At 39.8% G+C, this 71,855-nt stretch overlaps 5 protein-coding genes across 8 annotated transcripts in view; 1 reads left to right on the top strand and 4 right to left on the bottom strand.

The window, feature by feature from the left end:
- Positions 1-2,520: 2,520 nt before the first annotated feature.
- LOC111500330 (uncharacterized) lies at positions 2,521-10,816 on the bottom strand. The gene is made up of 3 exons (XM_023153797.3): positions 10,647-10,816; positions 7,800-8,067; positions 2,521-5,399 (listed from the first exon to the last, which is right to left on the bottom strand). Exons 2-3 carry the CDS (start codon positions 8,050-8,052, stop codon positions 4,405-4,407), a joined length of 1,248 nt encoding a protein of 415 aa, XP_023009565.3. The 5' UTR covers positions 8,053-8,067; positions 10,647-10,816; the 3' UTR covers positions 2,521-4,404.
- A 5,860-nt stretch (positions 10,817-16,676) lies between these two features.
- Positions 16,677-35,149, bottom strand: LOC101484943 (uncharacterized). 2 transcript variants are annotated; one of them, XM_076877102.1, is made up of 4 exons: positions 35,009-35,133; positions 30,992-32,600; positions 28,875-29,214; positions 16,677-19,592 (listed from the first exon to the last, which is right to left on the bottom strand). In XM_076877102.1, the coding sequence occupies exons 2-4, from the start codon at positions 32,300-32,302 to the stop codon at positions 17,851-17,853; spliced, it is 3,393 nt and encodes a 1,130-aa protein (XP_076733217.1). In that variant the 5' UTR covers positions 32,303-32,600; positions 35,009-35,133; the 3' UTR covers positions 16,677-17,850. The 2 variants fall into 2 exon arrangements, with proteins under 2 accessions (XP_076733217.1, XP_004569493.3); XM_004569436.4 differs by lacking the exon at positions 30,992-32,600 and having other exon boundaries at positions 35,009-35,149.
- A 15,290-nt stretch (positions 35,150-50,439) lies between these two features.
- LOC106675582 (tripartite motif-containing protein 16-like) lies at positions 50,440-53,250 on the bottom strand. The gene is made up of 2 exons (XM_014410507.4): positions 53,103-53,250; positions 50,440-52,616 (listed from the first exon to the last, which is right to left on the bottom strand). The coding sequence occupies exon 2, from the start codon at positions 52,464-52,466 to the stop codon at positions 50,802-50,804; it is 1,665 nt and encodes a 554-aa protein (XP_014265993.3). The 5' UTR covers positions 52,467-52,616; positions 53,103-53,250; the 3' UTR covers positions 50,440-50,801.
- A 4,241-nt stretch (positions 53,251-57,491) lies between these two features.
- Positions 57,492-68,291, bottom strand: LOC101484309 (uncharacterized). The gene is made up of 3 exons (XM_076877104.1): positions 67,607-68,291; positions 65,047-65,311; positions 57,492-60,101 (listed from the first exon to the last, which is right to left on the bottom strand). The coding sequence occupies exons 2-3, from the start codon at positions 65,294-65,296 to the stop codon at positions 58,168-58,170; spliced, it is 2,184 nt and encodes a 727-aa protein (XP_076733219.1). The 5' UTR covers positions 65,297-65,311; positions 67,607-68,291; the 3' UTR covers positions 57,492-58,167.
- A 932-nt stretch (positions 68,292-69,223) lies between these two features.
- Positions 69,224-71,855, top strand: part of LOC101473784 (uncharacterized) — a 9,636-nt gene continuing 7,004 nt past the window's right edge. For 2 of the 3 annotated variants that reach the window (XM_076877128.1, XM_076877129.1), the window contains exons 1-2: positions 69,224-69,413; positions 71,798-71,855. The exon at positions 71,798-71,855 is cut by the window's right edge and continues 180 nt beyond it. In XM_076877128.1, the coding sequence (XP_076733243.1) occupies positions 71,813-71,855 (43 nt within the window). In that variant the 5' untranslated portion in view covers positions 69,224-69,413; positions 71,798-71,812. Of the gene's footprint in view, positions 69,414-70,378; positions 70,469-71,797 lie in introns of all 3 variants that reach the window. The other variant, XM_014410518.3, reaches the window with a different exon arrangement.

Below are 71,855 nucleotides of genomic sequence, written 5' to 3' on the forward strand. Positions count from 1 at the left end.
TATATTTGACATATGTTTCACACATTATAGACCAACAAGTTATTCATAGCAGTTTAAATATGAGCAATCAGGTTTTGGCAAAAATCAGTTTTTGGCAGACAATCACTTTTTTATTGTAACACCGCCACGCTTGGCGTAAGGTACCTCATAAAGTCTGGTATTTTGCAGAAAACTGACTGTAGAATTTATTATATTTATTATTTAATGCCCACCAGTGGCAATTCCTCAAGCTTCAGGTTTCTTTCTGTAGAATAGTTGGAGCAGACCATAAAAGCATGCTTAACAGTTTCTGCTGTTCCACATGTGCATTTTTATTCAGCATGTGTGTGCTCATTTTTCTGTATCTTAACATTGTTTTGCAGTGAAAAGTAACTGCCCCCTTCATTTCATTCTCCCACATATTCTGCCACATATGAGTTGTGCTTTCTTTGATGATGCATCTGAATTCAGAAGTTCTGATGTTTATTCTTAATAAGCTTTTGGATTTAATATGCCAAATACATCTCATTAATACCATTTTGACTGCTAACACACAACACTCATTCTCCCCGATTCAAACAGAAACCCCCCTGATTCTGCTTTTTCTTGTTCAGCAGAATGAATAGCTTCACCCTTAAGTCTCACCCTAAGTTTGGTTATTTGATCCATCATCAGTTTTTCCAAATTTGCTGTTTTCAGAATTTTTCTACGAGTAAAGCTGGGCTTGTAGTTGTCAGTGATTTAGTTTGAATTACCTAATAATTGTGAAAGTAATGATTTATTGATCCAGTTTACCATGATCTATGACACAATATTATAAAGGGTTTAATTAGCCTAATAATATGTAATATGATGTAAAACAGTGCACAACCTGAGCTGAGGTGCTTTAACCTCCTCTACATCCCTGTTAGCAGGATGAAGGCGCCCTCTTGTGTTGTGCATCAGTTACAGAGTTCACTTGTTAACCTGCAGGAAGACAAAACTTCACTGAGCCTTCAGCAGCTTCAACATCATCAGTAAAGACAGATTTAAATATGTGTAATATCACACTGTGTCAGTTTGTTCACAGGAGTCACAACCTGTAACACTGATGCTGCATTCAAGCATCCGCCCCCCCCAAAAGAAAAACAAACAAAAAAAACCCCAACAGTTATCCAATTTTACAAGTAATGTAGTGATCAACAACTAAAATAAATGTCTCATTTCTCGGTAATGAAGCTCTTTTAGTGATGAAAGCTGAAATTTCACAGAAAAAGCTTAAATCTGAATTTTGTTTCAGAAGGAAAACTGCTTCAGCAGTTTCTCGCAGATTAGTTTCAAATTTTCTCGATCAGAGGGAGATCCTGAAATAATGAGTAAAAGACCTTGTTCAGGGTTCAGGGTTTTATTTTTTCTTTAGTTTTTTAAAGTAAATATCTCTTCATTGATTATAATCATAAATATTATAGTTTTATATCATTAATTTGTCATTTTAATGCAAATATTTGGTCTACCAAACAGATAAAAGTAACTGTACTTTTAGGTTAACATTTTTCGCCTTGGTCAGCAATGACTCTTGGGATAGTGGGCCACAAAGGATACACTTGGTGTTTCATTCAAATCTCAGGAAATGGAGGACACATTTGCCATAAAACAACTTTTAAATAAGTTTTTCAATCTGCCAATGCCAAAAAGCTTTTTCTGCTACTGACTCTTGATTGGTCTTGTTCATTAGATTTGACTGGATGGTTGTCTGGCAATTTAACAGTTCATTGATTTAACAAACAGAGGCCTCAGTAGCATGTGGAAGAACCATATAGAGCATGGCATCTCCTCCTCATGCTGGTCACACAGTGCTGTGGGATGGCATCCCATTCATCACCCAGCATGTGTTGCTGGTCAGCCACTGTGGCCATGCTACTCATTCTGGCACGAACTACACATCAAGTCAATCCCATGAGTGTTCGGTGGGATTGAGGTCTGGACTACAGGCAGGCCACTTCATCCTCCCTTCTCTCAGATTCTGGGGGTAGTCTCTGATAAACCCCGGACTGTGGGGGTGAGTGTTGTCATATTGGAGCAGAGTTTGGTCTCAGCCTGTGGAGATATGGGACTGCCACTGATGCAGAATCTCATCTCAGTGTAACTGAGCATTAAGGTCCAATGATGACAACCCTTGTTTTTCCAGTGAGGGGGATGTAGTCCCAGTCTTCCATATCCTCTTGCATACCTTTATTTCAAATCTACTGGAGCCAGCCCACAAAATGATTAATTTTAGATATGGTGCGGTTGTGTATGTGTTGTGTGTCAGGTATAATGTCAATGAGAGGACTTGAAACGGCTCGCATTTGATTATTAATGCAGGCGTTGCATTAAGGCCTAGTGTAAAATAGCAGAGAATCATGGCCTCTAGTAAACATCAAGAATATAAATACAGAGCTGAGAATGAGCCTGTTTCTCCTTCAAAGTACCATTGATAAAATATAATATCCAACCTTAAAACATTAAAAATGTTTTGTAGGAAAACCAACCCAAATGCAGGACTCAAAAAACAGGCAGGAGTAACAAAAACCTAACATTTAATTAGGTCAGCAACCAGCTTTCAAAATGAAACACACTGAAACTTGATAGAAACCCATAGCGGAAGGCTAGGGGGGGGAAAAAAACAAAAACAAAAAAAGAACTATATTTTAAAAAAAATTAGCTGGAACACAAAGAAGAAAAAGAAACTCAAGTAATGATTACAATAAAACAAAAGCATAAAAATAACAAAAATGTTTTAAACAATAACAAAACTCCAAGACTAAAGCACAACCCCCCCCCCAAAATTAACAAAATATTAAAGACAATTTCAGTTCAGTTCAGTTCATTTTTATTTCAAACATTTCAAACATGTGCCTTCACAATCATTACAAAATATCATTCCATTATTTGTTTGAAAAGGAGTAGGCTGAAGTATTTACTTATTTGTCCCTACCCCCTCAAGTTTTACCTCTCATTCATTTAAATTTTTTTTGTCTTAAATTAAACAAACAACATATGAAACATATAAACATATGAAGTAAAACAAAACATAACATACATAAATCAAAAACAAGAAATTAGCAAGCCCCACCACAGTATAGTTTCTTTCATATGAAAAATACAGAATGTGTATATTTGCATACAAACGAAAATCCTTTACAAACAGTTAATCTCAGTGAAAGAAACATTTAAGTCCTCGTTGTCGTAAAAAGTTAATTTTATCACCACTTGATTATTTCAGTGGATGAAACTTTAAAGCACTGCAGAGGAAAGTTATTTAATATAAGACAACTGGTCATATCATATGCTAATCATCAGGCTAAATATGACAAAAGTGCTTATTTGAAGACCAAAAGCAATGACAAACCATATAAACATATTAAACATCTTTTACCATTACACTTTCATGCAGTTTAACTGTAAACCTGCAGCTACACTACGCAAATGTCTCGTCACCAGAAGTGTTTCATGAAATCTTTAAACTTTAAAGATAAATAACATACTAAGCACATCGCTAAGAACACAATAAACACCACAACACATTCAGTGACCTGAAAGTCTCGTCTGTCTCTTGCTAGTGGAGCTTTTCCTTGATCTGTTGCTTAGCCGGGCAGCTTTTTAGTTTACAGCATCAATAAGTACGCATAATTTACTTACTGCGCATAAGCGTAGATATACACATTATAACAGATGGACTCCTATGTTGTTGTAAGCCGTTTGACATTTCTTAGTTGCCCTCCATCCTCAGCTGGAGTAAATGATCGAGTCCATTCACCAACCGCACCATGCTTTGCTTAGAATGTCTGGATTTTTAATAAACTCATATTAACTTTAAGAGTCATGTTTTTGTCAAACCATGTGAAGGACCGAAATTTCATTTGACAATCAGGTGCCATGTTACAAATCATGTTGCTTGTCAATACTGCACTACAACTTCCATAAGCGTACATATTTATTTACCAGCCCAGAGACATTATACACACCTCCTGCCGTCAAGCCATTTGTAATGAAATACAGGTTAGCCATTTAAAAAAATAAATAAATAAAAATGATACAATACAGAAGAAAAACTGGAAAAAACCCTCAAAGAATCAAATCTTTACTATGAAAAACAAAACTAAACAAAAATGAACATTTGTTTAAGCTTTTTTTCCTTTTTAAAACAACAAAGCTATTTAGTGAATCAACTTTAAGGACATAATTCTACAATTAATTTTTGTGTATTATCTCTACAGGCTAAAAATATCATTTCTAGATTTAAAAACAAACAAACAAAAGGCTTTCCCTACAATTCCTAAAAGAGTAAGCCAGTATTAGAATATATGAGATCATTTTTTCCTCACAGGTGTTGCACTGATTTGGCGTCTCACCGGTGCAGGCTGTGCTATGAACACAGTGCTAAAAATCTAAAGGATGACATTTTCAACCAGTATGATTTCTCATGTGTCTTTTTAACTGCGTTTTCTGCTTGAATGTTTTCCCACATGTGCTACAAAAATGTGACTTCTCGCCCGTGTGAATTCTCATCTGTGCTTTCAATCCAAATGAGTATCTATATCTTTTGCCACGGGGGCCAGACGATAATGGCTTCTCACCTGTGTGAATTTTCATGTGAGTTTTCAAGTGTATCATTTGACTGAAGCTTCTCTCACATATGGTGCAAACATATGGCTTCTCACCTGTGTGAATTCGTGTGTGTTTTCGGAATCCTGATAAGTCCCTGAATGTTTTTCCACAGATGCTACAAGAATATGGCTTTTCACCTGTGTGAATTCTAGTGTGAGTTTTGAACGATTTTAAATCTCTAAAACGTTTCCCACAAGTACTGCAAGAATACGGTTTCTCACCAGTGTGAATTCTCATGTGAACTTTGAATGCAGATGAGAAACTAAATTTGTTTCCACAGACACTACAACAATAAGGCTTCTCACCTGTGTGAACTCTCTGGTGTTCATTTAGTCCAGATTTAAAATGAAAGACTTTTCCACAAGTTTCACATTTTAAACACTTTTTGAATGTGTTTGTTGTATACTGGCCCTCTGAGCCGGGAGACTCATCTGCTCCCTCACCGCGAGGTTTCCTCTTTATCGGCTCTGCTCTTCTAGTTGATCCCAAATCCACATGCCTGCCTTCTTCCACATCTCGCCTCTGTGGTTCAGGTAAGTTATGAGAGAGAAACTGCTCACGCTTTGGTTCTGGCCTACACTGCTCATAAGTCTGAGTCACCATAAAGGTATCACTCTCCTGCTTCAGTGCAAACTGCTCTCCCTCCTGACTGATGCACAATTCCTCCGGTTCCTCTTTAATGTGTTGCGGCTCTGGGTGCTCCTGGCCCAGGCTGGAATACCTCTCCTGGTTACACACCTGATGGTCATGCAGACCCTCTTCTTCCTTACAGTCGTGTTGTTGTGGGAGGTCTGAAGGGACAAATATGAAAACACATCTTTGGTTCTGGATGTCTGGATTCGGAGCAGTTGCAGTCATGGTACAAAAAAAACCCAGAATTACATATTAAATTAAAATAAAATGTTGTTAGCAGGTCTTAAATTAAGCAGATACAGTCTCAGATAATAAAAAGTAAACTTTATTAACTGATCATCTTTACGTGTGACCACCTCTATAGCTTCTTTGGCATTTTCTGGACTGGAGGTTAAAGATGTGTGTGTTTGCAGATTGCAGAACATTCAAAATTTTACAATTATTCCAAAACAGAAGCTTTACAAAATATTTGTTTCATAAAGTTTTCTACAACAGGATAAAATGCAGAATTAATTAAATGTTCATTAAAAATTACTCAGCAGCCTTTCATTGCCCCCTTTTCACAAGGAAAACTAGTTGATCTTTGCTGGTTTCAGACACTAAACACTTTGTCCGCTGACAATTTTAGACTCACATCTCAAATTTGATAAGCATGTAAAGAAAATGTCATAGTAGTTATGGCTAATCTGAATGTTTTAACTTAGTTTGACACTGTATAGCGACATTAGCATACCTACATTATCTAGTCTAGTTTTCAAGTGTATAAATACTCTGGGGCCAGAGTGTCTTGGCTAGATAAATTCAAAGACGAAACAGTAATCGCAGTACTAGGAGCACAGTTAATGGGAAAAGTAAAATGCCATATTAAAGATCTAAATCAGGATTCTCTATAAAGGCCTCAGTCTTTCATATCATTGGCCCACTCGTCTTTACAGCAGTACTTCAGTTCACTGAGACTTACAGGCTTTGCTTGTATGCGCTCCCTCAAGGTCCTACCACAACATTTTAATAACATTGGGTCTGGGCCATTGCAACACTGTGACCGTTTTCTTTTCAGCCATTCTGTTGTAGATTTGGTGGTGTGATTGGGATCATTGTCCTGTTATATGATTCATTCTCCTCCAAATTTTATTAATTAGAAAGACCGTTTCAAATTTGACTCTACAGGGTGGGCCATTGTTTTTCTTGTGACATTACCAATAAGTTTGATGTGTCACATGGCCCTCTTCCTATTGAAAAAACAAAAGTTGTATCCAAGATGGCCGACTTCTAAATGGCCACCACCCATCGTGAGGAGTTTGCCCCCTCACATATACTAATGTGCCACAAACAGGACTTTAATATCACCAACCATTCCCATGTTATTACGGTGTATCCACATAAATGGCCCACCCTGTACAATACTTTGTTATGGTCCTGTAGCTGGAAAACAAGCCCAAATCATCACCCATCCACTACTGTGCAAAAGAAGTGGTATGAGGGCTTTTGTAAAATATGGTGCTGTGTATTATAGCAAACCCCTCCACTTCTTTCCCCTATTCTGTCCAAAGGACATTGCTCTAGACATCTTGTGGTTTATTCAGATTGAACACTGCAAACCTAAGCCATGCTGCCATGTTCTTTTTGGGGGCGAGATTAGCTTTTCTCCTGGCAACTCTTCCAAACAACCCCAATTTTTTTTAGTCTTTTACTAATTGTACTGTCATGAACTTTAACATGCCAACTAAGGCCTTTACAGTCTGGGATGCATCTCTTGAATTTCTTGCAATTTCATTGACCATTGAGATGTATTTGCTAGGCTATCAATAACTGGAAAGAATGGCAGCTACCTTGAATGTTTTCCACTTGTGACTAATCTTTCTCATTGTAGAATGATGGACTCCAAATTGTTTAATGACCTTTTCCATATGAGTAGACAACAGCTGCTTGCGTAGGATCATTGCCAATGTCTTTTCTAATACTACAGCTGCCACTTTAACTGATTTTTTTTGTACCACCTCAGCTGGATCCTTTGAAGAAAAGTAAGTTCACTCAGAGTCCGTCTCAAATTACAGAGGTCCTTCTGGGCTGAGCCTAGAAACCCGCTGGAACAAGCTCATTTCCACAAATATGCCGACATTTAGAGGAGATGTTGAAAATTTATGTTTTTACTGAGGTAGTATTCTGTAGCATTTTATTTTTGTCTCCTGGTGCCTTTGTGAGCTCTTTTCGCAAGCAGTCATACTTGCAAATGACTGACATCCCAGTTTGTTTACTTGGATTTGTTGAAGCATCACTTTCACTTGTTTTGGTCATATACTTATCATGTTTATATTCATTTTATTTAAAAGAGAGTGCATATTAATGAATATGCCAAATTTAGCTATACAGGCTAATTTTCATCTGCACTCTTTAGTTTGTTGGTGCTTTCTTCAGGTTTGTGGTGTTTCACCATGACAGTTCCTGTGTGTGTGTGTGTGTGTGTGTGTGTGTGTGTGTGTGTGTGTGTGTGTGTGTGTGTGTGTGTGTGTGTGTGTGTGAGAGAGAGAGAGAGTGATCTCTAAAGCACAGCTGCACACCTGATCTGTGTAATGAATTTCTTTCAGGACTCCAGATGACATCCAGCAGCCTGAGGCGCTCTTCCCCGGTCCAGAAAATGATGCCATCGGCCTCCTGTTTCACTACAAGCTGCTCTCCTGCCTGAGCGATGCAGAGTTCCTCCTGTTCCTCTTTAATCGGTGGAAGATCAGGATTCTCCTGGTCCACACTGGAGCTCCTCTCCTGGTTACAGACCTGCTGATCATCACAAACTTCTTTGTCCTTAGACTTCATGTTGCTGTGGGATGTCTTGATGAACAAAGTGACACAAGAAAAAGTTACTAATGTGATGACAGGAAAACAGATCTGAGCAAATACATTCCAGCAAATTTAATAATAATAATAATAATAATAATAATAATGGATTGCATTTATATAGCGCTTTACAATTCCACTATTCAGTCACTCTCACATTCACACACTGGTGGAGGCAGCTACAGTTGTAGCCACAGCTGCCCTGGGGCAGACTGACTGTTTCTATTAAGGAACAACTTCAGAATATCAAAAATTCCCCAGAAGCTTTTGCTTTTTCACAAACAGATACTATTACACTGGTTACTTACATCCAAACAAACTTTCAACCATAAAAATTACATTTAAATCAACAATGACACTTTTTTTTTTTTAATCAAAAGCTTGTTCGATAAAGGACTAGGCCTAATTAGCCAACTCTTTAATTCAGATGGTTGCCTGCTTTCATATTCAGAATTTGTCCTTTTACCAAACATGTGATACCAAAATAATATGCAAATGTTTGCGATGCAAGTCCAGATTGTGCAGTGAGACATTTAGTATTTGCAGCACAGATGGAAACTACATCACACCACCCTTTGATCCCGGCTCTCCCACGACTGTGTCTTTAATCAGCAACAAAGCATCAACAGAATAATCAGAAACAAAAAAAAAAAAAAAATTATTTTACCCAGAAAGTTCTTACTGACCAACAAATTAAAAGAGGTGACATTTAACACCATTAAACGTTACCTCACAGTGACCAGACTTGTTTACATTTCTTTTATCCGACAAGCTTCTCTAGTTCTAAAACCTAATGGTGAAGAAACCCGGGTATTTCAACTCTAGTGGGAGGTGTCCCTTAGGAACTTGACCCACTATTGATTATGTGAAAAAGGGCGTAGGTCATTATCAGCAGAATTTTCATTTAAAACCATTGTAAGATCTGCCCTCACCCCATTATGGCCTTTTGAGATCAACTGATGCAAGATGTGAGTGGGCCCTGAGGTGCCTGAAGTGATCTTAAAACTGTATTGTAGGTGCAGACGGTTGATGTCGTAAGCCACCCCCTCTGTTCAAGGATGGCAACAATGGAATCCTCGAAAGAGCGACCTTTGACCTTTAGATGCTGATGTACACCCAAGTCTTGTCTTGTCAATGTGGCTCTTCTATGCTGTGCCATGCATTTATGGAGTGGCTGCTGCACTGCATCGCATGCACCATGTTGTTTTGTAAAGGAGCGTATGCGGTGCAGTGCAGTGAAGAGTGCTCAGACTTCTACATTGAAGAAACAAACTTTAAAATAAAATATTTGTAAGTTAAAATAAAAAGATCAAATAATGAAAACTCTGACAAGACTCAAACCTGTTTCTGTGACCACAAGCTAACATTCTCTTTCTGATACCACTAAGCAGCCCAACGGAGTCTCGAGTTTACTTAATACATCCTGTTCAAAAGCTTGGTTGATAAAAGACTGGGCCTAATTAGCCAACTCCTTAATTCAGATGGTCTCCTGCTCAGTTTAACACAGGCGGCTTCCTGCTCAATAAAACAAAACATCACTTTATTTTGTATATAATTAGCAACTGTGTTTTTCACTAGCTTAGACTGCTGGACGCTTGTGTTTACACAGCGTCCAGCAGTCACAGAAGGTCTCATGATAGAAACAGACCAAAAATCATGTTAATTAATGAACCAAATTGGAATAATCTGTTTCCAGCAAGCTGTTCAGTGTGAAACGTGTGCTGCAGTCAGTTTACAGCTCTGAGCGGATCAGTGTTTCTTTAAATGTAACTGTACCCTTTAAAGAGAGAATTACAAAAAAATAACTGAATGTCAGCCACTTAAGATGCCATCATGGAGATGTTTTAGTGGTGATTGTCTTAAAATAATCGATGATTACTGCGAAAAACAAATGATCATCTTAAATAATCAAACATCAAGGGGAATATATATATATATATATATATATATATATATATATATATATATAAAAAACACGGACACTGCTGTTCTAATTTATTGTAAAAAGTATAAACGAGTTCAAGGTATTGAGAACTTCATTCAGAAAACTAGTGATTTTAGTCATCAAGAAATAAACTGGTGATCCCTCTGCAGCCATACTGCCAACTACCATAAGAGCCCCCCTCTCCTCGCGGGGTCTTTAATCTAGTTAAATCACGTGATATACTCGCAGAAATTGATGAATCCACGGATGTAATCCGAAACACGGACTGGAATAACTAAACCAATCTAGTTCAGGTAAAAACCAGCTAACCCGGAACACCTGCGTTTACATTCTGGTTTTCTGTTAACGGGTCCTGAATGCTGCTTCTGTTTCACTGTTTGGCCGTGAATGCGGTACACCGGCCTGCACACACACCGCATGGAGTCCGCAAGCACGAAGGTTTTCACTGCGATGTTTTAGTAAAGTCACTTTCTGCTGTGTCTCTCTGGATGTTTAGTGTTAAACGTTTACCTTTTAAAAAGACAGAAGCACTTGTGTGATTAGCTGCTCCCTGATTTTAGTCTGTTAGCATACAAGCTGCGCTCAGATCAGAGTGTCAGTTCAATGAGACCGTCACAGTTTCACAAACCTGCTTTGTGTGACTTTATCTCGGGTTTCCGGTTGTTCTGCAGCAGTCTGGGCTCACGGCTGACCTCCTCCTCATATTTCGTTTGTTAAGCTGGCAGGATTTCCTCAGCAGCAGCAGATAAACTCTCACACAGCGAACTAAATATATTGTTGAGTAATAAAAGTCACGTCATTTCCGTTCTGTTTCGTCTTCCGGTAAATCACGCGCATCGAAGTCGCACTGCTGCCCTCCTCTGGTCATTCTTACAATTTCAACCAGAACGAAGTCATTACATAGTCTTTTGCAGAAACCTGGATACAGAATTTACACTTCTCCAGTGATCCCAGTTCAGTGTTGATTAAAGAATAGACTGTGATGTCATCCCTGACAGTTCCACATGCATGAGGTTTCTTTCTGAAACCTGTAATGCCAGCGAGAACCTGGTCAAATTCACCTCATCCCTCCTCCTGCTTGTTTTTACACATAACAGATTTTCTGTATCTTAACGGTCATTTATAATGAGAAGTAATGGCACTCCTTCATTCTCCCACTGCTTCTGGCACAACACTGTTATGTTTTCTTTGATGATTCAGTACAGTCCATCCTTAGCTCTTTTAATTGCCCCTCAGGGTGTGGTGACTCAGGCCCTTCTGTGTGTTGGTATCTACAGAAACCCTACTGATGCTCCTGTGTTTTCAGTACTATATAAGTAAATCTGATTGGACTCTAGCCTGAATTTCTTTCTTTCTGTAGTATAAACAGACAACCGCCTTCAGTCACCTAAGCTTTACATTGCCTGTAGGTCTGTTATGTCAAAATCAAAGTCTCATTTACTATTTTGTGGACCTTCTGGCCATCTGCATAACTCTGGGGTGTAGCTGAATAGTCACTTTCATTTAGGAAGGTTCCTAACTGAGTGACATGACAAGTATCTGTGTGGGAGCTGTAATAAGAGCTCATCTCTAGGTATTAAGAAAGCTGCTTCACTGATTGCTTTATAACGTCATTTAGCAGAGGATACAGTGAATCCACCTTTATGAAAGGAAAACAGATAATATCATCTCATAGTTCACAGCAACACAGTGTCTGACCACTCATGAAAAGAATCAACTGTCAAAGTGGCATGCACATGTAAATGCTAGTTGTATTTTTCAGTTTTCAACAGCAGACCTTAAAGCCACAGCTGAACTATGGCCACAATAATAATAATATCTGCTTCTTGTTGCATGAGGGCCCTGCATGTATATAGGCTCTCTAAATCCAGATGAAGAGCATTAAAATGATCAAAATGCTTTTACTGTCACGGTTTACAGTGGCAGACCATGTGTTGGTGAGTGGGGACCCAGGTGCAGACACAGGCGAGGAAACCAAACTAACTTGAACAATAGCCGAGCCTTTTATTACAGCTTATAATCAGGTCAACAAAACAAGGGCAAAGCACAGAGGCAAAGCTAAACTGGGCAAGCTGAATACTGAGACTATGAAAGCTAGGAAGGCAATGACAAAGAGACTGTGAAGACTATGAACAGGACTTTGTGCAGGAACATGAAGGAACTATGAACTCATACACAAACAAGCAACATGACCTGCACAGTGTCCTGAAACCTGACATGACATGAGGGCTGGAACACAGACAACGCAACAATGAACAAAGGGAGACAGAGGACTTAAATACAAACATGAGGTGATCGGGGGAAGTGGAGACGCCAGAGGAAACAGCTGACACAAATGAATCATAATGACACCACAGGTGAAGAGTAAAATTAAACACAGTAACCATAGAAACACAAGATCTCTTCAAAATAAAACAGGAAACATAATGAGACAGACATGACAACACAAACTTGACAACATAAGACATGCAGACTTGAAACACATGAAGGGCAAGGAAGACTAAAACACAGCGGGAGAAGACATGAGTGGATCTAATGAACAGAGAACTAAAGGCTGAGCAACTTAGGAGCTTAAGCAAAATAGATGAACTTAACATAAACAAAGAATAACAAAATACAAGGACTCAAGTCCCAACTTTTGCAAGCAATCTGGATCGGATTAATTAATTTTTGCTTTGGGTCTTCTGGGATAGACTCCAGGCTCCTCCTCACCCCCTACTACAACCACTCACGACTGAACTGGATAAGAGGTAGATGTTAGAAATTTTGCTCTAAACATAGAAAACAAATAGGAGGAAAGGAATACACAAAATCACCTCTCTAGTAAGCATGTCACAGTGTGTGGAGTGAGAGAACCCAGGTGCAGAGTTTAACAAACAAAACCAAAAGACACATTTATTTAGGGTGATACATTTACTAAAATCAAAAGTCCATAAATGTGAGTAATATATAAACTAATATATAAACTAAACACAAGGAGAACTGGAAGCACTAAAGGTTACTCAGAATACAAAGAGGAAACACAGACAGCCAATCAGGCAGAACAAGCTGTACAGCACAACAGGAAATGGAGGGAAACTGAGGCTATGAATACACAGAGAGAGAATGGAGTCAAAGGAAGTAGAAATATCTGAGGCACACGCATCACAGATCACCTTAATCCAAATAATGAGGCAGAAAGGAAAGTAAAACAACACAAAAGAAGGAACTACCATAACTGAAACTCGGAAATAAACAGTAAATGTGAATAAACTACACAGGAAAACAAGGGGAAACACTGAAGGAACTTCTGAGCGGAGAGTAATGCAAAGTATTAGTGGGACCTATAGAGGTCTAAAAATTTAGAACAAGTCTCAAACCACTATAAAAATATTAACATCTTTCTCTGTTTTCAAACAGTCTTTAAACAGTTGTTATTAAATTGTGTTTGAAACCCTATGTGGTTAACAATCCTTCAAAGCTTGCACTAGCACTCTACATGAGATTCAGACCATTGTTTTCATACCTACATACTGTCTAGCTTAGTATTATTTGCATGTTAGGATATTATATTAATCTGAGGACATTTTACTGGTTTATCTTAGTATTATAGTATATGTTGGTAAATATATATGCATTTGGTTTATATCTGATGTTCGGGGTTGTATTTATAATCTGTGATTAGCTTTTGGGCCCAATTTCAAAAATAACTATTTGTATATTATGGTTTTTGAATTTTTATTTTATTTTTATTTATGAATAACCTGAAGCTGATATCAGGAATGCAGACATTAATTGAAGCTAACATATATCAACACCTGAAGGGTTTTAATACATAGAAATCAAAGTAAAAACCTCATGAAAAGGAAACAGACTCTAGAACTGAGAGGCTCAATAGTACAAGTACATAGTTGAGCTAAGAACAAAGACAAAGGAACCAATAACACAAAATTTTCACAACAAACTAAACACTGTACAAGGGAAACAGGGAACTACAGTAGTAAACCAAAGACCAAACCAATCGAAATAATAATAAACCAACCCTGACTGAATTAACTCAGAGTGCAAAAACTGAAAATCCTGGGTGCAGGATCAAGGATGATGGAAGGAGGAGTGAGAACAAATAAGGAGTAAAAAGCAATGCAAAAATAACGCTATGTTAATTTTTCTTGAAATCAACTATTTTGGAATGTTAATTACATGAGCAGCCTCGACCTCAGCTTCTTCTTAGCTTCTTCACAGTGCCACCTTCAGACATCTCAGGGCTAATTTTATCCCCCCACTGACATGTTTGCCTTGATTGGAAACGAAGAACTCCACAGGTCTGCTGACACGTTTTTAAATCAATCCCTGTTCTTTCACAGCCAAACGGTCCCCGGGTCCTAGTGTCCTTCTACGTATTCATTGTTTGAAACATAAGTAAATTACTGCCAGTTGATTTTTTTCTCCCAAAAATTAAATAATAAAATCAACCAAGAATAATTTCAGAAAAGAAAATTAAATTAAATAACTCATTAAATAAATCTAGTTAATTTCAGCAGTTTAATTAAATAGAAAACCATCTACAAGGTATAACAAAAAAGGGCTGGTGTACAGCAGCATGTGAGGAGAGATAAAGGGAGGAAGAAGAGTGTTCACCTGTTGACTTCATGTAAACGCTGCTACTGTTGCAAGACATAAAATGCATAAATGCTGCATCATTTAAACATATAAATGGATTAACTTAATTATTCAGTGAGTTTAAGGAAGTATTTTCAGCTGTTTGTTATCCCTCTGTAGTTTAGTTTGTAGTCGTCATGTCTGAATTTGTCCACTAGATGTCTCCCTTTGCCCACTTTTTCTATGTGACAGCGCTCTACGCCCATGATGAAACGTTTTCGTTAAGGCTCTCTGTTTAATGTTTGAACCAAGTTAAATTGTGTGCTCTTTACACATTTGCTGGTTCTGTTTCGCTGCTGCTTGTTCTTCTTAATAGTCTTGATGTTTTTTAAACAGTCTGTGCTGAAGCTGAAGAAACCAATTCTACAATGTTAGATGATACAGCTTCAGAATAATAACTAAGTAAAACTTCTGCAGCTTCAGCAACATCAGTAAAGAGAGATTTTAGTGTCTGTAATATCACTTTGTGTGAGTTTATTCACAGGAGACATAACGTGAAACACTGATGCTGCATTCAGGGATCATGTAAAAGACGGTAGAGAAGATTTTCCAGGTCACAAATATCCTGAAACACTTTGCCTGTGGTGGTTTGAGAGTGATAGTTAGTGTGAGCAGATGATATAATCAGAGTAACAGAGCAGGAAAGGAGTAGTGATGTTCAAAAGATCAGAGAGTTATGGACGTATGAGATTATGGAGAGACTTTTAAAATTAACATGATCTTTTACAGGAAGCCAGTGAAGCTGTTGAAGGACAGGAGCTTTATGTTCTATGAAACATCTTAATGTTACTGCTGTGTATATTCACTATCCCTCCTCTGCAAACGTGAATAGTGTTATAGAGTTGAAAAGAGTGTCTGACAGGATCTGAAGTTTAAAGCGAGATTAAACTAGAAGGGAAGTGCAGTAGGTTAGGGTGATTAAGGATAGAGCTGGAAATGCACTAATGAGGGCATTTCAAATGCTCCTGAGAGGAGTACTTTTATTAGGTTCACCGGGAGGAGGCCTTGTCTGCTTAGGCTGCTGCCCCCGTGACCTGGCCCTACATGAACGGAAGAAATTAAATGGATGGCTGGAAAATAAAAAAGAGAGGAGGACAGATGGCAGAGAGACAGTGCATGAGGAAGTGCAGGAGATTGGTAAGGGGCAGGTTACAGCAGCTATGAAGGATAATGAGTGGAAAAGCAGTTGGTCCAGATGACATAACTGTGGAGGTATGGAGGAGAGAGGGCAGTGATAATTACTTTTTCACACAGGGGCAGGTAGGTTTGGATAGATTTTTTCCTTAATAAATAAAATGGGCGTTTAAAATTGCATTTTGTATTTACTCGGATTATCTCGGTCTAATTTTAAAATTTACTTGACGGTCATGTCACATGATCGTGTGTCAAATATACAGAGTGCAGGCAGGGTGGAGTGGGTGGAGATGAGTGTTAGGGTGATTTGTGACAGAAGGATAGCTGCAAGAGTTGAAAGGGAAGGTTTAAAAGATGGAAGCGCCTTGAGGCGACTTATGTTGTGATTTGGCGCTATATAAATAAAATTGAATTGAATTGAATTGGAAGCGAGACCTGCTTTGATTTATGGTTTGGGAAATGTGACACTAACTAAAAGACAGAAGGTCAAACTGGAGAAAGCAGAGCTCAAGGTGCTCAGATTTTCATTGAGAGTTGCCAAGATGGACAAGATTCATACATCTGATGGACAGTTCAGCTCAAGCATTTTGGAGGCAAGGTTAGAGAGGCAACATTGAGATGGTTTGGGCACGTGCAGAGGAGGGCTAGGGCAGAGGGAAAGGAAAGTTAATGACTAGAACTTTAAAGGAGGAGGAAAAGAGGAAGAGAACAGAGGACGTTCACAGATGTGGTGAAGGAGGACATGCAGTGGATTGGTGTAACACAAGATGAATCAGATGTAAGCAGATGATCTGCTGTGAAAATCCCTAATGAAACGATACGCACAGCATATAATAGCTGTGTGTATTGTTTTTATGCCAGGAATTACTTTTGAGAAGCGAGAAGATGGTTTTAATGGTTTATTTTGTTTTGCAACAGATGTGCGAAGCTTGACAAAACAGTAAAATTCCTCGTTTCAGATGGAGGATGAACTGTGGGGCTGCACCAAGGTGCAGTATACAGTATATCAGGTTCATTCCGACCGTGACTCATGCAAAGCTCCTGCAGTGTAACAACTTTCCTGTAACCAAAATACCATTATAAAATTTGATCTATGGTAAAAACACTTTTCCCATCTTGTTAAAAAAAATTTTAAATCCACATTTGCACAAAAGGTTTGCTTCTAATCATTTCAGTTGGTTACTTCGATGCATCCCTCTCATTAGACTGCACATTAAACCAATAGAGTAAATATATTTCATATCAAGCAGGTCAAACCCTATGTTACTGAGTTCACATCAAATTCAATACAATTAATTGTTGACATGATCACCAAAATTGATAAAATTTTCATGCAGTTTGAACTGTGAACCTGCTGCTAAACAAGAACTATAACACAGACGAGGACATGTTTATTCAAATAGTACAAAAAAGAAAAAAAATCTGCTTCTACATTTATATAAAAAATATCAGTAACCAAGAAAAATGTGTGAAATAAGGCAGAATTTATGTTTCCTTTATATTTTAGATATTACTACTCAGAAAAATATATAAGGATTACTTTTAAAACTTTACTTGAACTGCATAAAACTCATAACCATTCAACACACACTGAAGGTTAATTTTCATTAATATGAATAGCTCGTCAAGTCCATAATGACGTATTTCTGTCCTATGTGTGGCACTTTCTTGCTAAACTCTGAACAACTGAATTAAAAGTTTTCCATAAAAAGCATGAAGTTCATCTATCCTTGATTTTCTATAAGAAAGGTATTTCTTAAAACACAACCTACATCTACAACTTATGTTTGTCATGTCTACAGCCTAAAACAAAACAACAAAAATAAATTCAGACAAATATAAAATCAGGGTTTCCGCTACATCAGGGGTGTCAAACTTATGCCCCACAAGATAATTATTGATTATCCGAAAAACAGCAAGTGTAGTGATACAGGACAGGTAGACACTGCTGCCATTCATCATAAGAATAGGACAGCAAATTGAATACATGATCGGTACAGTTCGTTAATGTTATGGAAATAAAATGCATATGAGATCAGCTTTTTAAGTGAGTGGGACACTTAACTAGTGTGACTTTTCATGTGATTTTTCAGGTTTGTGGCATAACTGAATCTTTTGTCACAGATGCTACAAGAGTGTGGCCTTTCACCTGTATGCCTTCTCATATGATTTTTTAAGTGTATCATCTGAATAAAACTTTTCTCACACACACTACAGGAATATGGCTTTTCACCCGTGTGAAGTCTTGTGTGAGTTTTGAATCCTGTTAAGTCACTAAAAGTCTTCCCACAGGTGCTACAGGAATATGGTCTTTCACCTGTATGGATTCTCATGTGTCTTTTCAACCCTGATAAGTCACCAAATCCTTTCCCACAGGTGCTACAAGAATATGGCTTCTCACCTGTGTGAGTTCTCATATGTCTTGTCAAGTGATTCACCTGAGTGAATCCTCTTCCACAGACACTACAGAAACGTAAGTTCTCTCCTGTGTGAACTTTGAGATGACTTTTGAATTTCAACTCATCACTGAAACTTTTTCCACAGGCACCACAAGTATGTGGTTTCTCACCTATGTGGACTCTCACATGTTTTCTGATTGCTGATGAATCACTGAAGTTTTTGCCACAAGTTCCACAAGTATGTGGCCTCTGACCCGTGTGAATTCTCATGTGTGTTTCCAGTCCTGATCGCTGAGTGAATCTTTTGCCACAGGTGCTGCAAGAATATGGTTTTTCACCTGAGTGGATTCTCATATGATTTTTGAATCCTGAAAAGCTACTAAATCTTTTCCCACACTCACTACAAGAATACGGCTTCTCACCTGTATGTTTTCTCATGTGTGTTTTCAAGTTTACCCTCCGGCTGAATACATTCCCACAGTAGGTACAGGGGAAAGGTTTCTCACCGGTGTGCGTTCTTAAATGGCCTTCCAATATTGATTTTTTTCTGAATCTTCTCCCACAGGTGCTACAGGAAAAAGGCTTCTCACCTGTGTGGATTGTCATGTGACTGTCCAATCCTGACTTCAGTGAGAATCTTTTCCCACAGGTGCTACATGGATACGCCTTCTCACCTGTGTGACTTTTCATGTGACTTTCCAGTCCCGCCTTTATAACAAATCTTTTTCCACAGACGCTACAAGGAAATGGCCTGTCACCTGCATGATGTTTAACATGAATTTTGAAAGGTGATAAGAAAGTAAACTTTTTCCCACAGGTGTTACAAGTATATGGCTTCTCACCTGTATGGAGTCTCATGTGAATTTTCAAGTTTACCATCTGAGTGAACCTTTTTCCACAACTGCTACAAGTATAAGGTTTCTCACCCGTGTGAACTCGAGCGTGTTTTGCTAAGTGGCAGTCAAACCGAAATCTTTTTCCACAAGTGTCACATTTTATAGGCTTTTTGTTTGTATCAGTTTTACCCTGACTCTCTGATTCGAGAGAGGTGTCTACTGTGTTACTCTGACTTCTATTTGTCTGTTGTGATGTGTTCTTCAGCTCAAAATGTATAATCAATCCTGAGAGCACATGCTTGCTTTCTTCCTGTTTTTGGCTTTCAGTTTCAGAAGACTTGCAAGAAAGGAGCAGGTCAGTGTTTGCTCCTGGAGTGACCGTAAAAGTATCAACCTCCTGCTTCACTGCAAGCTGCTCTCCCTCCTGACTGATGCATAGCTCCTCCTTTTCATCTTTAATCTGTGGGGGCTCTGAGTCCTGGTCCAGACTGGAGCTCCTCTCCTGGTTACAGACCTGCTGGTCTATGAGTACTTCTTCCTCCTTACAGTCATGTTGTAGTGGGAGGTCTGCATAGACAAAAATGATAGAAAACACACACATATTTGAGAAAATATCATGTAATTTGCCATCGGAAGTTCAGTTATCCAGGTGGAAAAAGTTCTAAAGAGTAAAATCTATTTATTACATCCTCACGAAAGCCCTTAGCTGTAATCCTCCACTCTGCATTAATATAGTTTTTTAAATCAGTATATACCTATGTATTTCTCGGACACATTTTAGATTTTTCCTCTTCTACTTATTACTTTTTATATTACTTAGGGGTGAATTTAATGCTTTAATTGCAATTAATTAATTTGAAAAAAAGAAACGCGTTAAAAATTAAAGCATTTAATCGCACTTTGCGTTCCAAGAAAATCGCAAGTTTTGTCCATGTCATGATTTCCTGGTATACGATTACACTGATGCAAACAGCTACAAAAATGGAAGACTCAGAAGAAAGCATGCTGCTAGGACTGATCGCAGGCAAACTTCATTTCCAAAAGACTACTAAGTAAAGCCTTGATAAAAGTCTGGTTTTGTGCAAACTGTGCACAAAGGAGTTTGCATACCACCAAATCACTTCAAGCTTACAGTACCATCTAAATGCAAAACATGTTGCAGCGAGCACAGAAACTGTGGGAGCTGTTAGCTCCAACAAAAGGTGCCAGCAGCCCAAACTTGATGAAATGACTGGCTTCAGGACCGACATTAGTAAGTCAACATTGGACAACATTTAGCATCAGTTGATCCAACTTTCCACCTGAAAGACTATTCAGGTAAATTCAACAGCTTTATGACACTGAAAAAGCAAGCAAAATTAGATGCATTACACACAGTCCTGCTAATACGATGGAACTACACCAGGAGCAAACACGACTGGGGCAACAAAAAGAGCCACTCATACAGGATATTTCCACACAGTGGAATTCAAAGCGGGATATGGTTTCTTGTCTACTAAAGAATCAAGAGGCTGTTTTTGCTGCTTTAGACAAACAATCAAATCAGACAAACTCCATCTGAGCCAGTAAAACTCCAAAAGCTGACTGTCCTCAAGCCATGCAAGTAAATAAAACTATTTTCAATTTATTGTTGTTGTTTCTTCAAAAAGCTCTATAGTTGACAATTAGTGTGTAGATTAATATTTACTTTCTTGAACTGTCTACTACAGGTTTGTGACTGAACTTCTTAGAGGTGAGACATGTCTCATGTCCAGTGGTTTTACCTGCTTTCTGCCATCTGCCTCACACCATGGAGGTCTCCGATGATGAATCAAACTACATGGTGAAATTTAAGATCCTTCACAAAGGACATACCCCAATGTGTAGCAACACTCAACCATCAGTGGCTCAAGATAGCTACTGTACTTGACCCACCCTTTAAAGATTTAAAGTGTCTTAAAATGTAAAGATGCCACTACAAAGGAGCCAGCAAAGACAAAGAGCCTCCTCCTCTCTTCATTGTCTTCGGACTCTGATTCAGATGAGGAAGCCCTGAGTACCAGGGCCCTGAGTTTGTACAGAGCAGAATACACCATCAATGAAAAAGACTGACCGCTGCACTGGTGGTCGAGTCGAACAGGGACCTACACATACAGCTGTATGTCCTTGCCATGTGAGAGTCCCATGTGAGAGTGTTCCCCACTTGCAGGTCACATAGTAACAAAAAAGAGAGCTCACTTGAGCTCTGAAAATGTGAACAGGGTAGTTTGTCTAAGTAACTGGCTGAAAGAGACAGACAGCAACTAAGCATAGAGGTATTGTGACTCCAATAGGTTTGTTGATTTTTGCACTAAAATGTTCAATGATCACACTGTTTTAGCCTAATGTACAAAATAATTTTGGCTACGGTTACTCAGAGTCTAAAGGTGAAGCTGGTTAAATAACCTTTAATGTTTCTGCTTTATTTTTTTATTAAGAAGAAAAACTGCACTTTATGTTGAAGTTTGTATTACTATTTAAAGACGATACGATTTTGAAAATGTATTTAAAGTACTTAAAATAAGGCTTTATTTTTAAGTCTGTTTAAGTTCTTGTTTCTCTCTTTTGAATTGAAATTCAGTTTAAATACTTTTTTCTCTCAGAAATTAAGAGTTTGCATTTACAGCATTCATCTCCATGTTCATAATTTGATTCTGTCACCCACTAAAACCCTTTTAAATTCAAAAAACCAAAAAAAACCACAACATTTGAGCTTAGGGGAAAATTTTCTTGTGCGAGCAAATGCGATTAATCAAGATTATTTAATTACAAAGCCTCTAATTAACTAGATTAATCTTTTTAATCGAGTCCCACCCCTAATATTTATTCATTTATTTAGAATAAATTGTACAAAGTTGCTATACGTTTTAATGCATCAAGCAGGAGTAGCACTTCTTTTTTGATATTTTTCCACAGTACAATGTGGAAATTTTTACAGCCTTTTTAAAAAAAAATTAATGTGTGGGCAATAATAAGTCCCAATTTTTAATTTTTAAGGGATGGAAACAACATAAACTAATTATTTGAACTCCACTTTCTGCTTTTATTTGGATAGAAACCTCAACTTTTTCAGGGGACCACTGTTGGCGTTCCTAAGCAACAGTGTCCTGGGTCTACCCCAGGTACTCCTCCCAAGTAGGATATGTCCAAAACTCACTGCCTAGAGGGTGTCGTGGAGGCATCCTTTAAACTGTATAATGTTAAACAGGCTGCCTGGAATTATTTTGTTGTTTTAGCTGTGGAGGTGTCATAAAATCTGCTGCGAGTATGTGGTTTGTCCCTTTTTTAGGACTACTACTTCCTTCAACATCTGGTAGTTGTTTTTCTTTACTGTTTGCTATAACTGTGTAATAACAGAATAATAACAGGAAAACACAAAACAGGAACATGAAATTTTACAGATTTTTACTGAATAAGGTACTCAGAATGTACATGAAAAAAAAAGATTTGCAATTTGCAATTTGAACTATAAAACAGACAACAAATATGTGAACTTTCGTTTGTTTGTTTCTAGGGGTCTCTAATTTTTTTTCTAAGCAAGTCCAGACATTTTTGGCCTCTGGTGGAACTCCAAAAAGCAGTTCCTTTCGAGCTGCAGGCAAAGGCCTACATTGCACTGCTGGCATTTCCAAGGAGTGCTCCTCTTTCAGACAGTGCACTGCTTCCTTCCCAAGGTTGCCCTGTGCCTCTTTCCCATATCTCTAGTGCTCGTAGGGACAGGAAAGTGTCCTTGACTTGGGAACTCAGGCTTGCCATCCAAGCAAACACCTACGAGGTGTGCAGCAAGCTCCTCCTGGAAGGCCTGCCGTGTCTTGTGTTTCTGTTGCTTGCTGATGCACAACTCTTTGTGAAGAATGAAACTGTTGGTAACTGCAATGTCCAGTAGATGCTGGAAAACTATCATGTTCAATCTTTTGGTTTTGCAAAGGACTGAATTTGTTCCTAGCATCTGGTCTGATGTGTCCACTCCTCCCATGTATTTATTGTATTCGGTCACAGCTGTCGGTCTGGGGACAGAAACGCTCTCAAAATGTCCATCTTCATTTTTCTGCCAGCGTAACACTGTGTCCCCACTGTACACAGGGTGGACGGTGGTACAGATGGCGACTTCTCGACTGTCCACCCACTTTACAAATAAAAGGTCACCATCCCTGATCCACCGAATGGAGCCTCTTGGTGATCTTTTATGGAGAGCATTTTCCTGAGAGGATGGAACACCCAGTCTGCCCTCCCTGTATGTACCACAAGCCCCAAATCCCTGCTTTTTCAAGTGTTGGAAGAAGCCTGGGCTGGTGTAGAAGTTATCACAGTAGACAATATAACCTGATCCCAGAGAGTCTTTGTCCACTAGTGATGTAACCACATCAAAAGAGAGTCCTTTCTCTGATGTAGGGCTGCCACAAATGATTATTTTGATAGTCGACTAGTCACCGATTATTTATGCGATTAGTCGACTAATCAGATCATCATCCACTGGACGTAAAACTACAGCTTATTGCACCAGCAGCATCTGCTCTTATATAACTATCATTAGCTTATAGCTTTAAGCTTTTAAGGTGCTAACTAAAAATAAAGACAAGATGATAGTTTATTCAATTTTAATGAAATTTGCAGATTGTTTCGGTAAAGTTTAATAAACTCCTTGCTATCTAAAATATAACAGGACACCGGAGTATATTCTCCAGCATCTCACACTTCTGATAATCAGCTGTCTGCTTTACGTTTATACAGCTGTGTAAAAACTATAACTTTAATCTCAGCCAAACCGATTTACTCAGGAACAAATAAAATACTAAAAAAAAAAAAAAAAAAAAAAAAAAAAAAAAAAAGCCAAACAACAACATTTTTAATTTATCTAAGTGACTCATATATATTTAACCTGAGTCGCGAAAGACGGCGGTGGGTTTGAAAACAATTTGCCGGGAGTCCGGTGTTCTCACGGCGCTAGTGACCTAGCCCCCGGCTAGCTATCGAGCTAGTGGGTAACAGACGTCTCCGAAAACGTCGGTGCGCTTTTGAAAATATGTGGTGTCCTGATAAACTGAGCCGATATTTGAGGTTTACACAGCTACATTCTCGCCTGAAAATATGTTAAACGTTTATTTTGTGACCCAGAAAGAATAATAAGAGTAATATTAAAACTAACTAGCTACCGCCATTGTTGGAAACTAAGCTGGGCCGCGCTATGAATTCTGGGACACAGCTGCTTCTTCTTCTTCGGGGTTTAACGGCAGCTGGCATCCTTGTATATGCAGTGCTGCCATCTTCTGTTTCAGTCCGTTATTACACTCTTAAATCCTGCTACTTCTGCGTCTTTTGCGATCTTACAAAGCTTCAAACGACACGTCGACTATTAAATCAGTCGTCGACGATTTTGATAGTCGACGTAATCGTGACTAGTCGACAAATCGTGGCAGCCCTACTCTGATGACAACTTTGATTTCCCTGTGTATAGCTTGAAGTCTATGATGTAGCCATTTACATCAGCAAGAACAAAATTTTTTAGCCCCCACTTGGTGGGCTTGGCAACCATCCTCTCTTCAACTGAAATGTGCTGCTTTGGGTGGTAGTTACTCATGCAACGACTTCTCAACATCTCAAGGAGAGGTCTGACCTGGTGAAATGTGTCATAGTCCTCTGTGCCCTTTTTCTTGCCATAGGCCACATCTTCTTCTGGATCACTGATATGAAGGTTAGAATTGATGGCCATAAATCGGTCTTTGGACATAACAGTGGCAGGAAAAGGAACATGAAAAATTGTGTTACTCCTCCAAATGTCTACCATTTTTGGAAAATTGCAGACTTCCATGTAAAGTAACAAGCCCAGGTACTTTTGTAGTTCTTCTGATGTAATTTCCTTCCATGCAAACGTTTTGCCCTTTTCCTTTTTTTTTTGCCGCATTCTTGTTTGTGTTTTCACACAAGCATTTTAGTACTTCGTCATCAAAAAATTTGGAGAAGATATCACCTGGGGATTGTGCAGCATTGAGAGGAGGTTGAATACCAGGGGTTCTCTTTGGTCTGAATCTTGGTGGTTGAGGGACAGCATCATCTGGGTCTGCCTCTGTTCTCCAAGCCACTGGACGATGTGGCGACCGGCTGCGAGAGGCATCACCACCAGCTCCACGGCTTTTCTGATGTACATGGCACCAGCCTCGACTTTGGCCACAAATGGCACGGATCCCTGCTGAAGTCCTCAACATGAATGAATGAAATCCACCCCACCCCAGCAAAAAAAAAGAAAAGGAAAGAAAAAAGTTTCTGTTATACTTGCTGACCCTCTTTTCTGTCAACCAACCTTCGTTTTCACAGGGTTGCGTTCACCCTGTGCCTGGGATAATGAACCTAATTTCAATAGAAAGCGCAGAGCCTCTGCTTTCAGAAACTGTTGCCATTTTTTCAATTATGTGAACAGCTCAAAAGTTACGGTAGGTTGAAAAAAACCTGTCACCAGCGACAGGTTAGGGCTTAAAGGGTTTTAAAAGCCTGAGGACTTTAAAGTTGCTCCTTTCAATACAGAGGTGGAAAGGCACTTCTGACCAAACTCCTAATTTCTCTAACATAGAGCCCATATACCCTTCAGAAGATGCTCATTTACATTTCCCATCACCTCCTCGCAACAGATATAACATGCACAGCAAAAGCAGTACGGGTTCCCCTTCAAGTCTCCCGCTCCACTCTGCCTCACTTTCTGAACATTTGAGATATCCAACTTCTTCCACTTGCAGGCGCAACTCATCCCCGACGCAAAATGGACATTCACCCCTTTCTGGCTGAGAACCATGACCTCATTTTGAAGGTGCTAGTTATCTTTCCAAACACTTCACACTTGGCTACAAATGCAAGTTGGATGATAAAACCAAAAATAGTCACATCAACTGTGAAGAGCAGAGAGGAGATTCTGAGGCTACCAAGGCAGAAATCCTATGCCACTTTGCAATGCTAGAAATTCTGTCACTAAAAATTATGAAGATAACTGGTGACAAAGGGAAACCCTGTCAGTTCAACTCCCACCAGGAGTAAACATGAAACCAAGCTGTCACCACAGTTGCACCAAGTCCAACTCCTCTCAGTTCCCAAGATGGTTTTAGAAGGACTAGCAACATCACCTCATCTTAGATGGTTTTCAGATTTTCTGAGAAAAATGCCCAGACATCAGATCGATAAAAATAAGCCATTGAAATTATTCAAATTAAATAACCAAAGTACTGTACTCAGACTGGATAAAATGCTGCTGCGGAGTCGGGGTGGTCTGCCTCTCCCCACCGCAGGGAAAAGGGTAACACCACCTGGGTCTGGGTGCAATTCCCCCCTCCAGGGGCAAGGGTACCTAGACCCGGTTTGTAGAGTACGCTTGGGGAGTGTGATCGTGTGTACAGCGTCTCTTTATGTCTGTCTCCACGTTGGTTGAGTGTGGAGTGAGTGCATATGAGAGCATGAGGGTCAATCAAATCCGATTTTTTTGACCCTATGCGACCCATATCCGATCATGCTATGACAGTGTGAACGGCGCAAATCCGATATTTTCAAATCCGATCTGGGTCACTTTCGTATGTGGTACTGAATCCGATACATATCCGATGTTTTAGAAAGCGACTGCTGTTTGAACGGTCAAGTCGCATTAAATCCGCCTTTTACGTCACCGACACAAGACTGAAGCCAATTATCAGCGCCCGAGAAGACATCGCGAACGCTTCCTAGCCATCCAGTGTAGATGTCAGTGAAACTGTTGGGAAGACAACGTAAACATTTTATTTGTACTGTATAATCTGCAGATTCTGACAGAAATCTGCAGCTATCCTTTGAAGCACCGCTCCTCTCTTAAACAGCAATAAGGATCATTATTAGGTTATTTACATTATTATGTAAATAACAAAATAACTTAAAGCAAAAATTGGGAAACGTAAAGTCCGAAGTCTTTATATTAACGGCCACCAGTCAAACAATACTGTTTGTTCTTGGTCTAAACAGAGCGCGTTGTGTGTGACATCTTCTTTTGCGCATGCGGCCGCTTTGAGCGTTCACACTAGAGCGCGTTTGCTGTCGCATTTTATTTGTAGTGTGAACGAGGAGACAAAAAAATCGGATTTGATCAAAAAATCGGAATTGAGCATTAAGACCTGCAGTGTGAACGTAGCCTATATGTCAGGTTGGGTATCAGACGCCACCTCTCTGGGGACACCTCAGGCCCTCCAAGGTTTGGAGGCCTATCTCCACCCACCACCACTTCCCCTGCCGGTGACGGACTCCCTCAGGTGTCGGTGTGTTGGTGGTTCTTTGTGTCTGGGGGTGGGGGTGGGCGTCCGGGTACACACCGGCTCACTCCTTGGCGGCCGCTTGTCGGGGCCTGGGGCCTGGGGCTCGCTCGGGCCCCTTTGGAGGTGGGGTGCCCCCGGCCTCTCGGCCTGGGGCTCGGTCACTCAGGCACAGCTGGGGGCCGGCGGAGCTCACGGGCGCGTCACTGCAACTCCCCCTGACTTCTGCTCCGCGGCTGCTGGGCGAGCCCTCATCTGGGACTCTCCTCAGCTCTTACTGGAACAGTGGCGCGGCTGCCCCTCTGTTGGTCTTCCATGGTCTCTTGTGTTCTGGGGGCCTCTGGATGTCTGGAGTTTTGATCTCCTCCATACCCGCTTCACACCCTGGAGGACGGGGCTGTGGCCCCCCCACACTCCCTAGCAGATCATTACATGGAGAAACCTTTGGAATGCAAGCATGCTGATCCACACAGGTATGCACACATGGGTATTCACAGACGCGGACTAAAGCTTTCTTGGCTGCTACCTCAAAGCACACTGTGCGCTGTCTATCTTGCGTGCTGCACAATATCGTTTATTATTTAGTAAATATTGATATCTATGACTAGCTAGTTTATTGTGATGGTGCTTTGTTTTCTCTATTATTATGTTGCTCTTTGTTGTTTGCTGTCTCCTCTGTTTGTTTTTTTTTGTTTGTTTGTTTTTTTCTCCATACAGGTGACCCAGGAGTTCTTTTTTTTTTCTCTCTCTTCCCCCCCCTTCTCACCGTCTCTTCTCCCCTTTGGTTTTCTTTCTTTCTCTCCCCCTCTTTCTCTCATTCATTTCCCCTGTCCTATTTATTAAAAAAAAAAAAAAAAAAAAAAAAAAAAAAAGACTGGATAAAATGCTGTAGTAAAATCTAAACTTTACTCCAGGGGTGGGGGAACTCAAGGGCCAGTGTCCTGCAGGTTTTAGATGTCTCCTTGATCCAACACAGCTGAGTTAAATGGCTAAATTGCATCCTCAACATGTCTTGAGGTTTTCCAGAGGCCTGTGAATGCACTAATCATTTGATTCAGGTGTGTTGACCCAGATTGACATCTAAAACCTGCAGGATACTGGTGTTCTGACAAACCATCCTACTTTGGCAAAACATCCTACCATAAGTAGTTTATGCACATTTCTGCTGTCACAGAGTAATTCCAGCACAAATTTAAGTAGGTATGACTGTTTGCCACTTAACTTTGCCCATCAGAGTATGCTTGTAGCTCATATTCATAAAGCCAGCATGGTTTGTCACTTAATTTTACCAGTCAGAGTATGTTTCTAGCTAATATTCAAAAAGGTAGGACGGTTCGCCACTTAATTTCGTGTTGTGCGCATGCGCAGAAACAACGGGTAGGATGGTTTGTCAGGTACAGAACACTGGCCCTTGAGGCCTGGAGTTCCCCCACTCCTGCTCTACTCATTGCAGTTTTCCCTTAAAATTTTCCTGTGCCTGTAAACAAATAAGAAACTTTGAGCTCTGATTAAGGTCAAAGTTATTAAGATTCATATTCCTGTGTCATCTCATTAAGAACTTTTTAGTTGTACATACCCAAGTTTTCTTTTGGTTTCCAGATTTTATCCAGAAGACTGAGCCGTTCTTTACCAGTCCAAACGATGATACCATCAACCTCCTCCTTCACTACAAGCTGCTCTCCCTCCTCACTGATGCAGAGTTCCTCCTGTTCATCTTTAATCTGTGTAGGCTCTGGGTTCTCCTTCTCCAGACTGGAGTTCCTCTCCTGGTTACAAACTTGCAGGTCTGGGTCCTCCTTTAACATCATGTTGTTATCAGAGGTTTCCTGCTGATCTGGGTCCTCCTTAATCATCACGTTGTTGGAGGTCTTCTGTTGATCTGAGTCCCTCTTGCTGGTCATGTTGTTGTGGGAGGTCTTTGGGAACAAATGTACACAAGAAAAAGGTTAGTAATGTGATGACATAGTACAATGCAGTAAAACCATTGGATTACCTCTAACAGAATTAGATTTTAAATGTGGGAATACTACACATATGTAATTAAGAGTCAATTTTGCATCAAATGTTCTCTGCAGTTTTATAAGAGACCATTTTTAAAAGATAGCGATGAGGTCATAGCTGTAGTGATTTACTGAAACATGGAAAAATACAGAAATAGTGTATACATGGAAAAAATTAGCCTGTCTTACTCTAATAGCTTAAAAATCAATATTTGTGATAAACACCTTTATTCTGAACTCTGTTAGTCAAGCGTTCGCATCATTTCATAGTCTTCAGGAATAGTTCTTCTTGAAGGACACTTCAAGCTTTTCTTTGGATGTTGTCTGTCTTGTTGTGTTGTTCATTGTCAAGAAGTCCCTACACTGCTTCACTAATGCTGAAAAATAAAGCTCTGCTAAGACACTTCTTAGATGTTCTTTTCGTTTTCCTGATCTACTCGGTAAACACTGATAAGAACTTGAGCCAAACTTTTTTTTTTTTTTACATTTGGATTCATTACTCGCTTGATGACTCCCTCACTAACAAGTCTCATCATAGGCGATGCTTGCAGATGACAAGAAAGCTCGGCTCACCATTCCCACTACCAGTGTTACTAAAAAAAAATGAGCTCATATATGCCACTGCCACAGAAATAATAGAAACACTTTGGTATGAGATCAAGAACGCATGCAGAGAAAGTCCCCTGTGGAGAAGAAGGTTGGAAGCCAAAAATCAGGGAAGCCCAGAGGGGGTTAGTCAGCTAACAGAAGTACTGAACGACAGGTCCTGGATGAATAAGATATACAACAAGGTGCAAATAACTAAGGTTCTAGAAACAAAAGCTCACACCTCTCGGCACTAGGCTGAAGAGACAAGCAGAGGCCAAGAGAATAAATTGCCTCTTCTCCAAACATCAGTCCAAGGTGTACTCTCAGCTACAAGGGAACAATAATAAGAGGGCACCCAGAGATAAAACTGAACAATACTGGAAGAACATCTGGGAGAAAGAGATGTTGTATACCACGAGCGTTAAGTGACTTGTGGACCTGACAGCAGACCACGGCAACCTCCCAGAAAAAGAGGCAGTCAACATTATGGACCTGAGGTGATCCACACCTACTATCTGAAGATGCTAACAGCACAAATAAATGTGCTCATAACAGCAGGTGCTCACCCAGACTAACTAACACAGGGCAGAGAACGCCACCATTGAGCTACCAGCTGATTACCTGTGTCTACACAGCATGGAAGCTCATCCCAGGTATCATACCAACCTAGCTAAATAGGTACATGAGTCAACACATAAGTGCATCTCTAAAAGGAGTAAGGCAATACTTTATCGATACAGGGACACTAAATATTGATACGTTATTATTATATAAATTATCTTATATATTATCATTATTATTTTTGCAAATACAAAGTGAACCTTTTAATACTGGGATACCGTATTTTCACGACCATAAGACGCACTGTACTAAAAGGCGCAGTCTCAGTTATGTGTGCCATTACTGTATTTAACACACACATAAGGCGCACTGGATCATAGGGCGCATACAAGTACCGTATGCGTATTTAAAAATAAAGCGGGAGCAAACCTGAGTTTGGTACTCACATTTTTATTATCAGTAATCGTCATCATCAACAACACACAAGCATACAAGTGTGCGTATTTAAAAATAAAGCAGGAGCAAAACAAAGTTTGGTACTCACATTTTTATCATCAAACCCATCGAAGTCCTCATCCTCTGTGTCTGAATTGAACAGCTGCGCTAAATCTCCATCAAACATGCCAGGTTCACTGTCTTCACTGTCAGAGTCACTTTCCGTGCCGTGCGGCTCCTCGGAAATGATGCCGGCGTTTGCGAAAGCTCGAACAACAGTGCCAGCAGCCATGTTAGCCCAAGCAGCTACAATCCATTGGCAAATTGTGGCGTAACTTGCCCGGCGCTGCCTTCCACTCTTGGTGAAACTGTGGTCTCCATCGGTCATCCATCGCTCCCAGGCCGCTCGCAGCCTTACTTTGAACGGGCGGTTCGCACCGATGTCCAGCGGTTGGAGTTCCTTTGTCAGGCCTCCCGGAATGACAGCAAGCTCACAGTTCATTTGTTTCACTAGTTTTTTCACATCGGCTGTGAGATGGGCACGCATAGAGTCACAGATTAAGAGCGATGGTGATGCGTGGAAAAAACCACCTGGTCTCCTTACATACACCTCCCTCAGCCACTCTTTCATCATTTCCTCATCCATCCAGCCCTTTTCATTTGCCTTAATGATGATTCCTGCTGGAAACTTCTCTTTAGGCAAAGTCTTTCGCTTAAAAATCACCATAGGCGGCAGTTTCTGTCCATTAGCATGGCAGCCAAGCACAACAGTGAAAGAAGACTTTTCATACCCCGTTGTGCGTATCGCTACCGTGCTGGTCCCCTGCTTCTCCACAGTGTGACTCACCGGGATGTCGAAAGTGAGCGGGACCTCGTCCATGTTTGTGATGTGGCTGGGCTGGATGTTTTTGTCGCCGATGTGTTTGCTGCAGTAGGAGCGGAAGATGGCCAGCTTTTCCTTATAATCCGCTGGAAGTTGCTGCGCTACCGTAGTCCTGGTCCGGATGGAAAAATGGCACCGTTTCATAAAACGAAAGCACCAAGACGGACCTCCTTGGAAATGTTCAATGTTCATCTCTTCAGCTAGTGAAACTGCTTTTAGCCGAATGGTGACCGTCGAAACGCTTCTCCCACTCGTTCTTTGCTCGATGATCCACCGCTCGAGTCTTTCCTCCAACTTGGGCCACCTCGCCTTATGTCCGCGGAAACTCAGCTGCGTTTTCTTGACCTGCCGGAGCTTGTTTTCTTGCTTCCTCCATTTGCGAACCATCGATTCGTTAATCTTAAATTCTCTCGCCGCTGCTCGATTTCCATGTTCCTCCGCGTAGCTGATGGCCTTCAGTTTAAACTGTGCTTCGTAAGCGTGTCTCTTTGCCATTTTCAGGGTTGTTAAAACAACGATGTCCTGCATAACGCACATACCTGTTCTTTTACACAGGTATGTGCGATAAAGTCAACGCACACACTTCACCCTTTAGCGTTCTCATGGTGTTCTCTACTACGTCCTCATTACAACACACAGGGCGCACTGCGCTATAGGGCGCGCCGTACTTTTTGAAGAAAATCTAAGACTTTTAAGTGCGCCTTATGGTCGTGAAAATACGGTAATAAAATCAGTTGCTTTTCAGTCTGTTGTTGCTGTTCTAGTGAGTACAGCAGCTCAGGAAGTTGGCAAAACAAAAATGAAAGCCTCAGAAACAAATCACGTGTGTGTTTGTCTGTGAATGAGAGAGAGAGAGAGAGACTGTGACAGGCAGACAGATTTGAGACACTGTGGCTTTTGCTGCATGTTTAAGACACTGGAGCTCAGGCATAAGTCACTGCCGTGTGTTTTCATGGATAAAGCCAAATTCAGGTTCTAAAATGAAGTAGAAATAAATGAAGTGTAAAGTTGAGGATAGCAAAAAGATTAGCATTATCTTGCAATGTGTGGACATCGCAGATTCATATGCAACTATGACGACTCATATCACAGGGAACTGGTGACTGCTGTCTCACAACTGAACTAAATCTGCAGTTCGAAAAAAGTAATATATCACAGTTTATCTTATTAGAATACTCAGCATATCACAAAATGTTACAAATTGTCTTAGACATCGTATATACTTGTATGTTTGTACAAGTTTCAGTTCATCACTGCAGCCATGACCCCAACTTTCCCTGTAAAAAGAAAAAAAATTGGCATCTCATTTTAGCTGTACAGGTTTAGAAAAACTCATCATTATATATGATATCTCATAGCCTATGTATTATATCCCTATATTTAAATTAAAATTACATGAATTCTGCTCAAGGTTACAGTTTTACTATATTCCTTTTTGAGGTTAACTGTATGGTTTTAGAAAAAAATAAAAGCAAGGTCCACTCAAATCACATAATGTGTGAATATTACCATGTCTGAACTGCAGTTACATTAGTTTTCACAATAACAAACACAACTGCAGTGAGTATCGATTCAGGTTAACCCAGACTCCGTTCATGGTTATCATCTCCCTATATTACAGTACACTTTTCTGTTGTCACTTTATTATACAAAACAATACACCAAACAAAGTCTTCTCAAATAAAGTCATTTCAATTCAATTTATATAGGAATTTAAATGATAAAAAAATAGTTGCCTCACAGCGCTTTATATTGTGAGGTAAAGACCCTACAACAGGGGTCTCAAATTCCAGCCCTCGGGGACCGGGGTCCTGAAACTTTTCCATTTGTCCCTATTGCAACTTACCTGAATGCAATTAGTAGGTCATTCGTAAGACTATAGAACTTGACTGTATGCTGATGTGGCAATTCAGCCATTTGATTTGTGTTACAGGAGCTCATGAGTGAATGAACATGGTGCAATAAAAATACTTTTAGTACATTTTTCCAAACACTTACATTTAAAAAATGTAAGTGTTTGGCGATCGTGGCTCAACTCCCAACTCAAGAGTTGGGAGTTTGCCTTGTAATTGGAAGGTTGCCGGTTTGAGCCCCAGCTTGGACAGTCTCGGTCGTTGTGTCCTTGGGCAAAACACTTCACCCGTTGCCTACTGGTGGTGGTCAGAGGGCCCGGTGGCGCCAGTGTCCGGCAGCCTCGCCTCTGTCAGTGCGCCCCAGGGTGGCTGTGGCTACAATGTAGCTGCCATCACCAGTGTGTGAATGTGTGTGTGAATATGTAAAGCGCTTTGGGGTCCTTAGGGACTAGTAAAGCGCTAGATACAGGCCATTTACCATTTACATTTACTTAAGCGGTTAGGGGTTGCCACTTCAGCATGCAGTCAAGTTCTATACTCTTGCTAATGCCCTTATAATTTTATTCAGGTCTGCTGCAACAGGCAGGGACACATGGCAAAGTTTTAGGACACCGGCCCTCAAGGACTGGAGTTTGAGACCCCTGCCCCACAATAATACAGAGAAAAACCCCAAAAATCAGATGAAAAAAGTAATGTGGAAATTACTTCTCCATATTCACAATGCTTTTAATTTTAACTGCAAACAGAAAGAGCTGGATGAACATTTTACAACTAATAAGGTTCTTAAGGATTTCCTGTATTTACAGGTCTCAACCTGAATAGGAATCCAATCCAATCATCAATTCAAACTGCAACTACAGTTCATAGATGGTAACATTATAAACAAGGCAACATAATTTACATAGATTTTGACTCATTTTTCCTTAAATAATACAGTTACGAGATACACTACTACAAGCCTTAAATAGTTTAATAACGTATCATGAATGTATTAATGTATTATAACGTATAATGTAAAAAAAAAACTCCTATACGGGACAGCGGAGCAAAACGATAGTTCTGCAAATAAAGTAAAATAAAGACAGTTTCAAAGTTGCAGAATGAACGCGTGTTCCTTTGTGCTAGTCACTCGGCACCCGTACCACAATGTCGGGAATAGAGGAGCAGCACAACTGAAGGTGCGGCTTGCTTGACCGCGACTTCTCGAATAAGGGTTCCGGGCAAAATTACCGCTTTAAAAAACAGAGAAGCGCTTGTTTTACTTCTATAAAAACGATTCGATGCTGCTCCTTGATTTTAGTCTGTTAGCCTGAAACAACAAATCTGACTAGGATCCAGCATGAGTCGGATTCTTGTGTTAGTTCATTGAGACCGCTACACTTTCACGTACCTATTATTTGTAACTTTATCTCGAGTTTCCGGTTAGTCTCTACCAGTCTGTGCTCACGGTCGATGTCGTCCTCATACTGGGAGATCGTTTCTGAAGATCTGAGAAGATTTCGTCTTCGGCAGCAGCTAATCTCTCCTCGACAAACTCTTACCGATGCCGAAGACTGAATTGTTGAGCAGTAAAGAGGCAAGTCATTTCCGTTCTCCTTCTTTTTCTTCTTCTATTGTACTTCCGGTAGAATACACGCATCAACGTCGCATTGCTGCTCTCTTCAGGTCAGTTTGAAGCTAGTCCTAAACTAAATTAAATAGCTGACTAACTAATGGTATGTCCATACATTAAAAAAAAAAAAAGAAATGTCAATATCTGTAATATCACGCTGTCAGATAGTTCATAGGAGTCATGACGTGTAACGATGGTGTTGGATTCAGGGACCATGGGAGAGAAGAGATTATCAAATATCCTAAAACAGTTCAGTGCTACAATCCATTTCAGCCTCCATAAAAAGACAACAACTAGAAGATGTCACAGTATCACCCATGATGTTTGATTAGCATCTGACCGCTGTGCTGTGCAGAGATGCCAGAACAATGATGGAAGGAAAATAAAATAAAAGTAAAACACAGATTTAAATTGATGAAAATAGGAAAAACCTCAGTCTATTTCAGTTTAACAAACTCAGCAAAGACATCAAAATTGATTGAGTTATCATAATATAGACTAATCCAGCATAGAGCGGCTGAGTGAATGTGGTCTGGACTCTGTGGAGGAGAGTCATGGTTTCAGAGACGCTGTAGAAGGACAAAATACCTGCTCTGTGATCCAGGTACACTCCTACTCTGGAGGAACGAGGACCTGAGACACGAGTTTGGATGTTGTTGTCCCAAAAAGTGTCACTGATTTCATCTTGTAATCGGAAGGTTGCTGGTTTGAGCCCCGGCTCCAACAGTCTCGGTCGTTTATGTGCTGTGTTTGGATCCAGTGTGATTTCACATAAATATTTTAAGAATTCAGCTCTGGTCTTTGCTTCTGGTGGATCTGACAGTAAAACATCCACTTCACTGACTGTCAGTAAGACGCAGTGTTGGGGAGTAATGGAATACCACATCATAATGAGGCTGAAGGTGTTTCTCACAGTAAGATGCCAGACAGACTAAACAGGACTTGAAGGCTTTCATTTTTCTTCCAGTGCAGACATCACAGGCCACATCTTCAGGTCCAGCATAGCAGTGATCAGCAGGAGCAGCTTGGAGTCCAGTCTTCTTCAGCTCCTCCACTAAATCTGCTAACATGGTGCTTTTCTCCAGGACAGGCCTCGCTGTGAAAGTCTGTCTGCACTGAGGGCAGCTGTATATTTTCTTCTCCTCCTCTCCATCCCAGAATCTTTTAGTTCAGTTCATGCAGTAGCTGTGTTGACAGGGAATAGTAACCGGATCTTTCAGTAGATCCAAACAGATCTTGGTCCAGCTGAACTCCTTTCTGCGCCATTTCTCCTCTCAGTGTCAGTGACTGTGTGAGTTTGTTTTCCTTATAACTGAAACTAGTCTGAGCTCTGATTGAAACAACATGTGAATGGGGCCTGTCAGCCCTTACACATAACCACATTTTGGTTGCACCTATCTTCAAACTGGAGATTTAAAAGGGAGGAAACGAAGAAATGTATAAACAGAGGAGGTGCTGATTTAGACAGCAGCTTCACTGTAAGAAGTAAAGCAGTATGAGAGAGAGTGGCCATGTTGAACCATTTCTAGGACCTTTTTAAAAAAAAATTTAAACCCTTTATAAAAGTTTTGTGCTACATTTATAAACTACCAGACCCCCGTCATCAACGAGTGCCCAGTGGAGAGAGTGGACAGCTTCAAATACCTCGGAGTTCACATCACGCAGGACCTGTCATGGTCCTGTCACATCAACACTGTGGTGAAAAAGGCCCGACAGCGTCTCTACCACCTCAGACGCTTGAGAGACTTCCAACTGCCCTCCAAGGTGCTCAGGAACTTTTACTCGTGCACCATAGAGAGCATCCTGGCGGGAAACATCTTAACCTGGTTCAGGAACAGCACCATGCAGGACAGACGAGCTCTACAGAGGGTTGTGCGGTCAGCTGAGCGCACCATCCGCTCCGAGCTCCCTGACCTGCACTCAATCTACAGCAGGCGGTGCTGGACCAAGGCCAGGAAGATGGTGAAGGACCTCAGCCATCCCAACAACAGACTGTTCTCTCTGTTGAGGTCAGGAAAGCGATTCCGCTCCCTGAAGACCAACACAGAGAGACTGAGGAGGAGCTTCTTCCCGCAGGCGATACGGTCTCTCAATCACACCACCACACAGTACTGACCCACACATATGGTTCTTACACACACACTGGACTTTCTGGACTTTGGTTTTGCACAACACTGGTCACTATATTCTTCATTTCCAGTTAATACTTGTACAGCTGCTGTTATTGTGTATATATTTATTTATATTTAGATTTCTTCATACATTCTTATATAGTTCTATATTGTGTATTGTGTATTTTGTTGTACAGTTATTTTATTTTCAACTTTAATTTATATATTTATCTTTATCTTATTCTTCCCAGTTAAATTTACCCTTCATTCTAATTTGTGTTGTACAGTTATTTCATTTTTAACCTTAATTTATATTTTATTCCTTCCTAGTTAAATTTACCCTTTTTAATTTTTCATATTTATTTCCTATCTTATTCATAGCCTTTTCCTTTTTTGTTTTCTTTAGGTCACGAGCAGTTGTCCAAGCATTTCACTACATATCGTACTGTGTATGACTGTGTACGTGACAAATAAAAATTTGAATTTGATTTGAATTTAAACTTGAAATGCCTTCGACCCCAGTTTCTAATAGACCCTTGTTAAAGGTGACTATTAAAGCTGAAATTGAACAGAAATGATATGAAATGAAATCTCTGAGGATTTTTTGAATAAAAATAGCATATTTAGAATGTAACTTCAAGTAAAAAGTGTATTTTAATCTTTGTCCATGTAAGTTGAAAACACATAAAATCCCAGCTCATTTGGCTGCTTTGATTGGAACAGATCATGTTTCAGATTTTTACTGACAAGTCAAATCACTTTTTTTATGTACCACATTTAAAAACAGGAATATCTCCAATGTGTTGTATTTCATGTAGACTGAGGACCCCAGATGTAGAGTCTGGGATTACATGAAAATCTTTTTATTGAAGGTGACCCAAATCCATGAACAAACAGAGAAACACGAGGGAAACATTGGAATTAGGAAAACTGCAGGAAACATAATGGCCACGACGCACAGGAAACAGTCTGAGGGGAACAGGATGGTGTGACAAAGGGCTAGGGGAAGACAATCTGTTTATCCCCTAGCCTCTTTTCCTTGACCTCCATATTGTTTAAATGGAGACAAAGGTATGAAGGAGAATTGATAACAAGTTAGGAAAAGAGAAGAGTGGTGCTGAAGTCGAACGCCCTTACGTGATGTGTTGCGCCATGTTAAAACTACAAGAAGACAGACTACATAATGTGCACCACGTGTTCAAACCCTGTTAGTTTATGTAAGTCATATAAGTGAGAACAACATGTGAAAAATATCACATCATTAAAAAGATTGAGATTTTAAAGAAGGTACATTGAAGGCCTGATTTGCTAACATCTGTAGCAGTGCAAAGTCTTCTTTTGATACTATAAAGCTGCTGGATTCATTAAAGAGCTTCTGTTTCAGTGACAACGTTTTAAACAAGAGTATTTTTGCCGTTACCCTGATGACATGTGTATTTGCAGGTGTTTTACTTTCAGGACAAATATATATCAATATATCAATAACACATATAATAACACAATAATTTAACTTGTTTTGTAAATCTGTCCCATAGCCTAATAAATTAAACATGGAACAGTGGAACTGCTTTCCTCCTTCTTTCCTCCTCCAGCCATGGTCTGTGTTAGTGCCAGTGTTTTTCCACAGAGCCGACAGGTCCACCTCTGGGAGGAGCCACCGTGTTCCTGCTCTCACCTGTGGGTAATTAAGCTGTTGACTTTTAAGGGCAGCGCTCTCAAATTCTTTTTACCAGATTCTCAGCTAACCACAGTTAGTGCAGGCCATCAGTGTGTTTTGTAAATATCATAGTAAATTACCTTGAACCTCTCATTCATAGCTACTCACCAGATTACCAGATACAAATCCTCTCCATAGAACCTGCATTCGGACGCTGGACCTCTTGACAGTCTTCATAGTCATGGTTTTTGCTCACTACACACACCTGCCTGCCTCAGCATCAGGAGTTTTGGATTCCTTATCACTCACCCAGACCACTCTCCCCTCCGTGCAACTGATCCACTTGCGGCAATTAAGCAGCTAAAAGGAACATTCAGAACCAATAACTGCCAGCATTGTCCTGGAACCATTTACTCTTATTTGTCTTTGTCTCTTATAGTCTCTCTTGTTGTTTGCATAGCTCAGGTTGCATAAGTGCTCCATAGTTTTGGCACTGTTCATGGCACAAGTTTATACTCACTGCCCACAGTTCACAGTTGAATAGCCTCGTTGTATATACACTTGTTTTGTAAACTAACTGTCACTTAATCGTTGCCAGTGCTCCGTCTGCGTCCTGCATTTGAGCTCTTTTTTCTCGAGTTGGCTACGGCTGTCACACTCCTCCAAGTTTAGGATTTCTGTGACTGCAGTAAATTTCCCTCCGTCCATCGCTTATCCCACAATGTGATAGGATTCTCTTCAACCATGATTGAAATTGATGTGGAGGAGTGGCGACATGCTTTAACACATAACACTTTAACAATGACTGACTAAACAAAACTCTCCTTCAAGAGGTCACTAAGGTGGTATCAGATCTTAACATTGTATTGCTGATTATTTTCTCGTGGGTGGTGATTGGAACAAATGAGTGATGGATAGATGTCCCCCAAAATTAGGGAAAAGTGACAATGACATTAATTTATTAATGGCTTTATAATGGATAATAATTTAATAGATGCATGGAAAACATTAAATCCAGTGCTTCAGCGGCGACACAGAGATCACACACAGCACATGGAGTGGTACAACACAGCAAAGGACAAAGGAAAGCACGGCTTAAATACACAAGGGAGTGACGAGGGAATGGAAAACAGGAGGGAAACACAGCTGGGACTAATTAGACATGATCAGACATGAGGACGCAAAACTAGATACACTGACATAGGACATGAGACCGTCAAAATAAAACAGGAAACATGAGACAATCACAAAGACGCAGACTAGAAGTTGAGACATAGTGACACGACTGACTAGGGAGACGAGTGACTCGACGAGGAACACGGGAAAGACAAAGTAACAGAAACCTAAATCCTAGGACGAAGAATATAACAAAAGCAGAAAACAACAAAGAGAACCAAAACCCATGAGTAAAAAGAATCAAAAAATATAAATTAACCACAAACACTGAGTCAGAAGACTTAGGACCATCACATGACGTGTACCTTCAAAGTGCTTTTATTAGATCAAAGGCCAAGTGGATTTAAGATAGAGAAAATAATTTCCATTATTTTAGTCATTTAGAAAAACAAGTCGACAGAAAAAAAAACCCTCCATAACCAGTTTATGGAGTTATTAAATTGTACAGATAGCAAGATTGTAGAAAAGGACGTTTTTGAGTTTTTCTCTGGTCTGTGCTCCTCTCATTACTCAAGAGTAATCATAGACTTTTTATTTATTTATTTCAAATCTAAAATATCTAAAATCTATAATATCTTGATTAAAGCGATGCAATTTCTACTAAATTCTATGGTTAGGGAACTAAAGATTTACAGCACTCAGAGAATTCCCCTGGTTTGTGACAGCTTCACACTGAAAAATATAGAATATATTGATAGAAAATTGTCCAACACATTTTTTAGATTTTACTGACAGAACATTTTTCTAATCAGAATAAGGAAAAACAGAACTGAAAGAATGGACTGAAGACAGAAGACTTTGATCAAAGTTTATTTATTATACATATCTTCAGTTTATTTGCACCTTAAGTATTAAATATTGAGTTACATATTGCATTCAATATTAATAATTGAATGATCTATGCTTTGATTATTGATAATATGATAATAACAGTTTTACAGCTTCTAATATGTTTGTAGATTTAGGGGGAAAAAAACAACAAAAGTATTTTTTCTGCCAAAAAGACAAATGTGTATGTGATTACAGATTTAATTTCTAAATGTACTAAATGGTGGGAACAAAATCTCGTTAATAAAGAGTTTTCTCTGCTATGATTATTGGCTGCAAGAAAAACAAAAAGATGGATCAGGATTAATCAGTGCAAGCAGTAATATCAGTAGATCAGAGGATTCTTAAGGAGCTGTGGATGGTGAGGAAACTGATGATGCGGATGGCCTGAGGTTGTACCACCTGACCTGATATATTGTAATACTTTTCAAAACAAATGGAAAAATATTGAATTTTGGTCCTAACTGGTCAACTGCAGGCTTTATAAGAATTTCTGAAAGTTCTGACTCAACTGTTTTATAACAAAGCATTCAGAGGACAAATCACAAATTGTCACAGTTTGCTGAGCTAAGCAGTGTGGTGTGTGAGAGTAAGGACCCAAGATGCAGGCACGGCTGAGATGCAAGTGAGTATTATTCATAAGGTGGGTGATACAAACAGAAACCGTGAAGGCGTGGACGGAAACTAAGCAAAAACTAAACCGGAAAAAACTAACAACACAGACCTGAAAGAGAGACGCAGGGAGACTCAGGGAAACAACACAGGATGACGCAGGGAAATAACACAGACTAACCAGCGACGAGCACAAGAGGACAAACACTATAAGTACAAAAAGAGGGAGACACAGCTGAACCTAACTGACCTGACGAGACAGGGGAAATGTAAACTGAACACACTGACATCAGACACAGACCTTCACAATAAAACAGGAAATGCATAGACTGACCTCAGAAGCACAATCCAAACACAGAAGCAAAACCTAAGAACTAACAAAGATACATCATAAAATCAAAGATTAATAATATGAAACGGAAAACACTGGGTCACTGATCCAGTACCGTGGCAAAACTAATGTTTGCATCAATTAAGAGTTGCTATACATGGTCTTTCAAAAAGTGCCAACAGATGCCATGATGGTGCACGCACATGAACAACAAAGTATGTCTGAACTCAGAATTAATTGCTAGTTTCAATTAAAGATAGATGGGAAGAAGAGATGAGAGGGGCATGATGATGTGAGCAATTGATGGCAAGCTAGAGGGGAGACAGAACATTTGTAAACTCACAGAAATGTTGTTTCTTTTGTTTAGTTTAGTTTTTGTAAGACCATGTATGACTCCTGTTAACTGATGCGAGCATATTATTTTTTAGATTTTGCTCTGGGTGTTTTAGAAAAGTCTGACTGAACTGAACTATTGTAAATGGCAGCAATATTGAAAAGACCATGGTGCTTTCTACGAGTGGCTAATTGTTTTAGGATTTAAAAACTCTCAAAACAAACATTTGCTTCCTTCTCTCAACTCCAAATTAAGTTCCCTTTTCCTCAGTTACATTTTTATTCTTACTCCTAAATCAGACATTTTGTACTGGAGTACATCTCTGAATTTAACGTTAACCTTAAAAATCACATTCTTTTTTTTTTTTAATCTATTCCTGGTGCAACTAATATTCAAACATTTAGTGTCACGGTTTGTTAAAGTTTTTTCCATCCGAGTTACTGGCAGCCATCTCAGCGAGGCCTGTGCCAATATGTTGGCTTCCCTAAAATCAAATAAAGGAGAGCCTGTCTTGCATTCAGAGCCGTTCTGAATGCAAGACAGGCTGATTCAATTTAAAGCTTTGTACAGACTTCATTATTCAAAGACTAAACAACAAAATATTTGGCAAACAGTGACACTGACACACAGACAGAAAGCATAGCTGGCAGGGTTTTCAGTTGTTTATTTTTTAAAATTCAACTTTATTTATATAGCACCGAATTACAACAGCATTTGCCTCAAGGCGTTTAAGGACATGCATGAACCTCTTAATTTCACTCAACAGTCAACATGAGGCAATGGATTGGAACAATGACCTCATATTTTTGTTTTTCTCAGCCAAGAGGATATGTAAATCTCCACATGCTCCGTCCTCATCTTTGTCTTTACGTGTGTGCAGAATTTCATTTTAAAATATTTCAGTTAATTATCATACTCATGTTGGATAAAATCCATCCATCCAGCTTATTTAATTTGGGTTAAAGGGAACTGGACCCTATGGTTGATTCCCTTTTGCTAAAGCGTTTATTTAGCGATGGATCAGGTGACAATGAATCCTCCTTTAGTTATACAGCAATAGGCTGCTGAGGGATTCCCATGATTCATTGAGGGTTTCTTCTTTAGTCAAGTTTCGCGCTCACTATGTGTTAATAAACCTGCATTGAAACATTACTTGTTATTAATCTATGGCTCTCTTACACATCATGCCTTTTGTCCTGTCTTCCTCCCCTCATCCCAACTGGTCGCAGCAGATGGCCTTAAGGCGACTGTAAAATTGAATTAAACTGAACTGTCATAGTGGAAGAGGCGGGACATGCAGGACAAACACAGGTAGTCATTAAATTTTTAAACTCTGGTTCTCTCCTGTGTTTGCTTGTATCCCATCTCTCTCTGCTCTCTTCTCTTTCCCCTCACACCCAACTGGTCACAGCAGATGGCTGCCTCTCCCTGAGGCTGGTTTCTTTCTGTTCCTTAAAGTAAGTTTTTCTCCGCCACCAAGTGCTTGCTCATAAAGGGTGCTGAGATTGTTGGGGGGTGCTTTCAAATATTGTAATATTGTGGGCTCTTTATGTTTTTTTATTAGTGTGTTATCAAATATGGAACTTTGCTTAAGTGCTGGTGTCGTGGTCACTGACCTCCTGCACTGGCATACCGTCTCTCTCTCTTTCTAGCCCTATTTTTTCCTCCCTTTCTTTGTATGCATATATGTTTGTGGGCATGTTTTGTTTACTCTTTCAGAGGCGGTACTTCCCAGCTTCCCCGCCTTCCTGGCAAACTCTCACTTCTTAAATACTGCTGATTAACATACCTCCTCCTCATGTGGTTATCAGACGGCCTATTTTAGGCTAAAGCAATTCCTCAGTTTTTGCCTGACTGTTGCATTACAAAGGGTTATTGGCTTCTGGCTTCTTCATGTAATCCATAGGGTCGTTTTCAGATCTAACCTGTGATTCTGTGCAGACTACTCCAGTGTCTCAGAAGCCCTTGTGTATTTGTAACAGTCTGACAATGTGTGTTTGTGCCCACAGTGTTACCGACTCTCTCAGAATAAATTGCATCTTAGAAAATTATTATTTTTCCTGCACTTAAAAGCAACCTGTAAAACCTACATAAACATTACTCAGTGTCCTGTGAGTGAGTCTTCCTTTCTGTGACTTCCATGATAGCTGGACTTTTTTTTTTCTTCATATTTTAACAGGCCATTACTCGGGTATTTGTCAATGGATTTATCCAAAATTACAGATCTTTGGTTCATTTAGATGGTAAGAAAGGCCGGTGAACATTTCAGGATTTTATCTTTAATATGTGAAATAAAGTGAAAGTGGGTCAACAGACCATTTTTCAAAAAGTATGTCTTGAAAAGTATTTGACATGTGAACCTATGTCACCCTAATCAATCGTTGCACCCAAACTTTGGATCATAACCATAACTTTTATAAAGGAAAGCAGTGTCTCATGATTTATGATGTGACGCAATTTGCAAATTTTGAACTAATTTCATTGACCAATAAATCACTGTTTTATTCTTTCCACAATAATTAACAACTTTCAGCTTTTAATGTATTTGAAAAAAACAACAACATGAAAATGGGTTTTTGGAGCTGGATGGTCTCCAAAGCACTTTGGGTCAACTTTTGTTGTTTAAATGTGCTATAAATATAAATAGATAAAATATATAAATAAAAATAAATGAATAAATACAATAAAAATCTATAAATAAAATATAGGTGACAGTTAAAACAAAAAATTTCAGTCATTTTTCATTGTGCATGCTGGACTTACCAGATAGAAACAAAATATGGACTGGACTATTGATATCTGGATAAATCCGCCACCTCTAACTCAGTTCCCACAAAGCTCCAAACTGCCAGGAGTAAAATAGAAAAATGTATGTGTGCTGTTTGTAATGAGCTGTTTGTGAAGACACCCAGCTGTGACTAAGGGATGACGAAGACAAAACCATGAAAAGCAGGGCTCATGTTACTCTGGAGACACAAGGCATTGTGTCTGTCAGGTAAAATATGTACATCAGTCTGCTCTGTGACAATACTACACAATGTATTTTTTCCATAAGTTCCACTGCACCTGCTCTACAGCTTCGATTTAATACACTCCAAGTGCTCTGAATGCACCACTGAACGTACATTTTTATGCTGACCCAACAGATGTTGATTAGAGTTTATTTCCTGAAATAGAAAGCACTTCTTACAACATCCTGTTCTGTGACAGTCTTTGGGCATCTTTCCAATTTCAGACTTCCTCTTTTAAATCAAAGGAGGAACTTCTTTGTTTTAAAACAAAAAAGTTATGACTGTCATCCTTTAGCACAAACGTTTCCACTCTTAAGAGGCTGACGGGTAAATTATCTGATACCTTACATGGTTTAAAACCTGTGTTCTAGATTTCAGAACTGTATATAAAATAAAATTAAATACATTAACAGTTATTGTTGTCCTTTTATACAGTCTGAAATGTAAACCTGCAGCTACATTACATGAACTTGCTGTGTGTGTCACACTGATTACAAAACTTTAGCAGAATTTTTCTTTTTTAATTAAAGGTTTAAAAACAAGTAGCACACATGGTCAGCAATGGGAACCATTCACTAATCAATAGTATATTGCCAAAAGTATTTGATCAACCATCAAAATAATTGAATTCAGCTTTCCAATCAATTACTTGGGTACAATTGTATAAAATCAAACACCTGAACATGCCATACATATTAGCTGGATGGCCCTTTCCTGATCCAAAATGACTGTGCACAAAGCAAGGTCCACTGGTCCAAGCAACCCAATGAAAAACTTTAAGAATGAATTAGAGTGAAGACTGCAAGCCAGGGTTTCTTGTCCAGCATCAGTGTCTGACTTGTGCTAACCACTGCACCACCGTGCATGTGTTGTGACTTTGAAGATCAAAATCACAGCACAGTAAGTTACTTTCCAGCTATTAATCCAGTTTAGTAAATCCATGAATTGATTGACAGAGGAATCAGATATTGCCTTTTATTATTGCATTTTATTCTGTATTACCTAGTAATGCCTTACCATGCTTATCAATGTGTTGTCATGCTCTTTTTCCTGAAGGAAAGCTGTTTAATGAAAATCTCGAGACCCTTCATCACAGCAGACAGCTGAATGTGTCAAAAACAGGCCCAAAAGTGGGTTGACAGAAATTTTTTGGTAGAAATATATTTTGAAAAGTGTTTGATATATAACCTTGAAGTGTCATAGCAATCATACTATGTGCTCAAACAATATTTTTAGACAAAATTTTAGGCAAATCAAAGATGATCAAGCAGAAAATATTCTAAAAATTGCCTAATCTGCAATGGAATGATGCTTTTGTCTTTTGAAGGCTATAAATGGATGCGTGTGCTCTTGTTGCATTGCTGACTTACAATAGAACAAAGGAGTTCCTGTTGCAACTCATTTGGTTTAAAATAAGGAAGTTCCAGATGGAACTTCTTTGTTTTAAACTTCATGTCATGAGAGCTGACAGACATGAGCTGAACACCTTCAACAGATGAATTGAACAGTGAAAGATGAAATGTCTGTGAAGGTTCTCAATCATCCAGGTCATCATAGTCAAAGGAGCTTGCAAAGAAAAGCGTCTGGACTTCTTTAAGTTGCTTGAAGACGTTTCACCTCTCATCCGAGAAGCTTCTTCAGTTCTAAGGTCAAATGGTGGGGAGTCCCAGATATAAACCTAGTGGGAGTTTCCCCCCACAGAGGGACAAAAGGACCCCCTGATTATCCTCTACCTAATCACATGAGCCCAGGTGTGAAACTGGGTGTGGGTCCCAATCAGCCAGGGTTTCGAGTGAGCTCATTGTGAAACCTGGCCCCACCCTATCATGTGAATTCCTGAGATCAGATGGCCCAGGATGTGAGTGGGCGTTAAGGCGTCTGGGGAGGGATCTCAAAACTGGATTATAGATGGCAGACAGTTGGTGTCGTAAACCACCGCCTCTGTTCAAAGATGGTCGCTCACAGTGGACATAGATGGCTTCTTTCACTCCTCTTTCAACTCTTTCCACTCAGGGTTATCGGGGAGGGCTGTGATTCATTCAAGGAAGGGGATGGAGACTGTATGTTCCCCTTTTCTGTCCAAATTTTTTGTAACAGATTTTTAAAAAAATTAATTCTCAATTCTCAGTTTCCACTTTATATCTGCTAAATGAAATGTTTCTGTTCCTTGCAATAATTCAAATACAGCAGATGTACAGACACATTAGTGACCGCTTCAGGAACTGAGCTGATAAAATGGCTTTTTAAACACTTGTGTATTATGCATTTGTACTCTACATTTTCAGTTTTTAGATAGAAAAACAAACCAAAAGCAGAACAAAGAACCTTCATCGGACAATAAAAGCAACACAGTGCAACACAAAATGACAAATCATAATTTCTTTTCTGAAGTTTATCTTTTGACAGTTAAACCTAATTGTAATCAAGCTCATCTCATGGATGTGACTGTAGAAAGGCCAAAACTGTATTTTACAGAGGAGGTACCGAAACCTTGTTGTCACAGTTAAATCTATGCAGCTCTTCATCTTGTAAAGAAAGTATACAGGATGCAGTAGGAGACTAGCAGCACCCTCCGTGTAACTACACTGATTAATACTGATGCAAATGGGATTAGCACACACAAAATGTGTAGAGTAAAAGTTCACTGTTGACAGCTACAGTCAGTAGACTCTGACTGTAGGATTGCAGACTGTCAAACTCTTTCACTGAAATCCAGCTCATGTGGAATAACTTTGTTAAAACACAAGAGTCACAACAGTCATACCGCTGACCATGACAGGACCATGACACACCGAATATATTTTGACTCTTTTCATTAGTCAAATGAAACCGAATAGCTTTGTTTAGATTGGCCAGTATAAGAACTACCTTCCTATCCAAGCCGTGAGCCGAGTTACTGTTAGGGTGTTAGTTCACATTTTTGTTTTATTTTCTTGAACAGCACGGGACCTAAATACAATATTAAGAGAAAAGCTATATTTTTATCATGCAAAGCATAACAGGTACAATGTGTTCTTCCACAAGAACCTCACTCTGACAAAGAAGACAACATAGACGACCAGATAAATTGGTCTTTTACTGCCCTCTACTGCTTTGTATTGAATCTATTTTTCACAGTTAAATCTTAGTGGGGGAAAAAGAGAGTTCAGAACTTTGTTTCACAGAAAAGGAGAAGGCAGCTTGAGAGTAAAAAAACAAGATATTTTGTTTTCACAGTTAAAGTCATGCAGCACTTTGTCTTGTGAAGAAAATATGTCACCCTCGGTTTAACCACACTGACAAAAAGCTGCTGTATAGATGATCAACACACAAATTTGACCACTGCAGGGTATATTAAAGCACCGCAAACTGAAAACCGATAATAATGAATTACAGTAGTCCAGCCTAGAAGTAATAAATGCATGAACTGTCATGGGTTCGTGTGTTTTTTGTGGACTTATTTATATTTCTGGGGTTATCTTGGGAAGGCAGTCCTCGCTGGTCGCCCGTGTCTCTGTTTAACATGCCATGCTGTCATATGTTCGTTGTTGTTCTCTCCCAGTCCCACATTTCCATCTGTACGAGTGTGTGTGTGTGTGTGTGTGTGTGTGTCGGGGGGGTGCCCAGAGTTTCCTGTAACATCAGGCCCAGAGAGTTTTTCCCTGCAGTGGAGCCAGCCACACCTGAGGGATAATTACATGCACCTGTCAGCCTCGTCTGGAGGGCTAATTAACGGAGTAGCTGAGCTGCAGTCGATGCTGGATCGTTAAGAGAAATCAGTTATTTCCCAGCAATTGTGGGACAGTGTTTTTGGAGTTGAGAAGTGGCGTGTACTTACCAGTTGCTTGTTGTTTTCCCAGAGTGTTGGACACGGGAGTTGAGCGCTCTGTACGTAGACACCACAAGGGGGAAAGAAACTCACCAAGGACACTTGAGAAGTCACAGCATGGGAGCAAGAAGCAAGCACAAGAAGCAAAAACTCACACACAGAGGATTGTTTGCTCTTGTCATTATTGTTATTCACTATAAATAAGTTCACAGTTTGCTGCACAGTCCTGTGTTTGGGTCCTGCTTCCACACCCCTTGACATGAACTTGGTTTTCGGCGTCACTCTGAGTGGCCAGAGCTTTCTGTGTCTGTGCTTTCTGTTTCCTTGCCAAATAAACTAAGGACAGATTATTTTCTTCCTGAACCTGCCAGTGTTCCCGATGTTTATTTAAATTCTGATTTTATGAGTTTAAAGTCCAAAAAGAACTTTTTTGAACTGTATAACTGTGAAGTTGTATAACAGTTGTATGATTGTATAACTGTCAAGCTACAATTTAGTTGTACATGTCCAATGACAAAAAAGGCTTTTCTATTCTACGTTGGTGTTTCTAAACTGGCCAATTCCTCCAGAGGTTGTGTGAGTTTGGTATAGAAAATGTGACGTGAACATTTCTGGACCAAATATGAGTGAAAGTGTTGTCCCTGAGCATTGACTGTTCTGTCTCAATTAATTCTGTGTGTGACTTGGAACAAAATTAGAAAAGAACCTATTGACAATGTTTCTAAGGATGCTTCCCCTAAGACGGCTTCCATGCCTCCGCCTGTATCAGAGACCAAACCTGCAGGTCCCTCTCCTCCTGAGCCAGAGGCACAACCCCAGCTTCAGCCACCAAAGCCTGTCGTTTGCCGACTGCAGGGGTATCAAACTCCAGGCCTTGTGGTCCAATGTCCTGCAGGTTTTAGATATCATCCTGGGTCAACACACCTGAATCAAAGAATTAGTTCATTAATAGGTGTCTGGAGAACTTCAAGATATGTTTAGGAGGTAATTTAGACATTTAAACCAGCTGTGTTGGATCAAGGACACATCTAAAACCTGCAGGACACCGGCCCTCGAGGCCTGGAGTTTGACACCTGTGGCCTACTGAGTGCCTGCGCATCACTGTGCATAGTGGTTGTAGTTTAGGTTATTCTGGATTTAAGCTCAGCATTGTATTTACTTCTTCAAACTATTTTAAATTGTTTTCATAGTTATTCTGGTGAGAGTAATGTTTCAGGTTTCTGCTGTAATAACTCCATTTCCTAGATTGAGAACTAATGCTTACAACTTCTTTGATAGTAAACATGATAACAAAGTCTTTTATTGCATAAAAAAGACTGAAAACAAGAAATACCTTAAAGCTTTCATGCATCTATTTATTTATTGCCATATCTATTGCCATCCATTTTCTTCTACTTATCCAATTGAGACACATCAAAGAAAGGTAATTTGTCCAATGCTTAAAAATGTGGAACAAAACAAAACAAAAAATGTGTGTAACTTTACCTGTGATGAATCATTGCATCAAATCTTTTTTGTTGTCAAAATCAAGTAAAGCAAAAGTTGACTTCTTTCTTTTTTATGAAGAAGAAAGTTGAAAATATGTACTTATAACTACTACTTCAGTTAGTCATTGAGATTAGGTTCACATTTTCTCCACCATTTTTGAGTATATATATTGCACAAAATGTCAAAACAATGATTCTGTGAAAATAAAATGGAAACTATTTCAGTTTAATGATCTCTGCAGTCTCTCCAAGCCAAAGTCCAGCATAGAGCGGCTGAGTGAATGTGGTCTGGACTCTGTGGAGGAGAGTCATGGTTTCAGAGACGCTGTAGAAGGACAAAATACCTGCTCTGTGATCCAGGTACACTCCTACTCTGGAGGAACAAGGACCTGAGACAGGAGTTTCAATGTTGTTGTACCAAAATTTATAACTGTTGTTGTTACAATCTAATGCCCAAGATTTGTCATTACGTCCAAAGTTACATTCTTTCCCACTCCCTGTTCTGCTGATATTCTTGTATGCAACTGCTACATAACCTCTTCCACCTCTCCACTCCACCTCCCAGTAACAACATCTAGTCAAACTCTGTCTACTCAGGACCTGACACCAAAAGGTGAATCTGTCTGGATGATCAGAATAAGACTGTTCTTGTTCCATAAATGTTGCTTTTCTGTTCCCCTCTGATAATAACAGCTGTTTGTGTGCTGTGTTTGGATCCAGTGTGATTTCACATGAATATTTTAAGAATCCAGCTCTGGTCTTTGGCTCTGGTTGTGACAGTAAAACATCCACTTCAGTGACTGTCAGTGAGATGTTTGACCATTCCTCTCTCAGAATGTCCTGTAGTTTATCTCTGACCTCTGACACAGCTGCTGTCACATCCTCAAAGTAGCTCAGAGGACGGATATTGATGCTGGATGAGTCTGTAGACTCACTGAGTGCTGACAGTGAGGGGTAGTTGTGTAGAAACTGGATGTGATCCTCTGTGTGTGAGAGCTGCTTCAGCTCAGCATCTTTCCTCTTCAGCTCAGTGATCTCCTGCTCCAGCTTCTCCTGAAGCTCTTTGACTCGACTCACTTCAGTTTCCTGCTGGGATCTGATCTGCTGCTTCACATCAGAGCTTCTTTTCTGGATGAGATGGATCAGCTCAGTGAAGATCTTCTCACTGTGCTCCACTGTTTGATCAGCAGACTGATTGATGGCCTCCACCTCCTGTTGAAGCAGCTTCACATCTTTCTCTCTGTCCTGGATTCTCTGCTGGATGTTTAGTCGACTCACCTCCAGCTCTCTCTGCCTCTCAGTCCTTTCTGCTGCAGCTGAGACTGTGTCGTGGCCTTTATGTTCATCCACAGAGCAGAGATAACAGATACTCTGCTGATCAGTACGGCAGAACATCTTCATCACCTCATCATGACGAGAGCAGATGTTCTCCTGGAGCTTCTTGGAGGGCTCCACCAGCTTGTGTTTCTTGAATGTAGGTGAATCATAATGAGTCTGAAGGTGTTTCTCACAGTAAGATGCCAGACAGACTAAACAGGACTTGAAGGCTTTTATTTTTCTTCCAGTGCAGAAATCACAGGCCACATCTTCAGGTCCAGCATAGCAGTGATCAGCAGGAGCAGCTTGGAGTCCAGTCTTCTTCAGCTCCTCCACTAAAACTGCTAACATGGTGTTTTTCACCAGGACAGGCCTCGCTGTGAAAGTCTGTCTGCACTGAGGGCAGCTGTAGATTTTCTTCTTTTCCTCTTCATCCCAGAAGCTTTCAATACACTTCATGCAGTAGCTGTGTCCACAGGGAAGAGCCACCGGATCCTTCAGTAGATCCAAACAGATCGAACAAGAGAAGGTTTCTCGATCCAGCTGAACACTTTTCTGCGCCATTTCTCCTCTCAGTGTCAGTGACTGTGTAAGTTTCACTTCCTTATTATAGAAACTGGTCTGACCTCTGATCTGAACAACAAGTGTTGCTGCTGTGAATGGGGCCTGCCAGCTCTAACACATGTTGGTTACACCCATCTTCATAATGTAGATCTAAAGGGGAGGGAACACAGAACGATATGGACAGACAGGAGGTGCTGAGCTAGAGAGCAGGAAGAAGAGGAAGGGTTTTCATGCTGCGATTCATTCCAGAAAGCAGGAAGAGGCTCTGTGTTTAATTGTTTTTCTGTTCAAACCTTTAACTAAATAATATAAATGTCAATAACTGGATGCCTCTATTCTTTTTGTTAATCTGCTAAATGAATAGTTTGTTTCTTTTAACAATTCAAATAGCAGAAATGAACAGCTGACAGCTTGTCAGACTCAGACTGTAAACCATAGAGACAGTTTATATATACATTTAGTCAGGGCAGTGCAGAGATGTTTAAAGGGGCGGGTGCTCACAGTTAAAAAGGGCACATAGAAGCAGGCTGAACAACAACAACCCACATTCATCAAGAATCTAATATGGAATCACATCACACTACATCACTGTCATCAGGTGGGCACAATGCAAAGCAAACGTAGCCTATTTTTTACCTGATGGGGTACAATGTTGCTGTTTGGGGGGTTGCTTCTGCTCTTGCTGCTGATAGTGCTGGAGGGCAGGGCTGTGTTGATCTGAGACTGTAGAGATTAAACAGTCCACAGGAGAGAGGGTAGCTGATTAAACAAGTGTTATGAGATAATAATAAAACGCAAGTATTGGTCACGGCGCTTGGAACCATAAGGCAACAAAACTGTGGGAAATAAACTAAGCTCTGCCTGTGAATCACTCTTTGCCTCTCTTCTTCCTTCCATCTCCTCATCTCATCTATCACATTCCACTTGCTGTCCATCTGAGAACGAGGCACAGTTTGCTATTGAATTCATCTATTATTTAATTATACATTTTAACAACTCTTGCACCTAATCCATAATAAAGCAATGATAGAAAAATGTTATAGAACCAAAACTTTGTGTTTATTATTGTTTTTATACTTAAAGTGTGATGTCCACACATGTGGACGCCAGGTCCTAGGAGGTTAATAATAAAGTAACACCAAATGACAAAAAAAAATACAAGAGAACTCAAAACACTGGGTCAACAAGACCCAGGACCATGGCACTACCAATAAGATAACTCTTTATTGTCATTGCACAGTCATACTGATGCATACATAATGATCCTTATTCTATATATATAACAGAAAGAAAGGGCAATTCTCTCCCAGCCAATAAACAAAAGAAAAAGGGTCTCAACAAAAAGGGCTTCTTACTCCTTCTGAACTGCTACCAGGTCCTCAATATGTCCAGTGTAAGTAAGAAAATGAGTAACTAAGTACTTTCAGGCATGGTAGTTAGCACTGGGAGCATGCACTACTTCCCTTTCTCCTTTTGAGATACATTGACTGTTTCAGATGGAAGAAATCAGGACTTCGCGTATTCCATAGGTTGCTTCCTTGTTTTACAAGGTTAAAGAGAAGTTAAAGAGAAGTAGCAGCAGTAAAAGCAGATGCAATACTCAGAGGCAAGTTTAAGAGATGCTGTGGCCATTTTTGTTGAATGTTTATAAATCGCAATTTGTATTCATTTTTGTTTTTTCTTTAAAGTTGTAAGAATATGTGGACCTAGTTTTTGTTATGTAAATTTGTAATTCATTTTATTTTTGGAAAGTGATTGGTTTATTAGCTTATGGACCCTCCCATCAATCAAGGGATTAAGAGCACCCTGGAGGGGTGTGGTACAGATGTTTTTTGTTTGCCAAATTTCAGATGGGACAACGGGAGGGTTTAAAAAATGATTTTTTTTTTCACCACTTTTTGAAGTTGTTAAAGCAAATTAAGTTGACTTTCATTTCATTTTAAATTGCAAGAAGTTATTTGGGGGGTTTTTTGTTTGTCATTTTCCACGAAATAAACACCATATAATTTTAAACAATGAAGTAAGAAATGTGTTCTAAAACAAACCTCCCGTTGCCACCCATGGCCTTTTCTTGGACTTTTTTGGTGTTTGGAACATAAAAAGGCCGTCACAAGAGATTTATTAACATGAGGTGAATGAGGAGTAGAGGACAGGGATTCATGAAGAGGAGCAATGGGCTGATAGGATGTGAAGGGATGGAGAGTGGGCAGGCAGGTGAGGTCCTTCTAAAAGTTGAGTTTATTTGGTAGAGATGTTTTCAAGGGAGCTTCATCCAGAGAAATGCTAACAGGATACTGACACACGGAGGAGGCTCAGAGTCAAAGAGCAAGGATGAATAAACAGCACAATAACAATGTCTGGCAGCTTTTGGAAACAGAATATGTTCACCAACAGTGCTGGTTTAGTTACTTGAGAAAAGTAATTTGTTACTCAGTTACTTAGTTACTTCTTGAAAACACGATACAAAACCCGAATAGGTAATAAATCAATAGACCTTTGCAAAAACTTAGTGATGTCCAATTCTACTTTTTCTGTATAATCTATCATATAAAATGTAATCAAATGAAAAAGTCTCTTTTTAAAACTTGTTTTGTTAGTTTTAATCTTTTAACTTTATGCATTAAGCAAAAATTAAATTATATGCAACAATCTTTGTCTTGTAGAAATTTGGTTTTTGACCTTTTTTCTGCATATTCCAGCATATAAAATATTTTTTTTTGTATGTTTACACTCACTCTTTCAAATACATGCAATTAAAACACAGCAGAAAATAAATAAAACCAAAGACTCAGTGGCACTGAGTCCTGTCGCTCTTAATTCGGTTGTCACCAGTTTAGCAGGAGTGGGGTTGGTGGAGGTTTGCCCGGTGCTGCAGCGGTCATGTCAGTGGGGGGATCCAGGGGTTTCTCTGTGGATTTCACATTCCCGTGGCATCGTGCTCGGTGCTTGCTCAGAATTTAAGGGGGTTTTTTGATGTAAAAAGAAGTTTACTTCCAGAAATATGAAAGGTACGATAAGAATAATAAATACGACAAACAAACAACAATAATGATGAGATGATGAGATAGCCTTTATTTGTCAGTTGCAGGTCTTTTGCCCACAACCGCCTAACAATACAATAATAACAATAAAATATAAGTTAAAGTGTCAGTTATCCACTGATTCAAAGGGATAAGTGAAGACTTCGTTTTAGGAATTTCCACCAGTCAAGAAAGCCTCCCCACCCCGACCTTACATACACAACACAGACATCACATGGGGAGACAGGTCGGAGACCGGTAGTATTATGGAAAAACACTGAAATGTACAATACAATGGGCAAGTCGAGGAGGGGACTTGGGTGCTCCTATGGGAGGACAGCATGAGAACAGAAAAAAAAACCTCCTCTGCACAAAGAGCACATAAATGTCCAGATCACAACATCATGAAGCACGTGAAAAGCAACAGGGGTGGGTAAGGGGTGAGAAGCCGATGCAGACACAGCCATGCTGCCCTGCAGCTATTCATCCAGCGCTGGGCCCAGACCCACCGTCCGACTCGGCCTTGGAGATAAGCGTACGAGGGCGTTTGGAACGAAGAGTCTAAACACAGTTTGTTATCAGGGGACAAATTGTTTGTTATGTTCAGCTCCAGCTTTGAGACCGCAGCAGGCGCCGATATGGTAGCCGCATGAAATAATGGTGGTGTTCTTTCTTTAGTGCAAACCACTGCATGACAATTTTACAGTCTGTCTAATGTCCATCACTGGTTCCTCACCATTCCCAATGGAGAGCCGTGAGCCTCTCCACGATGTTATCCAGCTACACCGAGATGTTATCCAGTTTGCTCATAGAGCACGAGTGTTCACGACAGCCGTGAGCCTCTCCAAGATGTTGTCAGATGTTGTCAGAGTCTCAGTACTCACAGCAGCCACAAGCTTCTCCAAGATGTCATCCGGGCTGCGTCTAATGAGCCCATTCTGAGAAGACACGGCTCACTCCATCGTTCCAATCAACATAGCGGGCAGCCTTGTGGGAATTTGAACAGCCGTTTCCGCTTTCTTTATTCTTCGATAAGCCAGGGCCAAGCCAGCGCCTATCAGCAAGAACCCTGTTATCATGGTTCCAAAAAGGTCTTCAATGTCCTTGGTCGACAGTCCCACCAGGCACACAACCCTCCAGTCCTTCCACCCATCCATCATGTATCCGGCAGAGAACGTCCCTCCAGGACACACGGTCTCTTCCAAACCCAGGCTTCTCGTTGTGAAGAGGGTGTCAATTGCATTCAGGGGCCAGTTGATCAAATCCATAATTCCTCTTTTAGGTTTTAGAGAACAGACTGTGAGACTCTTCCAGGGTAGAGAGAGAAAAGTAGACAAGACTAGACAGAGACATGAGAAAGCCAAGCAGGAAAGATAAAGGAAGGGAAAAAGTGCGACCGCCTTCATCAAGAGCCAGAGAAGTTACTTGTCATGTGTTGTTTGTCATGTGTTTCTATGGTGTAATAACAGCCATGTGCTTTTTTGTGCTGAGGTGATTTTTTCTGCTCTCAAACTGTTCTCCCATTAGGAGCTCAGTCTGGGTGGAGTTTTTTCTCCTCTCACCTCATGTTTGTTTAATTTTGTTGTTCTTTCCTATCAGCCTACCTCTCTAACCGGCTTCCCTAATGTGATGTATGTCTAAAGCATGTTTGGTCAGAAGGTTCCTTGTAAGTGCGAATGCGCCAACTAGCATGCTGCCTGCTGTAAACCATAATTTCCTTCGGGATTAATAAAGTATATCTGATTCTGTTAGTGGGGATAGGTTGATTGATTAATCTAAATTGCCCATAGGTGTGAATCTGTGAGTGAATGTGAGTGCGAATGGTTGCTGTGTCTCTATGTGTTAGCCCTGTGACAGACTGGCAATCTGTCCAGGGTGTACCCCGCCTCTCACCCTATAACAGCTGGGATAGGCTCCAGCGCCCCCCGCAACCCTGGAAAGGAAAGGCGGAAGGAAATGGATGGATGATTCTGATTCTGAAGAAATAAATAACCACAAAAACCTTTAAATATCTCTTTATTTACCATTTAAGAACACATAACCCATACTCATTTACAACAGAACTAAACAATAAATAACAATATAGGCATAACATTTCCCCTGAAGTTCAGCATGGCAAAACAAAGTGATTTCAAGTCCACCATGACATAATTATTGGTTTTTAATAATAAAATAATAATTATTACAATTGTAATATTGTAAACAACAGACATTTACAATTGATGTCACATGTACAACACTAGAACAACTGGAAAATATGAGTTCAGATAAATACAGGGATTTAAATAACTCAGAGATTCATCAATATATCATGGAAATGAGGTAATAATTTAAATAAACAATTCTCAAAGCTCTTGGATAACAGTTTAGCTCACAAGTTGAATAGATTAGTATATGCTGTAATATTGCATGCTGTAACTCATGTTTGATTCCTACCTGATTCCCTTTGCTGCGCCTATTTTTCTATTCACTTGTCATGCTCTCCCTATTGTCTTCACTATGCTATCTGATAAACATGAAAGTGCCCCAAAGAATTCTGTCTTTAAGTGTTCTTGACAGAAACTATACCATAGATAAGAATGGGGTCTTTTCCCTCAGGTCTTGCAGTGATTTCACTTCTCACCTGTGTGAGAAACAAACGCGTGACAGTAGCTCTCCCACATTTTGTAAGAGTGAAACTTTCAACCAGTATGAATTCTCATGTGTCTTTTCAACTGTGTCGTGTAACGAAATCTTTTCTCACAGCCGTTACAAGAATATGGTTTCTCCCCTGTATGAATTCTCATATGAGTTTTCAAATTCACCATTTGACTGAATCCTTTCCCACAGGTGCCACAATAATGTGGCTTCTCACCTGTATGGAATCTAGTGTGAGATTTTAATGCTGATAAGTTACTAAATCCTTTCCCACACGTGGTGCAAGAATGTGGTTTCTCTCCTGTGTGACTTTGCATGTGACGTTCCAATGTTGATTTCTGACTAAATCTTTTGCCACAGGCACTGCACGAATAGGGCTTCTCACCTGTGTGAGTTCTCATGTGAGTTCTCAAGTTCATCATATGTCTGAATCTTTTACCACATGTGCTACAAGAATGTGGCTTCTCACCTGTGTGAATTTGCATATGACGTTCCAATGTTGATTTCTGACTAAATCTTTTGCCGCAGGTACTACAAGAATAGGGCTTCTCACCTGTGTGAGTTCTCATGTGAGTTTTCAAGTTCATCATATGACTGAATCTTTTCCCACAAGTATCACAAGAATGTGGCTTCTCACCTGTGTGGAATCTAGTGTGAGATTTTAATGCTGAGAAGTCACTAAAATCTTTCCCACAAGTGCTACAGGAATAGGGCTTCTCACCTGTGTGAGTTCTCATGTGAGTTTTCAAGTTCATTCTATAACTGAATTGTTTTCCACAGGTGTTACAAGAATATGGTTTCTCCCCTGTGTGAATTCTCATATGAGTTTTCAAATTTACCATGTGACTGAATCCTTTCCCACAGGTGCCACAAGAATGTGGCTTCTCACCTGTGTGAAATCTAGTGTGAGATTTTAATGCTGATAAGTTACAAAATCTTTTCCCACAAATGGTACAAGAATGTGGCTTCTCACCTGTGTGAATTCGCATGTGACGTTCCAATGTTGATTTATGACTGAATCTTTTGCCACAGGTACTACAAGAATAGGGTTTCTCACCTGTGTGAGTTCTCATGTGAGTTTTCAAGTTCATCATATGTCTGAATCCTTTCCCACAAGTATCACAAGAATGCGGCTTCTCACCTGTGTGGAATCTCATGTGAGTTTTGAATGCTGAGAAGTTACTAAAATCTTTCCCACAAGTGCTACAGGAATAGGGCTTCTCACCTGTGTGAGTTCTCATGTGAGTTTTCAAGTTTATCATGTGACTGAATTGCTTTCCACAAGCGCCACAGGAATAGGGCTTCTCACCTGTGTGACATCTAATGTGAGTTTTCAAGTTTATCGTTTGCCGGAATCTTTTTCCACAGATGCTACAAAAATATGGCCTTTCACCTGTGTGAATTTTCATGTGTCTCTTCAAACTTGACAACTCACTAAATCTTTTATCACAGGTGGTACAAGAATAAGGTTTCTCACCTGTGTGCACTTTCAAATGTCTAGTGAGGCTGTATTTATCGCGAAAGGTTTTACCACAAGTGTTGCATTTTACACAATTTTTATTTTTAATAGATTTACACTGACTCTCTGATACTGGAGAGATGTGTATTATATTACTGTGACTATCGTTTCCGTTATGTCTCATTTTCTTCAGCTCCCAATTTCTAGCCGATCCCAGGTCCACATGGTGACCTTCTTTCCAATCACGCATGTTTGGTTCATAAGAGTTAAAAGAAAGAAGCTGGTTCCTGTTTGGTTCTAGTTTATTGAGGTCACTATGCTCATAAAAAGGAATCACCATAAACGTATCAGTTTCCTGCTTCAGTAGAAACTGTTCTGCCTCCTGACTGTTGCGCTGTTCCTCTTTAATCTGTGGAGGATCTGGGTGCTCCTGGTCCAGGCTGAAGTTATTCTCCTGGTTACAGATCTGTTGGTCTGTCAGAAACTCCTCCTTGTTACGCTCAACTTGGTGAATCAGATCTGATGGGACAAATGGGAAAAATGTGTTTATGAAAGAAAAGTGTAATTCCAAAATTTGAACAATTAATTTTTGCACTGATATAAATGACTGGAGTTCTGACACTCTTATTAGAAAAGCTCAATATTTGTTAAATGGCAGAGTTTTTAAACATCCAGAGTTTTTCATTTAACATTTTACAGAATTTTCAGTTATTTTTAAGTACATATGTTTAAATACAAACATCAATTAAATTACAAAACAGAAACTGAATTAACACACCTAATGTAAAATAAAATGAAAAATCTAAAATTGTCAGTAACCATAAATTTTTATTTTTACCTTCCTAACTTTAACATAATTTTAATATACCGTCTTTTGTTCGAGTTTAACAGTATAAATACGATCCTAAAATTTAATGCAAGCAGTGTATAACATCACTTAGAATTAGAATTGTTTTATAATGTAAAACATATTATTACTGTGTGTTGTGTATTTTCTAGCAGTTCTTTCATGGGTGGGTGGGGGGCAATGTTCCCTCTAATTTTTCATGTGTCTGAGCAAACACACAAACTCCCTGAGTGGTCCCTTGGACCACTGTGAGCGACATTAGATGTGTGCACTGTGGTCACGCCAACATCGAATCCATCCAAGTTTCATGGTTTATTAAATTACAGCATTTACATTTATGTTAGACTACTTTTAATTAACTGCTTTAGCTCACTTACAATGAAAATTAAAAAAATCTTGTTCATGACCTGTGTAGTATGCAGTGTAGGGACTAACACGTTATTAAGTAACGTGTTACAGTAACTACGTTATTATTGTGGTAACGAGCACGGTAACTAGTTATTATGCCAAAATCAGGAACGTGTTAATCGTTACTGGGATTTAGATAGGATCGTTATTCGTTACTTCTTGCGGTGGCTATCGCAGAGCTTCCACTGATTCAGTAACATTAGCAAGTGGTGGAGGCCAGCAGGTGGATGAGGGAAGGGGGAGGCAGGAGGAGCAAAGACCCGAGGCGGCCGCCGGTCCAAGTGTCAGGTGAACTGAACTTCAGGTAAGAAGTTATGACCTGAAGTCTATCTGGGTCAGATATAAACCAAGTTAAGGTACAGTTTATTTTTGTTATGCGGACTTTTTCGTACTGGGTACTAGCTAGCATGATGGAGTTTCTATACAGCTGGATGGTGCTATGTTACTGATGTTGAACTTTATTTTGTTCATAGGGTTAGTTATTAGAGTTGCCAACCATCCCCTAAAAACACGGAATCGTCTCCGATAAAATATTACGCGTTTCGTATTGAGGTGAAAAGGAACGCAGCTTGTCCAGTACTTCAGCTACAATGAAAAAGACACAAAGCTGGAGTTTTTCTGTGTCTTTGCTGCACAGCTGCCTCTTCTTCTCTCATTCTCTCTCCCTCTCCTGTTTCTACTTCAATCATTAAACTGATCAATGATCAGCTTATCGGCTTTTCTCTCTTGGTTGTTTATCGCCCACTTTGCGCCAGAAAGAGGAAACAAGCGGATGTCGCGTTAAACAACAGCAGCACGTTTAAGCTTGATCAGCTGTTGTTAGAATTTATTTAATATTAATTTCTAGTATCAGCTGATGTTTGCTGGAGCCACAGCCGTAAAAGCTGCTGGTCATGATGTCGGTTTGGTTATCTGGTGAGCAGTTTTGGTCAAGTTACTTGAAAAAAGTAATCAGTAACTAATTACTGATTACTCCCCCAAAAAGTAATCCCATTACTTTACTGATTACTTATTTTCAAAAGTAATTAATTACTTAGTTACTTTTTTAAAACACGATTTACAACCTGAAGAGGTGATAAAGCGATAGATCTTTCAGCCCAATTCTACTTTTTCTGCATAATCCATCATACAAAATGTAATCAAATGGAAAAGTCTCTTTTTTTAAACTTGTTTTATCAGTTTTAATCTTTTAACTTTATGCATCAAGCAAAAATTTAATTATATGCGACATTCTCTGACTTGAATAAATTAGTTTAACATTTAAACCTATTTTCTGCACATTCCAGAACATAAAATAAAATATTTTTTGTGTTTACACTCAGTCTTTCAAATAGATGCAAGTAAAACACAGCAGTAAATAAATAAAGTCAAAGACTCAGCGGTCCTGTTGCTCTATTTTTACCTGTAAAGCAGGACTGGGGGTAGGCGGAGGTTTACCCTGGTGCAGGTGTGCTGCGGTCAGTTGAAGAGTCCGCGAGTTTCTCTGTGAGTTTCCCATTACGTCATAGCGCACTCGGTGCTTGCTTGGAAGTTTAGGGGGTTTTTTCGCTGTAAAAAGAAGTTTTCTTCCCACGCACGATGGACGCTAATGTTTTTGTCACTTTTTACGGAATCAAACTCAAAATAAGGTCAGTACTTCCACGCTTTAAACGCTGCACGCTCATACTCTCTCCCACAATCGATATGTGATCCATTGTTGATCTGCACACAGCTGTTGTCACCAACGGCGCACTTGCTTACGTCACTGTCATGAGACATTCTCGCAAAAAATCATGGTTTTAGTAACGCAGTAACGCAGCGTTCCTACGGGAAAGTAACGGTAATCTAATTACCGATTTTGCAATAGTAATCCCTTACTTTACTCGTTACTTGAAAAAGGTAATCAGATTACTGCCCATCTCTGCTGGTGAGAGGGAAACATGAAGATGAAACCAGGAGATGTCCTTACTGAATCATCAGAGCTGAACAGGTGATGGAGAAACAGGTTTACCTTTTAGGTGACATGAATGAGTTGAAGGGAAGTTATGAACTGTTTCTGAGAGACAAATAACACCAGGATCATTTTTTTACGTAGCTGACAGCTGGTAACTGTGCAGGGGCGAGTCTAGCAAAGTTTTGCCAGGGGGGCCAAGTAGGGCATTAACAGGGAGAGGGGGGCACAAAATAGTACTTTTCTTTCTTATTCTCATTTAAAATATCTAGCTTTTAAAAAAATAATTATCTGAATCTTGCAACAAACGATTGATAGATTGATGCATATATACCATCAAGACAGTGTACATCACTGTCACAACTAGGGATGGGTATCGTTTAGGTTTTATCCGATACCGGTGCCAAATCGGTACTTTTGAAACGGTGCCGGTTCTCAAACGGTGCTCAAACCGGTGCTTAAAGAATGGAGAACACAAAATTGGTCCAAAAACCTCTCATGTTCAGCTGGTTTTTGTAAAAAGATAACAATGTTAGCCTTTTCTGCAGCTATGGGGCATATATGGTATCACTCTTGGCTGGAAGCAGTGCTTAAACAATGGAAAAAACAAACTTTATCCAAAAACCTCTCATGTTTAGCCGTTTCCCTCTTTTTCTTTGGTCATTTTAGCCTTTTTGGCCAGGGTGAAGGGAGTATCTGCCATCAAACAAGAAGACAGCCGCATGTAGCTATGATGATGTTTGCTAGTTCACCTTACATGCATTAATGTAATAACGTGGTTAGCCTACTCAACGTAAATTACACACGAACAACATTAAGCTACTCACGCAGAGAAGAACGGCTGCTGCTGCATCATCATCCTCATTATTTCTGCTACACTGGCAGGGCTAGGGGCCAGGACTCTCCTCTTCGTGTTTTTGGGGATGTTGCTAACCCCAGGTCTGATAACAGGCACCACACCCGCAGTAGATGCGCTCGGTGTGAGGTCTCGCAGCAAGCTATCAAATACGGCGCATTTCTCGGCTTTTAAAAAAAACGCTATGCATCGCCAGGTGTTTCATCGGATTTGAGGTGTTACCTCCTTTGACAGTATCACAGTATCAGCTTAAAGCACTTGTTGCAGGCTGCTGAGTTTGCATATTTTGCTGTGAAGTACAGCCAGACTTTTGCCTTGGGCATTTTTAATCTGTAGCTCTGCATAAAAGAACGTAGGTACCTGGACCCGCCTACTATCCTCGGAAACGTAAAATGATTGGCTAGAAGTGTATCACAGCTCAGGAAAAAAAAGCACCGAAATAAAGCATCGAAATGTGCGCTGCTTTTCGGTCTGGTTACTACCGTTTATGATGGCACCGGACACCGGTACCCATCCCTAGTCACAACAGTGTTTGTTTTCATTCAACGGCTTTATGATTTTTCCTATAATGGTGGGCCAGTCTCTAGTCAAAATGCCCGGGACGATTTTTTGTCCCAGTCCAGCTCTGTATGCAGCTCATCTGCAGTCTGGTGTTACCTACATCTTCCTATTTGGAAGGCAGAATTTCCGAGTTCTGAGTACAATCGAAAGCACCACGACTGCAGTTTTCGTGTTGGATGTAAAAAGCGCACGTGACGTTGTGACGTAGGCTAGAATCATGGCGGCGGTCAACGACGGTCCAGGCGTGGGATTTCTCTCATGGAAATATGCACATTATCTTTTCCTTTCTATTGGTAGGTGGCACAATGCACTTGTAATGCACAAGTAAGCAAGCTAGAAGACTGGCAATCTTGCTGGGTATCCAGTTACGGAAGCAACACACTAACAAGAGAATTCTGAGTAAAACCAAAGTTACTTTCCCTAGTAACTAGTTACTTTGAAAGTAACTGAGTTACTTTTGATAGCAGTAACTAGTAATGTAACTAAGTTACTAATTTAAAGTAACTTACCCAACACTGGTAGTATGTTAACACTATTGGAAGTAAAAATAACTGAACTCCAATTTTGAAAACAAAAATTTCTTCTTCTTTTTTTATTTATAAAGCTCTGACTTGTATTATGAGTATGAGTCTGTGGTCTGGGAGAGAGTCCTGTAACTGTAAATGTTGGGCAATTAATTATAGTTACTTCTTCAAAAAAGTAACTGAGTTATGCAAACAACAAAGTTTTTGCAGCTGTTTACCTAAAAATGCAGCCAAGACGGTTTTTTAAATAAACATTTAAAACTATTTACAGAACAATCAGGTGTTCCGTGTGTGTGTGTGTGTGTGTGTGTGTGTATAGAGAGAGTGTTTTTACATACCTGTGCTCTCTGGGTTTATTTCCGGTTTCCAGATGGTATCCAGCAGTTTGCGCCGCTCTTCCCCAGTCCAGACAATGATGCCTTCGGCCTCCTGCTTCACTACAAGTTGTTCTCCCTCATGATTAATGCAGAGTTCATCCTGTTCCTCTTTAATCTGTGGAGGCTCTGGGTCCTCCTGGTCCAGACTGGAATTCCTCCCCTGGCTGAAGTCCTGCCAATCATCCAGACCTTCCTCTTCCTCACACTTCATATTGTCTTAGGAAGTCTTGAGGAACAGTGGGACACAAGAAAATTGTTACTAATGTGATAGCAGGAAAATACACTTGTGAGCAAATAGAATCTAGCAGCGCTGTACACTGTGAGCATGTTGCTCACATTTGTTAGTAAAACTGAAAGTGTTTCAGGAACACCGTGTGAGTGCTAAATGGTAAATGGACTGATACTTAAATAACGCTTTTCTACTCTCCTGGAGCACTCAAAGGGCTGACTGCAGGTTTACCAACCTTATAACCAGTACATCTGCACAATGACTGAAACCAGTGAATGAACGGCGAGCAGTGAGGTCAGTTCCTTGATTTAATATGCAGATTGTAATGACCATTGATCAATAACCACTGATCAAAGACTCCTTGAAGAGGTAATTTACATGAAAAGGAAAAGACAATCTCTGAATCGAGGAGGGGGCCTATGGGTAAATCTTTCACCATCTTACAGTGCTGTGAGTGCAGCCATTATTGGTACTCATAGCCATTGATCAATGGTCTTTGATCAAATTTGCATATTAATGAAAAAAGAAATTGACCTCACAGCCCATGTTTCTAAGTAGATCAATCTAAATCCCAATTTTTTAATAAATCTTATGGCAAAGTTACTTCAGTGGGCATTCTGTGTACATGCCCAGGGACCCACAGACAGCTGGGGGGCCCATAAAAGAGGCAAATGAAAAAAACAAAACAAAACCCAGCATACACATATGCATAAACACACACACACACACATATACATATATGTGGCCACAAATCAATAGACATTGATCACAGACCTCCTTGACTCCCCAAGGAGGAGTACCTGTGAAAAGGGAAAGACAATCTCTCAATTGAGGAGGGGGCCTAATGGTCCATCTTTCACCATCTTACAATGCTGTGAGTGCAGCTCTCTGTAAATTGTATGTGAATGGATCAATGACCATTGATCAATGGTCTTTGAGCAGTGGTCATGACAACTTGCATATTAATGATCGTCTTGATCATTAAACTGACCTCACAGCCCATTGTTCTTTCTGTGGGCTCGTTTCAAGTCCTTGTGCAAATGTACTGTTTATAAGGTTGGGGAAACCTGCAGTCAGCTGAGACTGAAGAAGTCACTTGATGAGTGATGAAACATTTCTACCACTGAGAACACTACGTCCAGATGACCACAATCTTTTGGGGATTTTAATACCTGGATGATTTAGTATGCATCAAGACAGTAAAAAGATGCTAAATTGTTATTAACATTTGCAACTGGGAAGATATGTGCTATTTAGCCAACTTCTGGTCTTACGGCGACCCCTAGTGGACATTGTAAAATATTGCTGTGTCTGAGTTGATGATGTGTTCTGATTGTTGCTTAGTTATCTTTGACCCTGCTAATTATAGTATTACCTGTTTCTGTTTCCAGACAACCATGCTTATAGTCACCTATACTGCATCTGCCACAATTATAAGTGCATATCTGGCTGTATCACAGTTGGATTTATCATGGCAAGCCCTGCTGTAACCAGTTCTTCTGTGAAGCTTCATTAAAGACGGTGAACTAAACTCCTGGACTGCTGAAGTCTTTCTGACCGAAGACTTAGGCCAGACTTGTATACCCAGCACTTCCAGTATATATATACATGGCCTGCTGCACCTCACAGAAACAATAATAAAACATAGTAATATAAATGTATAAACATCTTCTATCCTTATTAAAAAATAATAACAACAATTATTGAAAAACATTTTTATGTTTTTATCATTTTTTCTTCTTATACCAGATGCCTTATAGCTTTATAACTACATTAGCTGTATTCATATGAAACTGTATTCATTTCTACACACTGTTACTTTGCAGGACAGTGCTCTTCTTTTACAGCTATTCTGTGTGAGGGTGGGTTTAAAAAAACGATTTTAATATGAATAATGAGTTATCGATTCATTAAATCCTGATTTAATTTGATCAGTTTTTAAATGTAAAAGTATTTTTTGCCAGAAAAGCCGGAATCTCGACTTAAAGCTCACAAAACAATTTCAACCGTCAGTCGGCTAAAACAGCAAACGATTAAAGGGCAGGTAACCGCAAAAAGACGTAAACACAAAACACAAAACCCGACGGCACGGACACGCCGTCCGGTGAAAACCTGCCAGGTTTGTCACTCTCGGACCAAAATACACAGAACCGGCTTCTGTCTCCTGGATGTTAATACTAAAGGTTTGCTGTTTAAAGATAGAGAAGAAGTCCTTGTTAGTCTGTTAGTCCTATATGGTGCTATATGTTATTCCTGTGTTCGTTCACTGAGACCATCACCAGTTTTACATACCTGTAATGTGAGACTTTATCTCAGATTTCCAGCTGATATCCAGCAGTCTGTGCTGACTGATCTCCTCATACCGGACGATCCTGTCCTAACCTCTGAGATTTCTTGAGCAGCAGCAGTCACCTCCTCTCAGACACAACGGGACAGAGCAGCGTCGGTTCCTTCTTCTTCTTTTTATTGTTTAATGGCTGTTGGCAAACAGCACAATGGCGCATTACCGCCACCAACTGGTGTGGAGTGTAGACCGGTTATTTAAAAAAAATGAAATCCTCACAAAACCAACGAGTCTGCCTTAAGAATCAAAATAGGGTCTGATAACTTTCACTTCTCGAGTTCGTACGAAACAAATCAATCAAGTCAAGTTTCACTTTTATATCACCAACCTGATCAATTTTTCTTTCACCATCATATGTCTGACATTGCATTACGCATCATTTCCGTTCTTCCTCTTCTCCTTTTAAATTTTCGTCAGATCGGCTGCATTAAAAGCATATTGTTGCCCTCCTCAGGACATCCGTGGAGGTATTCATGAATTTTGGCACAGCTGTGAACAAACTAAGCTGAAGTGCTTTAACCTCCTCTGCATCCTTGTTGATAGAAGTGCAAGGTACAACTGTATCGAAGCGTCATTAATGGGTCAGTGATTTAGTCTGGAGCTGTATCATCTAATATTTCCTTCAGCTTCAGCACAGAGTGTTAACAGAACAAGACTTTTGATGAGAACAAAGAGCAGGGACAGAAACAGCATAGTTTAACACAAACAGTAAAAATCTAATAAAATGGTGACAAAGAGACATTTTTTGGTTCTTGCTTGTCTGCAGCACCTCCAGCATGTTTAAAATGATCTGGTTGTTTTTGCACGCATTTTGGTTAGCATGAAGTTTATGTGGAGCTCAGTGTGTTTGATTTTATATAAACCGATACTTCAGTGTGAACTCCTTTCTTTACAGCTGTCAATAAAACACCAATACTTTTACTGCTGTGATGAAAATGAAACATCTGTGTGAGGCAGGTAAGGCAAAGCATCAGGACTACATTAAGAAAAGCATTATTTTTTAATAATAATAATGGATTGGCTTTATATAGCGCTTTTCAAGGCACCCAAAGCGCTTTACAATACCACTATTCATTCACTCTCACATTCACACACTGGTGGAAGCAGCTACAGTTGTAGCCACAGCTGCCCTGGGGCAGACTGACAGAAGCGAGGCTGCCATATCGCGCCATCGGCCCCTCTGGCCAACACCAGTAGACAAGTAGGGTAAAGTGTCTTGCCCAAGGACACAATGACCAGGACAGAAAGCCCAGGGATCGAACCGGCGACCTTCCGGTTACAGATGCGATTCCCAACCCCCTGAGCCCCGTAATATTATTACTGTCAAACCACTGCCTTGTCCCACTAATAATTATTTAATCTCTAAATTTCCATGTTGTTATCAAAATGATCAATTACAATAAAACAAAAAAAGCTATTATCTATCTATCGTACATTACTCCTTCGTAGGGCTGCCAGACTTTATGTAAGGACTTTACTTTCGTCTGACTGACCTGAGAAGCGCAGCAATACGCTTTTAGGCTTTCTAGTCCACCGGAAGTACAATAGAAGAGAAATGACGGAAATGACGCAATGGTTACTGTTTAACATGTCTAGTGTTCGGGTTTCAGAGTGATTGTTGTTGAAGAAATCTGCTAACAAGTTAAAAAAAAAAAGAAAAAGAAAAAACGATCGTCCGGCATGAGAAGGAGACCAGCCGTCAGCTCAGACTGCTGGACATCAGCTGGAAACCCGACATAAAGCCACACATTACAGGTGTGTAACACTGAGACGGTCTCGGTGAGCTAACACGGGAGTGTGAACCGTGCTGGAGCTCATGTAGCGGCTCAGTTTGTAGGCTAACAGGCTAAAATCAAGCGCTTCTCTTTATTTTAAATGTAAATATTTGACGTTAAATACCCACTGAGACACTGAGGGAAGCGACTTTGTTCTGCATAAAAGGGGTTGGCAGTGCTGGCGTGTTTTCCTTTCTTTAAAAAAAAAAATCTTTAATATCCTTTTTTATGTGTTGGTTGGCTGTAGTCAGCAGGATCTACGTATCTCTTTGGAAAATATCATTTTGAATCTCCCTTATTGTGTCTACTCTGTGTGCAGTTGTTAAAAGTCACGTTTTGTAAACCTTTTTTTCTGCTTTAAATGACTTTGATAATATCTAGGACAGATGTGCTTGGCAGATTTTAGGTCCTTGGGTCGCTTACAACAGTTTGAATGTCACTGTGTTTGTACAACCTGCAGATTACTTTGAGAAATATTGTGGAAAACACCCCCGATCAGGTCCTAACACCCTAGCAGACGACCCTCACCTTTTTTAAATACATGTTTTTCTCTCCGCCTCTCGCCTCCAAACATCAAACTTATTTGAGCCTAAACAGTAACACATAAAAGGGAATCCTGTTTGTGTATTAATTACCAGAGGATGTCACATAAAAAGGGATAAAAGAGGCAAAACGGTGTGCCATAGTAAGGGGTTAACATGAGGTGGTGTTTTTATTTTATTTTATTTTGTTATATTTTTGGAACAACTGCAAATGTCTGTAAGTTGCAGTACTTTTAACATTTAGATAACGCTACAGAAGAGGAACGAACACAAGGGAGTGATGTTATTTAAGTCACAGGTCATTTCAAGTTCAAAGGCTGAACAAACATCAGCAAACACACAAACTGTGTGCAGTTGTTCACAGTGTGTTGCTAGCTAAAGCTCCAGCTTCTATATTTCACAGGGAGAAAAAAGAAAGAGAGCTGATGTCACACAGAGATGGAGAAAGATAAGAAAGAGGACAGGAGAGGAAGAAGAGAGGTTAGATTCAAAGGTAGGAGAATAATTCACTGAATTCAACCTTTTTACCATCTAGAAAATAGACAGCATCAACAGTGTACTGTCAGTGTAGAGGATGGAAATCAGCCAGAAAAACTCATGAAACATCTGATGCAGGTGTGTGAATCCACAGTAAACCTCAGCAGTAGCAGCAGGTCATCTGATCACAGCCTGCACATTAAGATAATCTGCTCTCAATATAAATTATTGTGAGTTGTCATTCTTTTCCTCACACTGAGCCACTACAACTGATTTCAGGGTTCCCCCACCTGCTGAATCCACTTTAACCTCTCACTGTGCTCATTTTGCTGTTTAGTGGCAAAGTCGCCCTCTACAATGTCGGCAACAGCAAACAGAGATTTTTTTTTTCCTTCTTTTTCACTCTTGATGTCCTACTTAACTGATTCAAGCTGAGTACATTTATTAGAATTGAATTCAGACAAACAAAGTTTGTATTCTACTAATTTTATTTTACCATTACATTAGTTTAGCATGAAGTTCAGTTAGCTTTGCATAGAAATAGGAAATAGAAATGTTCTTCAATGAATTAGTTTTTGCTTTCTTGTTTTGAGTGCATTTCAGAGCCTGTACTTTTTCACTTTTACTTGAGTAAAGAAGTTGAATCAGTACTTCAACTTTTATTGGAGTATATCGGTACTTCTGCATAAGTAAAGAAAGCCTGTATTTGTGCCAACTCTGGGTTTAAGAAAATTAATTTTTAAATGATCAGGTAAAATAATTGAAATTGAAATGTTTCTCAAAATATTTCCAAGTTTTGCTGAGATAGAGCACCCTTAAACTAAAGGTATCCAGCAGTAATCTCGCTGCAGCTAATCTCATGGCAGCAGCAGAGCCTCCCTTGGTTTTCTGTGCTTGACAGTATGTCTGATTGAAATGAGTGAAAGACACTGGACAAAGGAAAGTAGCTCTTAATGTGAATCTTGGAGTAGATCTCCCATCATAGGCAGAGAAGTTCTCATGGGCAAAATTAAATGCAACTGATTGTTTATCTGCAGCGTGTTTTTATCATGGATTTAGGAAAAGCTGTTTCCTCTTTAGACATGTGTGATTCTGCAGGGTACAACTTTTAATCAAATAGCTGCTTCACACTTTAAGCCACTACCTGAATGTTTTGTATTCTGAACTTTGCAAATAAGAACACCAGAACTCGAGACTGTCTTACACGGTACTCCCGACACATTTGTCAAATTTGTGCACATTAAAGTGAGAGACATGCTCGCAGTGTACAGTCCTTCTGGATTATATCTGTGTGTTCCTGTCATCACATTAGTAACATTTTTCTTACATCCCTTTGTTTCTAAAGTCCTCCCACATCAACATGAATTGTGAGGAAGAGGAGGGTGTGGATGATCAGCAAGTCT

The sequence above is a fragment of the Maylandia zebra genome, linkage group LG18 (assembly GCF_041146795.1).
Source record: "Maylandia zebra isolate NMK-2024a linkage group LG18, Mzebra_GT3a, whole genome shotgun sequence".
In the NCBI taxonomy this organism is placed as follows: Eukaryota; Metazoa; Chordata; class Actinopteri; order Cichliformes; family Cichlidae; genus Maylandia; species Maylandia zebra.

Coding starts and splice junctions, on each gene's coding strand:
- LOC111500330 (XM_023153797.3), bottom strand. CDS start 8,052: ATGAAGTCTAAGGACAAAGAAGTTTGTGATGATCAGCAGGTCTGTAAC. Junction 5,400..7,799: donor AAATTCATTACACAGATCAG/GTGTGCAGCTGT, acceptor TTGTCCCTTCAG/ACCTCCCACAACAACACGAC.
- LOC101484943 (XM_076877102.1), bottom strand. CDS start 32,302: ATGTGCGTTATGCAGGACATCGTTGTTTTAACAACCCTGAAAATGGCA. Junction 29,215..30,991: donor ATGGGTTTGATGATAAAAAT/GTGAGTACCAAA, acceptor TTGTTCCCAAAG/ACCTCCCACAACAACATGAC. Junction 19,593..28,874: donor GAAACCAAAAGAAAACTTGG/GTATGTACAACT, acceptor TTGTCTATGCAG/ACCTCCCACTACAACATGAC.
- LOC106675582 (XM_014410507.4), bottom strand. CDS start 52,466: ATGGCGCAGAAAAGTGTTCAGCTGGATCGAGAAACCTTCTCTTGTTCG.
- LOC101484309 (XM_076877104.1), bottom strand. CDS start 65,296: ATGAAGTGTGAGGAAGAGGAAGGTCTGGATGATTGGCAGGACTTCAGC. Junction 60,102..65,046: donor AATAAACCCAGAGAGCACAG/GTATGTAAAAAC, acceptor TTGTCCCATCAG/ATCTGATTCACCAAGTTGAG.